The sequence below is a fragment of the Melanotaenia boesemani genome, chromosome 3 (genome assembly GCF_017639745.1).
Source record: "Melanotaenia boesemani isolate fMelBoe1 chromosome 3, fMelBoe1.pri, whole genome shotgun sequence".
In the NCBI taxonomy this organism is placed as follows: Eukaryota; Metazoa; Chordata; class Actinopteri; order Atheriniformes; family Melanotaeniidae; genus Melanotaenia; species Melanotaenia boesemani.
Window position 1 is genome coordinate 15,327,106 of NC_055684.1, and position 72,089 is coordinate 15,399,194.

The 72,089-nt window shown below is 39.3% G+C and overlaps 1 protein-coding gene across 2 annotated transcripts; it reads left to right on the forward strand.

Annotated features, from left to right (window-relative positions):
- The first annotated feature begins 35,413 nt into the window (after positions 1-35,413).
- mych (myelocytomatosis oncogene homolog) lies at positions 35,414-40,579 on the forward strand. Of its 2 annotated transcripts, XM_041980209.1 has the most exons (3): positions 35,414-35,607; positions 36,959-37,517; positions 38,316-40,579. In XM_041980209.1, exons 2-3 carry the CDS (start codon positions 36,974-36,976, stop codon positions 38,885-38,887), a joined length of 1,116 nt encoding a protein of 371 aa, XP_041836143.1. In that variant the 5' UTR covers positions 35,414-35,607; positions 36,959-36,973; the 3' UTR covers positions 38,888-40,579. The 2 variants fall into 2 exon arrangements, with proteins under 2 accessions (XP_041836143.1, XP_041836142.1); XM_041980208.1 differs by lacking the exon at positions 35,414-35,607 and having other exon boundaries at positions 35,639-37,517.
- Positions 40,580-72,089: the final 31,510 nt, after the last annotated feature.

Below are 72,089 nucleotides of genomic sequence, written 5' to 3' on the forward strand. Positions count from 1 at the left end.
AAGGTACAACCATTATTTTTAGATACAACACACCTGACTGCTTTAGACTCCTTCTGCCATTGTTCTAACTTCAAACTAACCTGGCGCTATCAATGTAAATAGACATATTTCTTGCCTCCAGTTAGCATAACCATTTTGCAAAAAATGCCCAATAAAGCCAGGAATATTTTACATTTTTATATTACAGAAGTATATTTGAACAAAGCAGTTGCAGTGACATGTAGTTATTTGCGGGAAGACCACAAAATAGCTGCGTAGCATCAGAGCATGGCTTTGATGTTGAGTTTCAATTTATCTGATGACCATGAACCAAGCTTAAAATAAGATGTTGTTCCTTCAAGTTGCAGAAGAGCTTGAAATAACATAAATTTGTGTGGGGAAAAACTAATCAAATTAAATAGTAAAGTTTACATTAACATACCCATGCCTTCTGAATATGACTATGTCCTCTTTACAGTACGTTTCTCCAACCAATCAAAATGCCTGTTAAATGCCAAATCATGGAATCGTAGCCCTCTATCTCATGATCAACAGCAGAAATAAGATAAAGTCTAACTCTGTGGGCAAGCAACTTTAGCAGAAAAGCTGTGAGATGACACCTTTTTGGAAGCCCTTAGATTTAACTGTGGATCAGCAGCTGGTTGTCATCATTCGGCATCTGACTGAAGCCAGAGTAAAATTATTTCTTGTTTTGTGTTGTTTATTTGTTTTTTATTTTAATTTTTTAACGCAGGAGCTTTAAAGTGCCAATGGCTGTTAGGCTGTTGCCCTGTGCTAAATACAGTTGTGTCTTGTAGACAACCGTGGGCACTTCTAAATGTTATTACTTGATTACTTGCATGTTTTTGTTGTTTTTATGTTTTTAATGAATTAAGTTAAAGAATAAAAAACCTTAAAAAGCATGTGCAACAGAGTGTCATAACAAAGTTTAAATAGGATATTTCAAGCTATTATTGTTAATAGATTATCAAAATAAGGAACTTTAAAGACTTGACTTCACATGCAGAAATAAAACAAGGTACCATGTAGTAGCAGACCCACTAAGTATCACATGAACCTTTTTATTTTAGGTACTCATTGCCATTATATCAATGTTAGTGCTTATAACTTGTATTCAATGCAGTTTTTGTTATTTGATATAAGAAACCACAAAATTTAAAAGAGGACAAAATAATCATCGTTTTGGTAATGGGCTATTTTTTGAAAAAACATAAATATTCATCAGTTCACTTCCAACCACGCCACAGATAAATATATTGTGAGGTTTTGCTGTAAATGAGTCCAAACAAACTCAGATGTTCCAGGAGCTGTGACACTAAAACATCATGGAGCTCGTGCCCTACATAATATAATAACCAACCGGAAAAAGAAACATGTGATAAGAGACAGAAAAAACATCTCCATGGGGCTGAATGGGTGTTGAATGAAACAAAGAAGCATCTGTGGTTGCATGTTCAGAGGTCTGCAGGGGATTTACTTCAGCTCAATAGGACAGTGTGTTTTGGTTACATTTGTGTATGATATTGGCTATGTGACAATAGTAGCAGTGTAACTACAGACTGCAGCAGAAGTGGGACAGGCCAGTGGTTCAGCATGGAAAACAACTCCCTCTGAGCTGGAAGCAGTTCCAGCCTCACTTAGCTCCTTTCCTGGGTCGGCTGCATTATTCCCTCCAATATTTGGATAAAATGTCAGGAAAAACAATCCTAAAAAGTAATAAAAGGGGTTGATTATGCAATAAAAATGACAAAGATCTATTAGCAGCTATTTTAAATGTAAAAAAAATCCTGATGCATGTATCATGCTGCTTGACATAGACATTTTTTTCTTCAATTTCTATCTCTACTTGGAAAATTACACTTTAGTGTTAGCCTGCTAATCTCAACCCACATTAATCATGCTTCTTGGAAACAAATACATTAATGTAAAAAGCCAATGCAATACAAAAATTCAAAAGTTCAGAGGATGTCTAAAATGCAAATAAAATCATTATTCAATCATTTGGAAATCTCATAAATCCACATTTTATTCCCAATAAAATTTAAACAACACATCTGATACTGAAACCAAAACACTTTACCATTTCATGGAAAATATGAGCTCATTTCGAATTTGATGGGAGTAACACGTCAGTTCCAAAGCTGGAACAGGAGCAACAAGAGGCTGGAAAAGTAATAGGCAGTAACTGGAGGAGCATTTGACAAATAATTAGATTAATTGGCAACAAGTCAATGACATGACTGGGTGTACTGTAAATGAAACATTTTAGAGAGACAGAATAACTGAACTGTAACGATGGCCAAATGTTCACCAATCTGCATCTAAAAACTTTGGAAGAATTTCAGAAAAATGCTCCTAAGCTTAAAACTGCAAAGATTTTGAAGATCCCACCATCTACATTGTATAATACCAACAGATTTGGAGAATCAGGAAGAATCTCTGTGTACACTGGACAAGGTCAAAGGCCAAAACTGGATGATCTTCTGGCCCTCATGCAGTGCATGAAAAACAGACATGATTCTCTGTTGGAAATCATTGCATGTGCTAAGGAACACTTCCAGAAATCGCTGTTTGTAATTTTGTTGTATAAACCACAAATGCAGGTTAAATCTCTATCACAGTGGTATAATGGAACCAATGGAAAGGATGATCAAACTATACAAAATAAATACATGAAAACAAAATTGTGACTGATACATCTCAAGGACAAAATATATCAGGACAAAATGTGCAGCATAATACACAAAATACCATGCAAATCATGCAATAAAACATATGTGGAAGAAACAGTGAGGTCATGCAACACAAGGAAAAAGAAAGTCAAAAAGAATAAGAAAACAGCATGAGTCATCATAACTCAAAATGAAAAAGTATAACAAGAACTATTTAATCAGCCAGTTTGGATTATTGCAAAAGAAACAACATTGTGGACTGGGACAATGCTAAAATCATTGGAACAGAGATGAACAAACACAAAAATCTGGGTTAAGGAGGCAAGAGGAATCAGAAAGCGGACACCATCAACGTGGGTGAGGGAGCTTTCTTACTGTCACATCGACTCTATACTCCACAGACAATCAGGCGGTGGGGGGCGTGGCTAACCAGGTGTAAATAAAACACATCTGTCAGGTTGGTCACGCCAAGGAATAACATCGGATAATACGACACGTCACAGAGCCATTCGAAACATGTCAAGGTAAAAAACAAACATCTGCTACCTAAAACTTTGTCTAAAAGAAGAAACAGTGAGATACTGTATATTGGTACTCTATTACTGCGTTTCACCAGTTGATGTGATGATTAAAAATAATGCAGCATGCTTATAATGATGTAGGTGCAGTAACCATTCATTTGGTGCCAATTACTCTAATTATGTGTTATCACTTGTAATTATCTGCTTTACGTTAGCCATCACACTAGAAGGAGAACATTGTGGTTTGAAGGAAAATACTGATGATTCTTCCTGTCAACTGCTCTTCAGACATCCCTGCTGACTTTGTTACGGACAAAGATGTATAATCTGCTGTCTGCGTGCAACAAATTCTCTTGCAACATGCAGGTTCCAGAATGTCTTTTACTTTCTATTATTAAGCAGAAAGAGGAAGAGAAAATGGGGCAGTTGTGGTACTGAAGGCCTCTTCCTCTTGTCATCCTGTTGCAGAGTCATGAATGAGCAGGTTCCAGGCAGACAAAATGGAGAAGTGTTGGTTGTTTGCGTGAAGAGGTTGGGCAGATCTCGTATCAGTTATGCACTTTTTGTGCCCATTCAGTACATAAATGTTCAGTCTATGCTTTGTCACCTCACACCCACATAGTGTGCAAATATTTATTACAGAGGTATGAACACATGCACAAAACTTGTAATTGAAATGCTGCAATTTATAAGAAATATTAATAATAAAACTCTGAATTATTTTATTGGAGTGTAGACCCCAAAGATATGTCAGTAAAACTATGCACCACTACATGCCTCCTAAAATGACAAACGTCACTGAGGGTAAGTGGATAAAATCTTGTGGGTTCAATACTCTGTATGTTCAGAAAAGACAGTGACAGGTATAAGCATTCTTCATTTAACTAAGCCCCTTTATACCTCATTTTTAAAGCACTTATACTATACTATAACTAAATCTTTTAAAGTTCACACACACAAAAAAAAGCAAGAGAAAAATGTTTCTTAGCTTTTTTTCTTTGCCTGTGGACAATAATAATAAGAATCAATAATTTTGAACAAATAGCTAAGATGAAGTTGGCCTTTTAACGTTTTTGTAGACCCTTCCCCGACAGCATAGTTTCCTCCCAACCTAAGAGTTCTTACTGAACTTACTGACATTCAATCATGATAAAGTACAGAATGGTTTGACTTGCCGTGGCCTTTCCAAGCTTGTTTTTCCCTTGCAAACTGTAATCCCTCAAAGTGTTCAGCTTGCAACTGGTTTTAGTGCATAAGCATTTGAACGTACAGACCTTGACACATGTTCATGTGTTTATTAGCAATGTACTTAATATTTTATGATATGATTAATGTTGCAAATTGTTTGCTGGATGTCGATAGTGCCATGTACCATGTAATGGAAAAACACCATAAGGGTGTAAACGTGTCCCCAACAGCTTTATAATACCACCACCACCACCACCACACACACACACACACACAGAGAGAGAGATAGAGAGAGACAGAGAGAGAGAGACATTAAATACATTTGATTTTTCTGAGTCAGACTAGCTCATCCAGCTAATGTGGTTGGGAGTCAAATTAATGTTTCATGTGTACATTTGGTGTGACTCAAACTGGACTAGAAGTGTAGCAATGCCCCAAACTTTCCAGTGTTCCCACAGTTTGAAAATAAGGTAACAAAAAAAAAGAAAAGATTTAAAGAAAAATAACAGGAAGGACTCTGTAACAACAGAAAATAATCACAAGGGGTACTGTCCAATTAGATGTAATTAGATGTCCATACCACCTCAGCTGTCTCCTTTCTATGCAGAGCAGTAGCTCTACTTCTAGTTTTGCACAAATGCTCGACTTACTTACCTCTAAGGCTGACATACTGTAGCTTTATAAGAAACTAAAATGTACAGCATGGAGCTACGGTATAAAGATATCTAATGAACTACCTCTCAAAATCATTCTGATTTGCAAACAGCTGAATAGTTTATCAGTTGCTTTGTCTATGATACAGAGGTCAACAGATGAAGACCAATAATAACCTACTACTATTATTGTTTATACCATGGTCTGGGTAAATACCCGATTCTGATTGACTGGTGGGTGTCCATTAAAAAGCAATAAGGACACCTATAAAAGAAGTTCCGGTTAAATAGCCTTATTGCTGTAAATTATTGCGCTAATTAAATGGTAGTTGGTGACCGTGGAAACAGAAACTCAGATGCCAGGCAGTACACACGCCAGATCAGAGCAGCCTGCAGGCTTATTTAATGATGTAGGAAACTATCTGTGGACTTTGACTGTTTGAAACAAAATGTTGCATCATCCTCTGGACACACACAAGCTGTAAGAGCTGAACCCGCCCTCTGTCACATAACATTCTGCGGCCGACTGAGCTGCAGGTTCTGTGTTAGAGCCGGTTACCTTGGCAAAGCGTCACAACGAAATAGTCCACTCAGCCGCTTCTTGTGAAAAACTTACAATTTTCCTGGTAAAAAACAACATTAACGCGTTAATAATTTATTTAGTATTTTTTTCTTTCTTAATGGACCATGGTATTAGAAGGATAATGCCCGACGAGGCATTATCCCTTACGAAGCTGGACATACTTCAATCCGTAAATCACTTTCCCATTCCTCATGGTACAGCGAGACAATGACAAAAGAGTCTAACTCCCATTTTTTTTTCCTGAACCAGGAAAGTTCTGTGCCCACTCTGAGAAAGTACTGTTTTTGTGGTGTCAGCATGTGATTTCAACACATGCAATGGGTTAGGAAGTTATGAGGTTTCACAATATATTCTGAAATCAGACTGAACTTGGCTCAAACTTTGTTACTCAAATAGCAAGGTTCTTCTTTATGAGCTTTACAAAGGTAATAAAAATTCAGTAATGAATGGAACTATGTCTTTTCATGTTTAAATTAATCAGCTGTGCTTTTGTGTTATAAAGTTTTTTTTTTTTTTAATCTAAACCAGAGTCACTGTGCACATGGATAATAGACTTCCTGAGAGACAGACCCCACAATGTCAGGATGGGAAACTATACCTCAGCCTGAACACTTGCCCACCGCAGTGGTGGGTCCACAGCCCTCTCCACTACTCCCTCTTCACACACAACTGTTCAAACTTTCACCCCACCAACACCACTGGGAAATTTTTTGATGAAACCATCATATTGGGACTGATTAAAGACTGCAGTGAGTCAACCTAGAAGAAAAGTTTCAGCATCTTAGGTGATTATGTCACCCACAAAACCTGGACCTGAACACAGCAAAGGCCAAAGAGATGGTAGTTGACCTCGGGGGATCAAGACACACTGCTGCTACATGGAAGGAGAAGAGAAAGAGAGGGTGGAGAGCTTCAAGTTTCTTGGGATTTAAGCCAATCTCACCAAGAGAAATGAAATCACAGCAAAGGCTGTACTTTCTCAGGAAATAATGTCAGGTCCACCTCCCTCAGCACCTTCTTATATGCCCATATATATTATCATATCATCCATCTTCATACCTTGTTATTCTTTCCACTACACTCCTTATTATTCAAAGTCATGTCTAATTTTACAGCACCATAGCTGATGTCTTCTTGCTGTTAATGTACAAGTAGTGTTGGCATGTTAAGGTTTGCTTGTAGTATGCTGATAAAAACTCAGAGCTGCTAAACTCATCATTTTGCAACAATGACATTAGATGTCAAAAGGTCAAACATGCTTTTTACAACTTGTTAATCGAGGCAAGTGTCAATGGTCTACAACTTCCTCATTTCTTTTTTTTTTTTTTTTTTAACTTGTCTTGTCCAGCATCGTTGCAAACAGAATGATTGTCTGGCTGCTGTCTGGTGCTGGGCAATTTTACTCTATCAAGCAGGGATTTATACTACATGTATAAAGTCCCTCTTGATGACATGAAAAACTTTATTAAATCAGACTCTTAATGCTGGACTCGACCGGAGGGGACAGAGAGAGAGAGAGATAGAAAAGAAAGTAGAGAGAAGAGGGAGGGGAGAGAGAGGGACAGAAAGGGTGTGGGGAGTGCGGGTGGGGACTTAAAACATTATACAGAAAACCATGTAATCCATACTACTTGCAACATATATAGCTAAGATCATCCTGGCCAGTAGGTCATTACACAACTAGTTGATAATAGTAACAATAATAATAATCACAATAATAGTAATAATAATAATAGTAGTAGTAATAATAATAAGAGTAAGAGTAATAATAATAATAAGAACAGAAATAATAAAAAAAAAAAGAAAAAAAAATATGATAATAGATATAAGTGAAACTGCTGTATTCAAGAACACGCGCAGAGAAACCTGTGTGGATATGCTGGAGAACTCGGCCACATGGCGACGCAAAGACTGTGTGGAGACGTTCAGGAAGGAGTGACCATGCAGAGTGATCATGCAGATGCCACCTCACTTGAACAGAGGCCAGAGTCAGGCCAGCGGTCCCAAGACCCAGGCCACCAGCCCCCCCGTAGGCTACAGATCCCGACCGGTCCACAGAGACGACCACTCGCCCGCCCAGGAAGGCAGCAGCAGGAGACCCCAGCAGGAGCCGCCCCGCGGACACAGGGCACCGGCCCCGGCAGGCCGAGGCCAGCAGTCCCCGACCCCCCCGGGCACCGGCCGCCCGGGACAGACGGGGCAGAGGGCCCGGGCCCAGGAGCGCAGGGACACCCCCCACCCCCACAGGCCAAGGGCCAGCACGCCACCCGGGGGGACCCGGCCCGCCCAGACGGCCACCGCCAGAGGCCAGCCCCACACCCCAGCGCCCAGCCGCACACCCCGAGAACCAGTCCTGCCCCCCCCCCCCAGACCAACACACACAAACACACACACTCTCCTTCCACTCCTCCATTCATCCTCCCACACATACACCATCCAACCCTTACATACTCTGTCCTCCCACACACACACACCATCCTTCCACCATCCATCCTTCCACACACACACCATCCTTCCACCATCCATCCTCCCACACACTCACCATCCTTCCACCATACACTCTCCCACACCTACCCCATCCTCCCACACACACATCATCCCTCCACCACTCATCCTCCCACACATACACCATCCTCCACCTTCACACCTCCCACACACACACACACACACCATCCTTCCACTACCCATCCTCCCACACATACATCATTCTCCTACACATACACCGTCCTCCCTCTCCTACACCAAACATCCACCTTCACGTACCCCATCCTCCCACACACACACACACCACCCCTCCATCACCCACTCTCCCAAACATACACCACTCCCCCACACACACACCATCCTCCCTCCCATACACCATCCATCCTCCTGCACACACACCATTCTTCCACCATCCATCCTCCCACACACTCCCCCTCCCTGCACCATACATTCTCCCACACATACCCCATCCTCCCCCACATACATCATCCCTCCACCATTCATCCTCCCACACCCACACCACCCCCCCTCCCACACACCACACATCCACCTCCACACACCCCACCCTCCCACACACACACACCATCCCTCCACCACCCATCCCCCCACACACACACCACTCTCCCCCCCCCCCCCCCCCCCCCCATACACACACACACACACACACAAACACCATCCCCCCACCACCATCCTCCCGCCACCCCACGCCGCGGGGGGACAGCCCCAGCCAGGAGGCGAGGAGACACGAGCCAGGCCCCCACCCCCCCCACCCCGCCCCAGTCCCCCACTCCCCACCCCCAAAACAGCACCTTCCCCCCAGGGCCAGCAGCCAAACCCCCCGGGACAGCCCGCCCACGCCCCGGGCCAACGCGACAGGCCACCCGGCCCGCCCCGCCCCCGGGCCATCCATGGAGACAGGGGCGCCTGAAGACCCCATCGCCCCTCCCTCCCCCACTAGTGAGGGAATATATTATGTGCTGTTTGCAATTAAAAAAAGAGGGTTAAAATTGGGGGGCAGTAACTGCATTGAGGAGGGGGTGGGGCCACCTGAGCAGTCCCACCCACCTGACCTCGCATGTTCCACCCCCCAAAACGTGTTTGTATGTTGCAAATGTTATTTGTGCTCAGTGACTAAGTGGAATTAAAAGCTGGGAGGCATGCTGCCGCTCGGCGAAGCAACGGGGCCACTATGATGACCCCCCCTGCCCCGCCCAGCGCAACAAGCACACCCCCCACGGCCCTACCTGTGTATGTAGTGAAGAGTGGGGAGGGGAGGGGTCAGGAGATGTAGGTCCAGAGGGGGGTAAGCCTCCCCCCTGGAAGACGACCCGCCAGTGGCCCAGGGCGCCCCCGTCCCCCGCCGGCCCCGAAGGGCGTCACAGGCCCAGAGCAGGCACCCCAACCCAGGCACGCCACGAACCCCCCCAGGGGCCAGCCACCAGCCCAAGGGGCCACTTTCCTCTTTCTGAGTGGGAGGGGGGCGAGGCGAAGGAAGGGAACCCCAGGCCCCCGCCCCCAACACCCAGCCAGGGCGCCCCCCAGAGGACACGTCCTAACCCCCTGCAAACGCACACACTCCCTTTTTTTTTTTTTTTTTTTTTTTTTTTTTTTTCTCCCCAGCCACTCACACACACTCTCACACACCTCTATATACCAACACCTCAATACGTGCACATACCTCCACACACACACGTCACGCACATACCTATAAACACACACACCGGTGCCCACATACACACACACTCTCATACCCCTCCATACACATACACCACTACACACACACTCACATACATACCTGCATATACACACAAGCACCTCCATACATACTCACGCCTCCACCCACTCCTTCACTCCTCCACACACACCTCGACCTCCACGTGCACACACTCATATATACATACCTTCACACACACCCACATCCCACATAGACCTCCACACACACACCCGCACACTACTCACACACACACATACACGCACACACCCAGACCTTCATACACACCCACACACACATACGGCACACACGTCCCTCTACACCCACCCACACACCAGCATACCCACAGACACACACACACACACACCCACACACAAACACACCCCCACCCAGGTTCCGGGGCTACGACCAAGCACCAGGGCACGGACCAACCCCCGGCACGGCACATCCGGACGGGCCCAGCCCCCCCCAGCAGCGGCAGACCCCCCACCCCCAGGAGCGGGGGGAGACCCGACGCCCCAGAGCCCGGGGCCCCCACCCGGCCCACCCCGGGCCCGACCGGCCACCCGGCCAGGGGCCGACGGACACCGACCCAGGCACCCCGGCAGCCACCCCCCACCGCCACGAGGCAGCCCCACCCCGGGGCCCACCCAATGCCGCCCGCCCAGACCGGAACCCCCAGCCGACCCAGCAGCGGAGCAGCCTAGATCCCCACCCAGGAGACAACCGGAGACCTGAAGCCACCAGGGACCCCCCACCCACATCAGCCCCCATCCCAGCGAAGCCGCAATCCTCCACCTACATTAAGTGATGTAGCCAGTCACAGGGGACCAGAGGGAATGAAAGTCATCTGACTGGTTCCTGGAGGAGGCAGACATTGTCTCAATGCTGATGTGATCTAACAGGAGATTTCTAAACTGCTGGATAGACAAATTATTCTTATCTTTCCAGTTCACAAGAATAGTTTTCTTTGCGATGCATAAGACTGCGAGGACCAAGTTTATGGAGTGTATTCCTATGTTGGTGTCACCCAGGTCGCCCAGTAGGCAGAGTGTGGGGTTTGCAGGAAAACTAGTTTTAAACCATTTTGAGAGATCTTCACACACCTTAATCCAGAACCTTTGGACAGGTGTGCAGGACCACAGCGCATGGATGTAGCTATCAGAGGTGTTCTCAGAGCAGTGTGGGCAGATATCTGATGGTGAAAGGCCCATCCTGAACATCCTGTGTCCTGTATAATGAGTTCTATGGAGAATTTTGAATTGTATTAGTTGTATATTTGAATTCTGAGTCATTTTAAACGTGTTTAAACATATTTGTGACCATCTTTTCTGATCAAAGTTATTAGATAAATCATCTTCCCATTTTGAAGTCGGGAGAGATATCCTGTCTTCTAGCTTTGCAAGTAATCTATATATTTTTGATAATAATTTTGGAGTATTATGATTCAGGAATTCTGCTATTCTGACAGGAAGCTGCAAGTCTAACTGTACAGGGGTATACTTCTTACATATAATTGATTTTAGTTGGTGGTACTCTAAGAATTTATTGCTGTTGATTCCATACTGTGAGACAATTGTGTTGAAAGATACAAAGTTTCCATTTTCTATTATCTGTCCTAACTGTTGTATTCCTTTAGTCTTCCATTGAGTGAAGTTTATCATCTTTTTGTTCTGCAGGATGTCAGGGTTGTTCCAGATGGGTGTAAGTCTACATGGAAAGAGGGAAGATCTGGTTATCTTACAGAATTCCCACCAAGCCATTAAGGAAAAACGGATGTTAAGGCTTTTAAAGCACTTATATGGTTTAATGGTTGAGCTGATGAACGGCAGGTCAGAGATGACTAAGTCCTCACACAAAGCCTGCTCCACATCTAGCCACGGCTCATCCAGATAACTGGGTTTGAGCCACTTGGAGATGTACTGCAGCCTGTTAGCTATAAAGTAGTTATTAAAGTTTGGTAGGTCCAGTCCTCCTCTATCTTTAGTCTGCTGTAAGGTTTTAAGACTGATACGTGACGGCTTGTTTTTCCAAAGAAACTTGGATATGAAAGAGTCCAGAGATTTAAACCAACTGGTGGAGGGTTTAGTGGGTATCATTGAAAATAAATAATTAACTTTAGGTAGGATCATCATCTTAATGGTGGCAACTCTCCCCATTATTGAGATGGGTAAGCGCCTCCACCGTAAGAGATCATCTTCTATTGTTTTTAGTAGCTGAACATAGTTTAATTTTGTTAAATCTGATAATCTGGGGGAAATATTTATACCTAAATATCTAATGTTTCCTGTCTGTATTTTGATATTAGGGATGTTTTGTAGGTCACAGTTGATGGACATGGCTGTAGTCTTAGACCAGTTAATAGAATAATCAGATATTGATGAGAACTTATTAATAACTGTGATTGTCTCAGAGAGTGATGTTTGTGAGTTCTGAAGGAAGAGTAATACATCATCTGCATAAAGACTTATTTTATGTTCTATATTTTTGCCCTGGATTCCTTTAATTTCTATATTTTGTCTAATAGCAGCTGCTAACGGCTCTATGAAAATGGCAAAAAGTGAGGGGGAGAGTGGACAGCCCTGTCTGGTGCCTCTCTGTAAGCGGAAGCTTGGAGAAGTTTGATCGTTGGTTTTCACACATGCATTTGGGTTATTATATAATATTTTAATCCACTCTATGAAAGAAGGTCCAAACCCAAATTTGTCTAGTGTCAACTTCCTCATTTCAAGGGAGTTAATTCCTGTCAAACACTGTGTGTGAATAACATCAAATGTCACGTGTGTTCCCTTGTTCTGGATTCAAAGGTTCAGGACCTGTGAATAAAAAAAAAAGAAAACTGTAAAAAAATAAAATAAAATAAAACAGTAAACATCAGGGCTCTCACTTCTGCTGCTCACTGATATTTAGGGCATAACTGCAAAGTTGACATTTAGCAGAAATATCACTTCATTGTCACTTATCTTTGTCAGTTTTTAACAGTCAAGGATTCACCACCAGAACATTTTGTCTGGTGTCGCTGGTTATCTGGTCTTTTGGAGCTTGTGGGCTGGACTGTTTTGGGGTTGTACTGAGGATAGCTACACTGGGAAGTTCCCAAAGGAACTATACATTCAAAAAACCTGTTTCCTGTTTTCATTGACACCAGCAATAGCAACTTGTGATGCAACAACCAGTCAGTATGGGAATAATTAATTGTTTTTAATCAGCTAAAATTGCAATTTCTTGGAAAGTATCCAGGTCTTTGCTAAGTAATTTAACAGTAAACTGTTTATTTTTTTACGTTTGGTTTTGAGGGCAACTGCATCAGCAGGAGAGGACTGACAGTTGATTACTTACTCCTTAGCAACAGCAAGACAGCCAAAAATGCATCAGCATGATACACGGAGGCTTTGTATTTGTGCGTTCAGACTGATAATCCCATGTTGCCACCATGGATGCCATCTTGACCAATATGGTTGTAAAAGTTGCAATGAGAGAAGCTAGTCTTAGAAGGTTCATTCATACAAAGTTCACTTCACAGTAAAGTTGTTTAATTACATACAAACCTTTTTTAATAAAGGCAGCGTGCTTCAGAGTGCAGAAAAAACTGTTTTCGCAGTTTTTACGGCTAATTTAACCAAAGATTTACAATTAAATGGTAACAAATATGTGTTCATTCATGTTGGGGAGGGGATATTTCTGTTGAACAACTACTTTTCAAAATGTTTCTTCACTTAAACAGAAGTCAGAAGTTTCAGTAACTCTCATATCAGTAATCGTGTGTGTGTGTGTGTGTGTTTGTGTGGTTGGTTCAGGCTGGAGGAAGTGAGATGTGTGTGTGTGTGGAACTAGATAGTAAGTATCTGTGTGTGAGCAGGTGCTTTTAAACGCATTCTGTCATCAGTTTTCTCGTGAATGGGTTGGTGTGTTTGCTTGTGTGTGTCAGGACAGCAGTATGTGGTAGCTGATAGTCCATTAGGGTTAAACAGTGTTTTTTTTCTGTTTTCCACTGATTGTCATTTGGGATTCTCTTATCTGCCCTGACGCAGCACACAACCGATGTGTTCACACACACAAGCAACTGATTTCCTCTCTATTGAAACGAAACAGTAGCACACACAGACAGTATTAACTGTTTCCAAGTAGCAATAAACTATTATTACATAAAGAGTTAACAAAAGTACAACTGCTATTTGAAACCAGTAAAGTACATTGACATATCTGCCGTAACAATGGTGCTCATGGATTGCATGCTTGGATGTATTTGATCTGAAACAATCAGTTATGTTGCAACCCAGTGTCTTTAAGCCTTTCAAGCATCTACTAAACAAGCATGATGGTGCATTAAGTTGTAGCAGTGGCATGAAATGGTAAAGCTTTGTAGTCTCCTAAGTGGATGCAGTTAAGTGTTGTGAACTAATTGATGAAAATAAACTTAAATGTGGATGGAGTATATATTTTTTATGGTAAAGTAAGTGAGCTAATGAATAATTATCATAACTGACGTTCATCTATATTGTTTATTCATCGGAAATTTAGATTTTACTGGTCTATGTTGCCAGGAGTGCAGACAAAAGAGGCCTCAAAATTTAATTTCCTTTTCATTAGTTGGCTTTAAAAAATGCAGATTTTTAGAAGTATAAATAAAATTGGCACCCACCCTTCCCTTCTTCATCTGTTTCCTGGGAAAGAAGAAATGCGTGCAGCAGTTTATTTAAGCACAAAGTAAGGGAGCACAGAACTGAAGACAAAAAGAGATTTAGTTCTGTTCTAATGAGATTAAAAGTCAGTATTTAGTCTGAGCCTGTTTATTCTTCAACCCAGTCTAAACTGAACCCGTTTAGATAAGCTGTCTTGTAATTTAAGTGGTCTTCAGAAACAATTCTCTAAGCTTTTTGAAGGACTTTCCGAAGATCTTCTTTAGATGTTGGCTACATTTTGTTCTGTTTTCTTTAAAGATGATCCCACACTTCTTCAATAATGCTGATGTCTGGATTCTAGAGGGAGATTTATTACTTTTTTAGACCTGTTACTGCTGGTTTTTAGTCCAGTTTTGTGTCATTTGGCTAATCTAAGACTCTTCTCCCCTTTTGCTTTCCTTGAAAATGGTTCCTTTCCATTTATGATGAGGCCTTGGCCAACAGTCGACAGATCATCTGAAAGTCCAGATGTATTTTCTTTTTCACCTGTATTTCTGAACGACACCATTTATTGATACTGTTCATTTTAAATTTTCTCCCCTTTTTTGTTCTTTACTTACCTACATAAAATTGGGTCTTCGCTAAGTTGTCTGCATGAGTTAGATGTTTTTTATGCTTAAGTGAATGACAAGTCAGAATTACCTGCTTAACTTACAACTGTTTTCCAAAATAGTCAGACATAAGGAATGGACTGAAGATTAAACAGTGACAAATGTCCAAAAAAACCTTTGAAATACCTTAAGGATGTCTTTAGAACTATTGTTATTGGAATCAAACATATATAAGTAAGGGGTGTCTCAAGACTATTTCCAGTATTTACTGGGCTAAATAAATCTGTCAGTATCTGTGCTTATATTCAGTTCAATAGAAAGAATAAACTCAGAACTTGTTAGTTTTCCAAAATATGACACAGACAGAAACAGCTCCTGTTTGGATGACCACGTTTCTGAATATTCAGTTTAAACATCAGACACTCTACAAGGTGACCCAGCTATTGTTGATCAGGCTGCAGGTTGAATTCTGGAAAGCTTTCTTCCTCCCCGTGGGTCTTTCCTAATCCAGGACCATCCTAACAGTCTTGCCTTTACTGTTATCCTCTCCAACGACACCAGTATGGCTTAAGAAGGATTGTGCCATAAATTCCAAGCATCCAACCTTGATACACCAGCCGCTCGGCTCCTAGCTCTGCTTGTGGTTGTTGATAACTGAAGCCAGATGACGTGAGTGGCATCACATCTTGGTATCTTTCATTAAAGTGCCTCTATTATGCTCAATTTAGGCTAATTTATTTTAATATGAGTCCACAAGGGTAGGAATTAATCAAGCATTTTTCACCAACCCCTTTATTTATTTTAATTCGATCATTTCAGATCAGCATCTACCAGAAACAAGGAGAATGAGACTCGTCCACCCTGAGCCCCGCCTCCCCCGATGCGGGCTGCCTCTGATTGGTCAACTGCCAGGCGTATTTGTGGGGAGCACGCATATCAGCTGTTTTTGTCATAGAAACACTGGCAGAACTCGTAAACAAACCAAGTTAATATAAATACTCAGTAAACAATGTCAACACAAAATATACAGCCGTACACGTTCAAACATGAATCAAACCCCGAAATGTTGTTTGCTAACACTTTCATGCAATGTTACAATATAGTTAGCTGTATTTCTTGTATTTCTATGTTTTTAGCCAAGTTGTTACATTTGTAGCATCCCCCCAGGTACATCTACTGTTTCATGAAACATATGAAGATGAAATATGTTTCGATAAAAGGCATTACAGTTATTACTTATTAAGTTTTATTTACAGCTTGTGGCTCAGGATCGGAAACACGGTCCTTGATTGTAGGACCAGACCCGCCTTTCAGCTAAAGGTGGCAAACCCCTCGTTGTAGCAGCTGTTATTCATCCAGCAGTCTTCAGTGAAGTGTTGATCACAAATACAAATGTTGGTGCAACTCTATGGCTGGCTCCCAAAAACAAACTCTATCCGTTGCTGTCTAGCTGTTGTTTCCTTCAGGACCGGAAGAGAGCTCAAAGGTGTTGAAATTACCTTGACCGTCACCCAGGGGTCACGGGTTCATGTTTGTTAAAGCTACTTTCTGGATGTGAGTGCAGGTGTTTCTATTTTGACATGATCACATAAGGACTGTGTGGGTGTAGGTCTCACTTTAGGATGTATCATAAATTTTGTGAAATGAGTTGATAAAAGACACGCGAACTACAATGACTACAACTAAAACATTCAGAGGATTTATTTTTATTTTTTTATTTATTTATTTAGCACATGTTAAAAGACATAATACAAAAATTATTTATATAAAAACAGTACAAGTGCAGGGAGAGGCAGAAAACCCATACGGGCTTATTTTAAAGCCTCCACCTCAAAGTTACTTTACAGAGGAATTACATTTTTGTTAATTTACAATTTATACAATATAAGTTACAGTTCCGCAAAACAATGAGATTTAATTAGAACTTTTTTCAAACATTTCTTATAAGATTTAAATAATCTATTACTTTCTGCCAGATGTGAAAATTGTTTCCATAATATGCAGCCTCTGTATCTTAAAGAAAACTGAGCTCTGGATGTGACATATTTAGGTACATGAAAGTGTTGTAATTGACGAGTATTGTACCTGTGAACCTCTGCATTAGTTTTAAAATAAAATATAAAATGTTCGGGAATAGTACTTGGATGGAATTGCATTTTATACATGAAGAAACAAATTTGCATAATATTGAGATCATAAATATTAACAATATTAAGTTTGTAAAATAAACCATGGGATGGAGTCAAAGGCTTAGAATGAGTTGCAATTCTGACAAAACGCTTTTGAAGAATCAAGATTTTATTCAAAGCAGATGGATAGGTACTTGCCCAAACAATATTGCAATATGATAAATAAGGATAAATCAAACTGTAATATAGAGTAAGTAAACTCTGATATCTATGTGGCCATTAAACATGTTTGTTCCTTTTGCTTGTCACATGTGAGCTGTACAGCACTATACTCCTGTGTCTCTGTGGTTTCCAGTAGTAGCTCCGTTTGCTACATCTGGATACACGTTGGCAAGCTCTTGGAAAACATTCTGACAAAATCTATCCATATGCGTATTTGATGTGGAGGATGCAATCTGTGGCCTGGTCAACACTGGCTGGGTCACCTGAGCGAGGGTGTATGATGTATCAAGACCCAAAACACCCTAGGACCTGATATTGTTGAGCATGTGTCACAGCGCATCCATAGGCTTAATTTGCCACCACCTGTGTCACTTTTTATTTTCCACAATTATTGATGATATCAGTTCAGTTCCAATGTTTGATAAATTTCAAAAGTGCAAAATTTCATTATGTCATGTATTCTGTACTTTAGTTCTAAACTCAAATAATTCCTTTTATTTTTATTGTAATATTCTGTTTTTATTTATTTTTATCTATTGAACAGTGGGTGGCAGTGGATGGGATGACTCACAAATGTCTAAGTGACTAATGTGAAAACTCTCACCAATACTTATACTAGAAAACAGCTTTTGAATCCATTGTAGTGACCACTATATGTGCAAGGGTTAATTAATCAGTTTGGGCAAGATATGTCTTAGTCAGATAGTTTTATACTGATAATACTGTACATATTACTCACTGACAGGATTTATTCTGTACCTGCTTATATAAAAATTGTAACTGTAATTTGTAATTTTTCTTCTTGAGATTTTTATCTTAATCTTATTCTTTCTTTATTTGGTATGAAGCGGCTATGTGCACACAATTTCCTCTGGGATTAATAAAGTATTCTGATTCTGATGATGATTCTGAATGTAAGAAAGACTTTCAGGAATCACAGAGATTCCCACGGGAATTAATTGATTGCCAAATGATTCCCAAACTGAGCCTAAGCTTCCAGAAAGTAAGGCCTTAAAGAAACTTTAGCAGAGACTCTTGGGACATTCAGAAGAAGTCGGTCATGGGAAGGACGGGGTTGTATCTTAGTGAGCCAGATAGGCAGAATGATAGAGTTACAATGATATTTAAAGAACAGGAACCAGAGGCTGATTGGCTGGAAGAACGTGTGCAGAAAGATCATTAATTGTGGTGAAATGAAAATTGTGAATGAAGGGTTTTGACAGCATGGGAAAGAGGAAGTGATGGAAACACAGGAAGAGAATATCTTCCCCCACAGAGGGCTGAAGGCATGAGAGCAGTGAGGGGACCTGAGGCTAAACTTCATAGCATAATATCACGTTAAATTTGTTTGTCATCAGCTGAATTGAAGCAGGGATATTTGCTTACCTCTTCAGGCACTTCTAAATCATATTATTGATTGATAAAGGAGCCTTGGTAAAACATATATTTTTAATCAAGCTGGTTCTACCCATCAGGGACAAGTATAAATTCATCCATTGATTTACATCCGGTTTCATTTCCGTAACAATATTTACCAGATTTTATAAATACTGATAAGGTTTGCAGATATTTATACTGGGGTATTTGAATCCAGATGGTCATTATTTAAATGAGAAATTAACTGGTTAAATAAAATTACCAAGAGGATTCAAAATCTTATTTGCTTATTATCTTATTTATTTTTTTTATATATAAAAGGTAAAGTAGGTCTGTGTAAAGTACAATTCTGTGATCCCTGCCTGCCAATTCAACACCAGTAATATCTTTATGACTCCAGGGGCCTCATTTATTAAGCTGGCGTGGGAACAAAAACTGGCGTAAGCCAAATATAGTCAACTTTTGGGATTTATAAAAACCAAACTTGGCAGGAGAATGTTCCTACCTCCATGCAAACTCTGACCATGGCGTACGCACAAAATCTGGGAAAACAGGCAACTGCGACACCAACGGTACAGAATAAAATCAAAGAAATGATGAGGTGGACCGTCTGCTGCCAACATTTACCAGTCAGTTAAAGAAAATGTGAAAAGTAAGCTTTGGTCATTTATTCTGAGATCCAGGTGAGTGGGCCAGACTGGAGCATCTAGAAGTGAAACACCAAGAGGTGGATTTCCTTTATTTATTTATTTATTTATTTATTCTTACACAATCCTTTTGCAATTTCCGTCAAGACAGTCTTCATTTCCCGCAACTCCTTGATTACATTGTGAATATAGTTGATCGTGTCCCTCGGCACCTGCAGGAATTCCTCTGAGGACAAGGATGCTGCAGTGCTGTGTGGTATCTCTAGCCTCACCCTCTCCAATCACAGCTGCAGCACTGCCGACCCAGTTGGAACACCCAGGAACTATAAATAAATATTATTTAACTAAATAAACTGCTACCAATTCCAGACATATCAGTACATATTTATTTTATACATTAAAACAAAGACTACATTACCGGCATCTCTACTGTCATTTAGCAGATGCTATACAATTTACTGTGGACTGTAGTGTCTTGTTAGGGTTGCCTATTTTTGACTTTATTCATAAAACTGAGCTTTTAAAGTCTTGAAGACTTAAATGGATGTCATCACTTTCATCAAATACCCACTACACTGGTTTCAAACTGATATTTATCCACAGTAAATGTATGTTCACACAAACGCGCGCGCGCACACACACACACACACACACACACACACAAAGAAAGCCCTGGAGAAAGTGCAGCAGGATGCACTTTTAAATGTTCCTGGCAGAGCTATGGTTACTCTGTTTGATGATTACCACCAAGCATGCAGTGCCACACACAAACACACACACACACACATGCACACACCACTTGAAGGCTTTTCCCAGAAGGAATGTTTCCACGGGTGCCTGCCTCTCTTCCTCCCTCTTCCTGCAGCAGCTAACTGAGGTCAGTCGGGTGCTCGACTCCATTTAAATGCTTGAAGGAAGACTCCACCCGAAACCACTTAAACCCTTTAAGAGCCAGCTGTGAGTGGTCTGCCTTAGATTTTCTGGCTCTGTTTGGCATATTTGTTACATTGTTCTTTTTCCTGCTTCTGATGTCAAATCCAGACAGCAACACTATGGTTCCTTGGTATAATAATATTGAGGGTTCTGATAAACTTTTTATAAGGGCTTCAGATCTGAATACAGTTGTTTGTTATTTATTTTAGGTTTTTTTTTCTTTAAATTCCATGGTATGGCCCATTTTTCCCTATTATTTCTTAAAAAAACCTGACTAATTGGACAGAAGGTAACATGGGACAAAGCTGAAGACTGTTAGGGAACTGTAATCCACCTTGTCAAGCTACAAAGTTATATAAGCTTTTGCACATCTCTCCAGGTTTTTGTGTGGTTATATTTTGTACCAATATACCTGCAAACCTATCAATTTCTTTTTGGTTTTAAATAACAGCGTGTGTGGTCTCCCTTGTGACATTATTTCCATTCTCGAGGTGGTACACTTTTCTTTGTTTTGCAGTTATGATCATAACAGTGGCTGTCACTGTTCATTGAAAGTAACCTAAACATAAAATACATCACAGCCCGTGTGCTTGTGGATGAGTTTCTCAAGATACTTTTATATACAGCTCTACAACACGACAGCACTAACATTTAGACAGTGTGTGCGTCTGTTTGCAAAGGTCTGTCATTACACAGTTGGGTGAGATCCTGTGAGAGCTGTAATTTCAAAGGAATGAAGGAAAGAGATCTGATTCTCTCTCTGTGACCTCGATGACCTGTGGTAATGACAGAAAAAGGTTATAATTTTGTCCCATTTCATCTCCCCTAGTTTTGGTAGAGAAAAGTTTTCATTGTCCCAAAGGTCTTCCACGTACAATATGGCACTTAAATAGCAACACAGCAAGCTGAACATATTGGTGTCATGTGTGAAATAAACCTCTGGTAGTTAAACCGAAGACTGTAGCTGGTAATTTATAATGATTTCAGTCTTATCTGCCGCAGTCACATTAACAGACAAACAGGCACAGCAGCAGTCGGTTAATTTGACTTTCGATCAGCTGTGCAGATGATGATACTCATGATGATTAACTGCAGAACCGGCCACTTTGTTTTAAGGGCTTAAAAGTGTTTGCACTGCAGCTGAAGCTTCTACTCTGTCTGGCTGTATACTAGCAATTCCAACTGCTTCCATCCACCAGTGCTTTGATTAACACAATACTTTATGTTAATTACCTAGATAGGATTTTTTATTTTGAGTTGCGCAACTAAACCAAGATGATGTTGTGTGATGAAATCGTGCACTTATGCCCAAGTTGATATTGTTTGATGAAATTGTGATGTTTGTATTTAAACAAAATGACTTACAAAAACTACAAAAAAAAAAAAAAAACTGAAAAAACTGAAAAAAAAAAAAAAAAAATTATATGCATTGCCTCTAGCACTACATGACAGCACCTGGGTCCAACTGGACTCAAAGCAGTCTGACTATCACTTAATTATGATGTCCCATCTTGTTTGAATTCAAGCTTGTGCTGTTCTTACTCTCAAATGTAAGTCGCTTTGGATAAAAGCTTCTGCTAAATGACTGTAGAATAGAATAAACTTTGGTTAATTTCTTTCTTTTTGTCTCTCTCTCTCTTTCTCATGTTCTCCAATAATCTCCTCTTGCATTTCTTCTTTTTTGTTGTTGGGTGTCCAGCTGAGACAGAATTAGCCTGTTCTAATTAGTCAGAATTAGAACAGGAAAAGATTGTTCACTAACACAAATGGTCACATTAAGCTAAATTTTGGCGGGGTTTGTAGGATCACAGGAGGACAGGCCCACCAGTGCCCCGATTCTCACTGGCGGGCCTGCACTTTTGGCCTAACCGGACAGGAACTGATTAAATGGCCAGCTCTGCCACAATAGAGACACTCCCCCATCTGTAACCTCCTCTGACGTTCGGTGTGGGTCAGGCAAGCATGACCAAGCTGCATGGGTTCATCCAAAGGCGAGGGAGTACCTGGCATCTCAGCTGCAGCGGAAAAATGAAGGATAGATTGCCGTTTTGATTCTTTGCCTTTCTCTCCAGCGGATATCAATGCGAATGGCAAGGGAAACCAGGTCTTCAAAGGACAGAGATTTCATGGGCAGCTAGCTCATCCTCATTCTTTCAGCCAAACTGTTCAGGAAAAGATCATAAAAAGCATCATCATTCCAATTAGACTGCCAAAGTGTGAAACTCAGTGGAATGTTCCACAACACTGATGTTTCCCTGTTTTAGTGAAAGGAGGCCTTTGGCGGCGTCTCTACCACTTACGGACAGATCAAAAGTTTTTTCATCTCCTGGGCAAAAGTATCATAAGGAAGGCCATGAGAGGCGGGTCTGTTCAAAAACGCATCTGCCCAAGAGAGCGCCCTTCCATCCGGGAAATTGGTTACAAAATGTATCTTTGCTGTGTCGCTAGCATAGGGCAGCGTCTTTTGTTCAAAAACATAGGAACACTGTAGTAAAAACTTCGCCTGAATATTTTCGTGGATCAGGAATATGAACTTCCCTTACCGGAGATGCGGAAGCGTGATCAGCAGAGGCTGATGGAGCAGTAGATGGCCAGATGTCGTTTGAACAAAGCTCCCCCTTATCTATGTCAGTTGGTAAAGAATCGCTTGCTGCTGATCCCCAATTTACTCGATGTTTGGTGTGTGTTGGCCAGTAACACTCCTTGGTCGGCAAGGATCTGATGGAGCCTGTTCAGCTGAAGGTTCGGATTAGTGTCTGCTGGATCCATTTTGTGGCTGGATCGTTTTGTCCTGCGAGAAGCTGTAAGGACCCAAGAGCAGACGAGGAGCTTAAGGATCACAAAAAGGGTTTAGTGACAAAAGAGTTGAACGTGCTGATGTCGGAGCAGGTCGACGGGCAGGCAGGCAGGCTGAAACAGCGGAGTCACCGGAAAACAGCGAGTGGCAGGAGGAATTCAAACAGAGTGGAGCACAGGTTATTTCTCAACAGGAAATGCACACAAAAATGATCAGAGAGCTGTAGAAAACAAAACTTTTACCACACGGGTGAAAGGCGTGTCATCAAGCCAGGGTATTATGCTGCTGGGGACAATTAGGTGATCATCCTCACCTGTGCGAGACACCCGCTGCCAGACACAGACACTCCACCAGCAAAAGACACACCCACCTACACACATACACACACCTGCACACACATTACTGCAAGGAGGGGCTGAACCATGACACTTGTAGACTAAGCAGTTTTGGGGCAAGGACATCTGAAAAGACCTTATAAAACTCAGCTTGGAGGCCGTCATCCCTGGAGATTTCCCACTCTGCAGGTCCTGTATAGCCTTTTTAACCTCATCCAGTGTTATGTTCGCATCAATGTGGTCCTGTTCCTTGTGTGACAAGTTTGGGCAATTTATATTGGATAAAAAATAACTAGTATCTATTAGGGTTGCCTGATTTATAAAGACTTTGATAAAATGTGGTAAATTTAACAATTATGTCCAAATAATTTATTTTCAGCTCACCTCTGTTAGTCCATAATTCCTGGTATAATTGATTATGCTGCTGCTTTGTCCCTGTGCAAGAAACCTCCCTGTTCTTTTTCCTTGTTCATTCTTCTTGTGTTTCTTTAATGAATCAGCCAAGTTGAGCGTTTAAAAATGGCCAGTTTGTAAATATCAATTTGCTGCCATGTCACACTGTAAAACTAAATGCTGCGGTAAAGTGATGAGCCAGAGTGGAAAAAAAGTTGTGAAATGCAGTCTCTATGCTTCAGGAGGCGTCTAGGCAAATGAAGGTTCCAGGAATGTATATTCCTGTGCCATAAAAACGAGTCAGAAACAGATTTCTGAGGTCAGAGAGTCACATTGTGCTACTTTATAGGGTAAATTAAATATTATGAGAAAGCCAACCTCAGCCTCAATGATTATGATGCATTTTATTTGTATTTTACATCACTGAAGAGAGACAGACGTAACAATTCTGCAACAGAGGATGTGGGACACAACATGATCAAAAAGAAGCAATTATATATCATACTATTGTCAACTCTGATTGCACAACAACTTCAAAATTGATACACCCACAGTTTCCATAAGCTGCTTCCATCACCATCAACACCACTGTTTGACTGAACCACCACATGATGGACAAGCTAATATGAATTGTTATAGTGATACCACAGGTTGAGAGAATACTGTGACTTGCAGGACTTAAGGCCTATTAATGGTCAACGCAAATGAACGGACACTTCCGTCAGTCTCCTGCATTGTTTACGCGCGTGATTTGATCCATTTTTGGGGGATTTGCGGATCTGTTACTTGACCACTAGAAACCGCGGGGTCAATGCTGAGCAGTATAGCTGACAGGCGACCAGCGAAAGAAACAAACCAGAGAAGAAGAGGAACAGAAAGAAAATGACGGCGAGGGCAACAACAGCACAGATGGCAGGAGCTTTTGAAGAAAGGCTATGTGAGTCTGTCGGGCATGTTGGGCGGTTGCAAACAACCTTATAGCGGTGCAGGACTGTGATGAATGCGTGTTCCTTCCCTTCTGCAGCAGAGCAAGCCATTTTCTCCAGCCCAGGAAACTGCAGAGCCACAGTTCAGGCAGGGCAGTTGTGGGCTCAGGTTTTGTAGGTGACATGGAAAGGTCCAAGTTGATGTTGTCATGTCCACGTTTAGGTGTGTGTGTGGAAGGACTTGTTGTCTCTGCCTAGTGAATGTAACCACTTTGCTGTTTTTTCTCAGGGTGGCATTGTCTGATTGCAGTACAAATCCTTTCCTCTGGGTGGTAATTTTCTGGCTCTTGCCACATTACCACCATCAACTGATATCTGAAAGTGACGTCAGAAGGTGGAAATGAACTCTGAACTCAGCACTACTAGTAGCTTTATTGACTAAACAGCCTAGCCAATATTAAAGACACGTTGGAAGAATGACGGGCGACAACGTACGACAACTTGAAATGGACGTATCTATTATAAATGTAAGGGATCATTAATGGGCCTTTACAAGACATAATTCACTACATTGCAGTCAGGTTTTGCACAAACTGCATGCAATGTGGGTCTCTCCACAATTTTCATAGGCATATCTGAATAAAGGGTGAAAACCATTAAAGCTAAAGTGGTGTGTGAATGACTGAATGCCATGGCTTTACCTGATCAACAAAGTAATTAATGCTATGCATCATATGAAAAGGACTGCATGGGCACAACTGAAGTGTTGTAAATGCTGAATGAATAAAAGAAAATGGACTGTATAAGGTCAAGTTTCTTTTTGTATGAAAAGTACGAAAATGGAGCTTGAAGTCTTCTTTTTGAAAATGACCTCATACACTCCCCAGATCAACACCCACCAACCTGTCAAATGGGTTAAATAATAAATAATAATAAATCTTTATTTGTATAGCACTTTTAAAAAACAAAGTTTACAAAGTGCTGAACAGCACACAGCAAAGTAAGGTAATAAAATCAACAAAGAAAAGACACATGCATGAGTACATTTAGAAAATAAATAAAGTAAATAAAAAGGTTATAAAAACGCCAGTCGATAGTGTTTTAAGAAGTGACTTAAAAGATGAAACTGATGGTGCCAGCCTTATCTCCTCAGGCAGGTCGTTCCAGAGTCAAGGGGCTCGGACCAAAAAAGCTCGGTCACCTCTGGTCTTGAGTTTCGACCCTGGCACAGCTAAAGACCTGCCTGAGGATCTAAGGCTACGGGGAGGCTCGTAGGGTGTCAGTAAATCTGTAATGTAGCTGTGTGCCAGACCTAAATGAGCTTTAAAAGTAATCAGTAAAACTTTAAAATCAATTCTAAAATGCACAGCAAGCCAATGCAGCGAGGCTAAAACAGGGGTAAAATGTTGTCTTCTGCTAAAACCAGTGACAAGCCTAGGTGCTGCATTTTGAACAAGTTGGAGGCGAGAGAGGGATTTATTGTCAAGACCAGAGAGGAGGGAGTTGCAGTAGTCGAGTCTGGAGAAAATTAGAGCATTGATAACTTTTTCTAAATCGGGCCGGGAGAGGACAGGTTTGATTTTACTGATGGTGCGGAGGTGAAGGAAACAGGACTGGGTGACTTTTTTTTTATGTGAAGATGAAAATTAAGATTGGAATCAAATATGACACCTAGGTTTCTGGAAGAGAGGGTGATGTTAGAGGAGAGAGCACCAAGACTGTCTTTAATATGGGTGGTGGAGTAAGGAGGGTTGATTAAGATAATTTCAGATTTTTAACTGTTCAGTTGTAGAAAGTTTTGTGCCATCCAGCTGTACACATCGTTGAAACACTCTAAGACAGCAGCTAGGCCTCCAGTGTCCCCTGGTCTCTTAAAGTACATCTAAGTCATTATAAATGAAGACTTACAAGCCAGTTTGTCAGGTGATGAATGGAGCAAAAAAAAGAACAAGGCTGGTTTGAATAAAAGAAAGGACATAGTGGAGAATGTTGATGAATAAAAAGGATGTGAATAGCAGATAGTCTGTGCTCACACAGTCCAGAGTTCATGCACAAATACAAATGCCAAGCTAAAAAAACTGAGAATATCCAGAGTGCCACATATTCTGGCTGGGGATCATAGCTCTGACGAGAACTTAAAACATATGATGTTTATGTGTCTCTGAAATGAGGAATTTAGATGAACATTGGTAATTTCAATTTTCATTCAATATATATATATATATATATATATATAGCCTTTAAAGAAATGTGTATGATTAAATACGTTAAGTTTAATTTATAATCTCTCTTATTTTGGGGGATTGGCTGGTATCTTTAGGAATACTGAGCACAGTGAAGTTCATTTAGAGCCTTGTTCTCGTCAGGACACTTTTCTTAAAATGGAGCTACAGTAAACTGCATACAACACTTGACTTATGAGGGATGGTGTTTAGAAATAAGTCACAATCTGTGCAATAGGACAAAGATATATGCTTTATTTATTCCCACTCTTTTAAAACCTGTCACCCACAAGACAGCTGAAATATTTTTCTAACATGTTATCAGTTACCAATGTCGCTGTGACCCTACACTCAAAAGCAGAGTGGAGGAAAGGATAAGAGTTCACTTTTTTCTCTACACGCTAGTTAAAATGTTTTCTTCCTAACCTTCTAGTCTGCAACTCCCACTAATACAAATGTGTCTTTTCAAAATGCCAAACACCCTACCTTAGTTATACAACAAGGCATCTTTGTTCAATAAAGCACTTTGAATTGTCTTACATGAAATGTACTATACAAATAAATTTGCCTTGCCTTTTGTTTTTTGTTTGATTTTGTTTTTTAGGGGCCATTATAAGTTTTGGGTTTCAATTTAATCTGAATAAATAACATGCATAATAGACTGACAGCACACAAAATGCCCTAAATGACAATAAGACCGTGTTTAACGTCTGTCTGGCTCTGGGTATGCAAAATACAGATAACGCAATCTTTGTAGCAAAGTCCTCTAACGGGGAAGACACTGACTAGATATAAGTGTTTTGATTTGACACAGAGGAAATAACGACGTGGACTGTCCTGCTGTGACCCAGCAGGAATTCAGAGTGTATGGTGTAATTGGATTAGTGAAACTAATTACTGAACAAGCACTTCAAATCTTAATTTTCTACAAGAGGAAGTTCTTTAAACAAGACTCCATGTGATTAAGGAACTGGGGTGCATATATCGCACTGATAGTGAAAATAGTTTATGTAGTCATGCATAAGTAAAAAGAATATGTAGTCATGATGAATTGTTGCTCCAGTCAACACTATTAAAGGGTTCTATTCATTGACATAAATTTTATTTGGTATGAATGCATGAAAAAAAATGCAAGTCACTTTGAATTTTCAAAGCATTTCTGTTTTTCTTTTCATTTCTTTTTATTTCTTGATGGGCTGTTATGATTCCCAAACCTTTTGAACCGTGACGTCAAAGATTACATATGTTGGTTATCTTGGGATCCACCCCTGCAATCGATGAGTGGTTAATTGTGTGATACATCAAATGGGTCATCCTGTGGCCACGCTCTAAATGTAAGGCTTGAAATCTATCAGAAACTTCATAAATAAGAAGGACAAATTGTTTTTGGTGGATTATGTTTACAGCTGTGACAAAGCACCCATATTCCCAAAATCAGCTTCTCTCGCCAAGAGTAATAACTTTTAGCACGTTTGTCGAAAAATTAACCTGCTAATTTCACAGATTAATCTTTTTGCTTTAATGTGTTAATGTGTGTGACACCCCTAATAAAAATCTCAAATTACTTTAATTTGTAGGCTATGAAGTTTTTTTATTTTATTTTTTTTTTGTTTGTTTGTTTGTTTGGTTCTTTTGCAATGATCTGGCAACCCCCTGACGTGATCTCAGGACCCCCACAGAAGTCAGGGCCCACAATTTGAGAAACACTGCACTAAACCAATATGAAGAACCAGCACTGACAAGAGGCCCCTGCTGGATCTTAGACTCACCAGTGGGGTGAACGTATCATATTGTAAAGGGAACCAGAAAAATATGTCAAAATAAAAGCATCTGCTTTGTTTTTTACTCATGTCAAACAGACCTGGTCTGTCTTCGTTCGTGACTTCCAGCTGGTCTTCAGTTTCTTCTCTCCACATGGCTGCACTCTCGTGAAAGTGTTCCTTGTTTTGGAGAAATAAAGATGAAAAGTGAGATTATGTGTGACATGTTAAATTTAGATGTTCGCTTTCTGTCACTGCTGTTATAAATCTTCTTTTGCATTCCCTCACTACTCTGATCAATCAGTGAGATTTCTCATCTGAAACAACAATAGTAATTCAATAAGTTGAAACAGGCTGAAAAAAGACAACAGCAGAGTCCAACAATGGCAGTGGGGCCCCAGATGTTGCTGAAATCTGAAAGCACTGAGCATCAAGAGCATTTACCTTGCTCTCATCATGACAGCCACTTAAATAGTGGATCCTTTGACTCAGTTAGGAGTCTTGCTAAGAAGAAATACCTGTTTGACAGGACTGAGTTAGTAAGGATTCTTTCCTCCTTGTTTCACATTTCTTCTTCACTGTTTCCTTGTAGCTTAACTTGCTGATCAGTTCACTTTAGTAGAGGTGTCAGCCATGTCAGTCATACAATCTCATCAATCTGTGCATTATGGGATCCTGAAAGGCTACAGATGAACAACAAACTGAAATAATTGCCTGTCTTTTTCATAAGGGCCCACACGTTAATCCATTGCTGCATTTATGACTACTGAACTACTAGAATTTAAACTTAAGCATGTAAGTAAACTAAGTAAATGATTCATGAATATGACATGATGGATATTTTGGCAATTAGGTCAGCCAGCCAGTCAAACTGGACGAAAAACTCAGACTTAAATAACTGCAGAATCAACGCTTTTCAGATCTTAGAACCTTTTGCAAAGTTTGCTTCTTCATGGCATCCTGAGATACATTAAGCTGACACTTCGAAAGAAACACTGGTGGCACTGATTTGATTCTGGCCCTCATTATTTGGTCTACATGTCCCTCTCAAATTGTCACATCCCTTTTCCTGAAAAAAAAAATCAGACTTGACTTAAACTACATGCCTTTATAAAACTAAGAAAAAAAAAAACTTAGTGAAACCCATGAAATGATCAAAAGACAGAGGGGACTGTATGTCAATACAATAGAGATGACTAGTTGGTAATCAGTAATGTTTAGCATGTACGATGGTGCCACAGCCTCATAGAGTTTACAAAGTCAAAGGGCGACAAGATCCAAAGGTTTGATGGATAACAACAAAGAGGTGGTGAGATCAATAAGTCCAAAAATCAGAGGTGAGCAGTGTTTCTGACTTCACTGTATCAACCTAAGAGCGATTCAAACCCTGCATGAACACCATCACTATAACATGAACCGTCTTATTTGTACTGTTTAACTTGTTCTTCTACACACACAGGGATACATATTTGTAGAGGAGGCTGCTATTAATCCAAGCATCTTGTTGTAAATGAATTATTGTTTTTTAATGTGTCATTGCTTAAAGAAGGAAGTAATTCCCAGTAAGTTGTCACATGATTCTCACAACTTGACTCTTGGGAGCAAAGAAAAGAGTCAAAGACTGAGAGGATGGACATTATTAGTTATTGTCTGACGCTGTTGTTTGACTAAAGCATCCACGGAAATTTAAAAAATAAAGATTAAATTGTTTCATTTGAGATCATTTAAATAAAATGTTGAAGGAAATCCCATTAAAAGAAAATGTTTTATTCCTAACGTAGATAAAGGTGAGTATATTTTACAGAGCCCTGTCCAGAACCAGATCTCAGACCAGAGCCTGATGAGTGCCAGTGTCACTGAGCACAGTTTCTATGTGCATGAGCTCATTCAGTAGCTGCTGTCTAATTAAAGCATGCAGCAGACAGACAGGCAGCAGCAGCAGCAGCACAGAAACACACTGCAGGATGAGGAGGCCTAATAAGGAGGAGATTGTAGCTGAGTGGAAACACACACACGCACACACACACACATAGATATATACATGGTAGTAATCTCATTCCCAGGCTCCCAGGGGGTTTGGCTGCATGTGTGTGTCCTAGTGGCTTTCTTATGCCATTGAGTTCATTGGGCCAGTCAGTTGGTTTATCGGTCAGTAAGTCAGTCAGTCAAATAATTAACTAACCTTTAACCCCATCAGCCAGCAATGCGACCATTTTACACTGAGAAGAAGCAGATAATCCTTTCAGATGCCACATTTTGCTGACTTGTTTTTTATGTTAAATCATATCATATTCAGTCATAGTTTCAAATTCAGCCTTAAGAAAAAGTTGTTTCTCATGCTACATGGTTTCTATTATTATAAAGCATACCCAGTGCCTTTTCCTGTGCAGACCGTAAAACTATATGAAGCCTGATAGCAAAATAAGACAGAAGCTACACAAAACACAAACACTGATACAAGCCTAAACTAAAAGTTAACAAGCACAACATCAATTATGCTTGCTGACGCCTCTGCAAATGTAGTTTGAACTTTGTTTTACAATGATCCAAGTCATGATTATTTGGTGCATTTACAAGCATATTCAGGTGTTGATCATATCCTAGAAGCAGGTTATTAGTATGCGGGTTTTCAGTCACATGTCTGCAATTGTTTTGCTTTAGAACATGACATACGTGGAGATGCTGTGACAAGGGGTTTACATGCTAACAGCATCCTGAAGTTCATCTCATTTGTCTAATTTGTTTTTCCTTGTCTCCTCTTTGCTGTGACCTGCTGCATGTGACCTAAAATCCATCCCAGCAAAAATATTGCAAGGACATCTCACTTCTAAAAACCCACCTGGAGGAAAGAGGATCAATAATTCAAGGGGTTTGCTGAAGGTTTTATATTGAAAATGCATCTGTATATCCTTTATGGAAGTCATTTTGGGATCTGTAAGGTCTGAAGGAAACATTATAAACTCAATTAAAACTAAATTTAACATCAACACATTTAATACTCCACATAGCCAAGATTCTCCAATAATTCAACAATAAGCAGGATACTGGTGTGCATGTAAACACCAGTATCAAGAGATAATTTGAATAGGAAACCTTAGCACAAAGTTGTTACAAGAATGACTGATTAATGTTATCTTTATATGTACAATTTTTGTCTTGTGCCTTTAATAGCAGACATTTACTGATTAGCCTTTAAGGATTTAAACTTGATTTTTCTTTTAGCATTTGGACAAATAAAACAAAGACTAACAACGATCGGATTTGTGCAAGATGTGCTTTCTTATTGCAAAGGTGAATCAGCAGTCAGTCAGCAACCTACTGATGTGTCTGTCATGATTTTGACAGTTATACAGTCACTGCAATGGGAACCAATAAGTTGACCGTCACTGTGCACCGTTAGTCAGCCAGTGAGTCAGTTAAGATCTTAAGTTCTCACTAAAAGACATCTCATTTCAGTCACTTAAACATATTCAGCTCATCAGCTCATTGTTCTGGGTTTTCTCAGGACCTGTAACATGCAACACTGTGCAGAGCTGCAGGACTCTGCAGCTGAGCAGCACAAAGCTAAATGCACCCAGTGTTTTTTTTTTTTTTTTTAATCAAGTAATGCAGCAAATAAAACTGAACTTAATGTTTGGCTTAATGCATGGTACATAAGATTTTGGTTTTAGTGGGAAAATGAAGTTATATAGACTTTTGGATCGTGCCAGGGCACTTTTTTTTGGATCCCTAAATTACATTTTTTCTCTGAACAAACTACATTTTGAACAGTAAAAATTACAGTAAGAACAGCAGGAAAATAAAGCAGAATGTTGGTAAGTGCAGGAATGGTCCCAGAAAAAGGTACTTATGCTCTTGTTTGTGTTGTAAGACCACCTCTCCACCGATTTATGTGCGAATAATTATAGATGAGCCTCTTTTCCAGTAGTACCCACTCAGTTCTACTCAGCTCAACTCTACTTGGTTTGAATTATTTGCATTACAATTGAGTACCACCTCAATGTCATTAGCAAGGTGGATCAAAAGGTCCCATGATGTCATTTGTATGTGATACAAACATGATTCAACAATGGGGGTCATGAGGTGATGGTATACCTGCTACTTGGTCTGTGGCTTTTTGTCAGACTCAAGGTAAAAGAACGGTGAGATGAAACACTATGGAAACGTAGAGTTGCCGGGTTTTTAAAGGCTCTGTGCAGGGGACACGGATTCCCACTCCTGTTAGCTAAGAACAGGAAACTGAGGCTTTTTCACACACTCTCACCAAAACCGGACAATAGAAGATGGAGAAACATTGCCTGGTCTAATGAGTCTCCATTTCAGCCACAGACATGAAAACCTGGATCCATCCTGCCTTGTATCAATGGTTTATACTGGTGGTCTGTTGTGGGGATATTTTCTTGGCACACTTTGGTCCCTTAACGGAACATTACTTAAGCCACTCAATCTACCTGAGCATTGTTGCTGACCACATCCTTCCCTTTATGACCACAGTACACGTGCTTCCAGCAGAATAAATTCGCACCATGTCACAAAATTAAAACCATCTCAAACTGGTTTCTTGAACATGAAAATGAGTTCACTGTACTCCAGTGGCCTCCACATTCACCTGATCTCAATCCATTAGAGTACCTTCTGGATGTGGTGGAGAGGAAGATTTGCATCTGTGGGATGCTGTCATATCAACATGAAGCAAAATCCCTGAGGAATGTTTCCAACACCTTGTTAGTTCTGAAGACAAAAATTGTCCAACTTAGTATAAGCACCTATTAAGTATTCTGATAATTTACCAGTCATTTGCAGATGTAAGCAGTAAGTAATTAAACCAGCCAAACAGCTTTGCACCAGCAGAAAACCAGGGCAATCAGTTAGTCTGCCAGTTGGCCTGTAGGTGGCACATTAACCCACTTATTCATTTCATGAACTTAGTGTCTTCTCTGCAGCTCTAACAGAATGTTCCTTTCTGCTGTGTCTGTCCGCCCTGATCAGCTGCCACTGGCAAAAAAAGAACCCCATCCTCCCTAAGTGGAACAGCAGACCGTCTCTGTTGGATTATGCAGCATCTCTTATGCATTTTGGAAATGTGCACTTAAGTATTTTCCACATGAGAGACCACCACTTTTCACATAAGTGCATGTCAATTAAGACTTGTATGAATAACAATGAACAAAAAAAACTGTTTATTTACATGTGTGAATGCGCACCGGGAGGGGGGATAATCCCGTTTGGTAATGCTGATTTTACCTTTTCGTGAATTAATTGTGATTTTTAGCTGTTGAAATGACATTATACTGAAGGAGAAACGTGGTGTTGCTGTTTAATGCGACAGAAAAAAATATATGTCAAATAGTCTATAGTCTTTTGAAAAGAGGTGGATATAAGTTAATGAGGCCAGTATTAAGACTATGTTACAAGAGTCATTGGAGCTTGATGAGAAACCACGTGAACCACAGCAGACTCCCACTCTGATTGGCTGACTCTTCTGCACGTGTACCGGCGAATCCCTGTCCGTTATGTAACGTGCGCATGGGGTGGGAGGGCTGTCGTATTTTGCTAGGACTGATTGCGGACCATTCATACCAATGTAGAGTCCTTTTACCTAAAACAGTTTGTTTTCATGTATTCAGTGTGTTTTTGTCAACTGATTTTGAAAAACATTCATATAAAACTTCCTAGCTGTAGGTTTTCACATGTGCGTTGTTTGCATATGTATTACTGTCAAGGACTTAATCTCTTGTGTAGCTACTCTGTATTGTGTCCCTTATACTGTTGTTTTATTGTTTTAATTAAAAAAAACAAGGCATTTATATAAACCTGTTTTTTTAGCTTGTTTTCACCTTGCAAACATAATACATTTGCAATAGTTTGAATAAATTAAAGATAGTTAATACAGTTGTTAAAATCGGAATAAGTTAAGTGAAACAGCTGGATGTACTAGTACATGCAAAAGAATAGAAGGCTCATAAATACAAAAAATAAACAGACTTGATTTAACCTTGGTTTAACAGCATGGCTATTAAGAGTAGCAGACTGTTGTGCCTTCAACTATGTGGGCAGAGATAACACGATCACTTAAAGTATTTGCAGTAATAATAAAGCCTGAAGCCAGCAAAGGGCATGAAAACATTTATGTTTTCTCTGCTATGAATCATATAGCCTACTCATTTTAAGTTTTTATACTGACATTGAGGATGTTAACACATATAAAGTTTTGATAGCTTCTAATTTCTATATAACTGCCTTCACTTCTCTTTGCGGCTTCAACTGCCGCCCTGTGGGAAGGCCGAGAGACATCCAGCGAAACACCCGGCTTCTTTGCACAATCCACGTGTGTGTTTCTAGCCTTGCGTTTTACCCGCCACCATTTTCCAAGAATTTAGACTTGCAAATATCCCTACGCCGATAGACCCCCACTTCAGGGCGTTATTTACCCATATCGCCCTCAGCCTTGACTTTTCCGCTGGGACTTAATGGTGACTTGGACTCACGACGGATATATTGGCTATATCTTTGGTTAATTTTATAGGAATTTGGTAATTTTGTACTTTTTGGCGCGAATCTAGGTGGCGGCGGAAGAATATGTTTGCAGTGCATACATAAACCCGTTGCCCTCGGCCACACCTACTCTGTCTGATAGTAGCGGAGGACGAGAGAAAGACTTGGGAGTTTCACACAATGCTGCCTTGTTCCAGCTTCAATTTTGCACGCAGAAAGTTTGGCTCAAACAGAAGCGTCTAGTTTCACAGTTCTCAGTGGATTTTATTGGATATTAAATTTTTCTCACATTTTTCTTTTTCAATTTTTTTTCCTAATAATTGAAGGTAAGAAAGCTGCATGCGGGTTAAAATGTAAAACATGTCAGCGACCTTAATAAAAAAAGAAACCATCATAACTAGCTTTTGCATGCATTTCCTTATAGTATGTATCTGTGCCCTGTAAATAGTGAAGAAAATCAATTGCCGGTTTCCCGTGAACGTCTCTGGGTGCTCAACCCACGCGGGGGTTTAAATGGTCTTCACAGACGGTTATCGTTAAGAGTTTTTTAAGGGTCAAAACCGTCCCCGAATCATTAACAGTGACGTTTCAAACACATTTGTGTGACTGCCTGATGAACTAAAGCAGTCCCATGTAGAAATGCAGTTATAAACTTCTAACATATGAAACTGGTAATCCAGTTGATGCGACCTGCAATGGGTACCGCGTGCAACAGTGTGCATTCAAAACCTTATTTAAAAATCTGCGTTTCCATATTTTCCAGATGTTTGTGGGTTTCTGTGCAGGTACAGATGTGCGTGTATTCATGCAGCATAAACGGTCAAAATGTAATTATTTCTGCTCTCATGTCACGGCGTAGACTGATGTGTGTTTAAGTTCTGGCTCAGGTTTCCGAGGCTGTGGTGGTAAAATAAAGACAGCCTTTAACTCCCGGCGTCTGACTACAACAAACACTGCTGCTTTGTTCTAACACAGTCTGCTATACATACACACAACACTCCACAGGAATATCATAGGACCACCTTCCCCCTCCACCGTCACTGGTTTCTGGTTGTCTTAGAAATTCCCTAAACGCCTTTCATGGTTTCTGCTGAGTAAAGTCGTTTTTTTCTGGCTGAACCGGGTTGTGATTTTTTTTTCTCTCTCTTGTTGGGAGATTTTAAGTGTTTGGTCTTGTGTGAATACGCAGTAGAAATTTTAAAGTGGGGGTAACAAAGCGGCTTGTCCATCTTCATAGAGTAGTAATTGTTCGCCGTCTTGGCAGACAGCTGGGAATTATAATTCGGGAATTTTTTACTCAGCTTTCTGGGAAGGCAAATTGTAAATCGTGGAAAAGTGGTTTTAAGTTTCTGCCTCGGTCTCTCCCAGCTGTTTCTGTGATGTCATGGGGAGGCGGGTGTTCGTCTTGGGGTGATTTACCGGCCTCCCCTGAAGCTGTGGGGCGGGGCCACTATGATGTAAACACAGATAAAAAGGTGCTGCGGCTGGTGTGGGTTTCAGTCCGAGAAACTAGTTTACACTTTCACTACAATAATTGCTGCTGCTGTTGGGATTCACCTCCTTAAGCTGACTACGCTGCTGTAGACACACTACTGGATTAGTTTCTCTGGATTATTGTATTCAATTTTTTTCTACCTCCTCTGATTTATTTATTTTTTCTGGATTTTGTTCTCTCAGATTCTGCCTGCAAACATGTTGCAAAGTTTTTCTCAGTCGCCGGACTGGCTTTACTCAGAGCCGCTGCTGTTTGATGATGAGTTCTGCCAAAGTTTGATGAAGGACCTCCAGTCATTGCCGACACCACCCCAGTCCCCTCCCATGAAGACCGAGCTGACAGCCTGCAAGCCCCTGTCCAAGGAGGACCAGTTGAGCTTCGTGTCAGACATCCTGCTGGAAGACCATGATGTACATCAACTCAGCTGGACCAGTGACTTCTTTCAGTCTGCCACGGAGAAGGAGGGTGAGTCCAGCAAGCCTTGTTCTCCTCTGGAGGACGGTGGGGAGGACAGCCTTTGGCAGTACCTTGCTGCAGACAAGAGTCTAGAAGAGAAGCTGGTCTCCTCGATGCTGGGCTCCAGCCCTCTGCTGTCTGACATTGACACCAGCATCTTTGAGGAGATTGCTGGCTCCACGCTCGACTGCCAGAACCTGATGGGTGCACAGGAGCCAAATGAGGCTACATCAGACTATGGCTCAACTGGTGGCGAGATGTCTACGTATTCATCAAGTGACTCTGGTGAGTTAAGAACTTACCCACATTTTCTGTATTTTTAAGTTGGCTGCATGGATTTTCAGACTTTAAATCTGTAATTTAACAGCTTTTTGTTAGTATTTTGTGTGTTTTTAACAAGTTCTGGTAACCAGGTCAGACTCTAATCTCTCATTGTCCTGTTATGGAACTTATCAATATAAACACCGCAATCAGATCATCTTCAGTGATACTTTCTTTATTTCTTTTTTGATAATTCATTGTTAATGTTTAGTGGCACTGAGCCGACCTGTTCTTTGCACTCTGCAGATTACGACGTTCAGATAAGCAGAGGTCTTTAACAACATCATCCTGTCATAAAGTGTGTGTGTGGGCTGGTGACTGTTGATTGAAGGCAGAAAGATAGTTGACTGCTTGTCTGAGTCATGCTAAGTTGTAACGCTTTAGATGGCTTCTATAAACTGTGGAGTCGTTTTACCAACTCTGCTCCTGTAAAACCTGATGTTGAATTTTTTTTTCTGTCAAGCTCTGAATCTGACAGGTTTTGCATGTAATGCCTTTAGCTTGAGCTGCCTTCATCCAGTAACAGTTTACAACCAGTAACTGCATGTTAATGACTGTATACAGTAGTAGGAACCATGTTTACTGTGTGTAAGTGAGTGTGGGAGCAAGAGAGCGTCATCCGACCCACATGGTGGGTTGTGTACTGTGAATACACTCTTGTTTATATTGTCGGTCCTGTGTTAAAGCCGGTAGTATGAGCTCATGCATCAGAAAATAAGGGCAAAAACCAGACTAACCCTTCTGTTTGTTTCTCTCTGGCAGAAGAAGAAATTGACGTGGTGACTGTGGTACGCTGTCCCTCGAGCCTTTCCCCCCTGCCCTCATTGGCTGATCTTTCCAGCCGCAAACAGAAGCAAGAAGAGGAGCAGCGAGCTCTCCAGCGCCACCACTTTGAGATCCAGCTACAACACAACTACGCCGCCCCGTGCCCCGCCTCACCTCCACCTTCGGTCTCATCCAACAAGCGCTCAAGGGGTAGCGATGGCTCGGCGCGCTTCCATCACTCTCTCCGCAACCCTTCATCTTCTTCATCTCGTTACCACCACTCTTCCCGAAACTCAACAGAGACGGAGGATGAGGAGGAGCGGCGGCGGACTCACAATGTAATGGAGCGGCAGCGGCGCAACGAGCTTAAGAACTGTTTCATGCGTTTGCGTGACAACGTACCAGAGCTGTCACACAACGACAAGGCGTCCAAGGTTGTGATACTGAAGAAGGCTAGAGACTGCATCTATGGCCTGGAGGACGAGAGCCACAGACTCCAAAACAAGAGAGACAAACTTAAAGCGAAACAGGAAGAGCTGAAAGCCAGACTAGAACAGCTCCGCAGCTAATGGACCAAGGGGGACGTGGGGCGAATTCTGTTGGTGTTGTGTCCGGGAATTAAGAGACTTTGTACAAAGACTTTAGTGGATGAGGATAAATGATGGCGCACCACGTTGCAATGCTCACACAATGACATTTCAAAGACTTGCTCGTATAAAATCTGGACCGTCTATACACAAACACTGGTTCTTAACGCAAAGACCACAACACGCTCATTGCCTCAGAACTGAACCTCTTCATGCCTTGACTGCTGACTGTTGTTGTTGAGTGTAAGGTGGTTTGTTTATGTTTAGTTTTTTATTTTATTTTATCCTCATTTGACTCTTTGGGGTTTCCAAATGGCACGGCTCAAACAAACAAAGCCAGTGGTTCTTATTTGACCAGATAACTGGAAGCCACAACAGCTCAGTGTTTGGTAGTTGAAAGAAACTTGAATTTTGTGTTTTCAGGATGTCTTATAGCCATATTGACCAGTGATCCCTCCACTCGTTATCTAGATGTTTGGTGGCTTTCCAGTTATTTGGACAACATTTGAACACAACTAGTTCTGTTCATCACCGGTTCTCTCACAAAGTGTTTAAATGTGCATGTACGGAAGCTCATAAGCCTTATCAAATAGATTTCAGGTTTTAAAAGACTGCAGGAACATGATCTGACCGGGGCGCGGTGCTGCCACAGCATTTCAGCCACAGCTGTGACAGAAAGACACTTCAACATTAAATTCTTGCAGGTTCAAACAGAGAAGCAGACCGTTGTTGTATTTAATGTTTCTTAGTTGTGGGGGATTTAGTGGAAGTTTATTCCACTACTCATGGTGGATGTTCCAGTTGTTTGGAACGTGTCATGTCACTTTATCAGTTAATAAAATAAAATATCACTGTGATCAATACTGTAGGCCTCAGCACCTTTTGAAGAGTTGGAGCAACGCAGCTTCACATCAGTTTCTCTTGATCATTGCAAGCCTACAACAGAAAAGTGTCATTATGGGCCAAAATTCATTCACGGCCATTGACTTTGACTAACATTCCCGTTTATTAAAAAAAAATAAACAAACTGGTTTTGTGATGTGCCAAAATAATGATGCGTGCAAATGGCTGCTGAAGAGAGATCAGTGATATTTTTCAGACTAGAACATGACATCAGGCTGTGCCTCCTCATCACAAGCCCGGATATGTTTATTTACTGGTGTTTTTAAAGATCTTTCTGCCAATGTTATCCATTGATGTGCTGTTAAAGAGACAAAACATTGTTGCATGTGCGTCACGTGTCATAACAGTTGTTCATATTAAGCGTTTGAGAGGACTTGAGCAGATCCTGGCTTGTGGGGGGTTGGTCTTGAAATCCATTATTCAGGACTCTTCGTCTCCTTTCTGCGATTCCACCGCTGTCTAGTTAAAATGTCTTCTTCCAGAAATGGACAGTTTGTTTGTTTTTCCTCATATCTGTTAATTGTTTTTCAATTTTGTAGATATCCAGGCTGCGTTGCCTTTGAAGATTCAGATAGATTTTTAACAAGACAGCAGGGATACATAAAACTAAACAAACCTACCTCCACCTGACTGCATTTTGTAGTAAATGTACAGACATTTTTGGTTATTGTATTATAAATTATTTTAGTTATTAAGTCTTTGTTTATGACCTTGAATTTAAAAGGAAAGCACCTTTTTAATACGAAAATAAAATTGAAAATGAGTCAGTCAGTCTTCTTGTTTTCTTTGGTTCGCCAAGTAATTTAACAGTATGAGATCCGGTGAAGACGTCCGACTGGGACACTGATGGAAGCTACTAACACCACAAGTTGTGTTTTAATCCTGCGTCATAGTGTAACTGTTAAAGGAAATCTGATATAAGGTAGAAAATAAATATTATTCCATATCAACAGAGTTGGTTGTTGAACCTCAGTAGCCAAATTCAGTATGTGGTTATTAAAATGTAAACTACAAACCAAACCTGGGAACAATAACTGTTCCAAGATGCAGACATCACTAATAAAATCATCTTCACTCTGTTCTTTAATAAATGCTATTCTATGCACAATGTGTGCAATTATTATGCAAATAATTTCTCAGGGTTAATTATGTATTAAAGCAGGAAAAAACGGTCGCTATGAATTTTAACGTGTCTGAGGAAAAGTGAGTTTTGTTTTACAAGAATACACGTACCCAGTGATTTTAGCCAAATTTTCTGTCTAAGTGTTGACAAAACAGGTGAGTAGTACAGAATTTAATAAATAAAAAACAACATGACGCTGAACACCAGAAACATGAACCATGAACATAAACTGAGATCATGACACAATTGCCTCCATATAGCTCACCTCCTGTACTCATTAGACAGGTTTTAAAGTTAAAAAAGCTCATAATTCAACTCAACTTTATTTATAAAGCCCTTTAAAACAACCACCATTGAAACAAAGTGCAGTACATAAACGGACAAAGCAACACAGAAAATACAATTAACAGAAAAATTGATAATATAATAAAATAAGTCTTCATTGTTTTTAAAACCAATAAACAATTTTAAAAGAATAACAAATGAAATGAAAAGAAGAAATCTTACTACCTCTTTTTAAATAGAAAGTTTTCACTTTTTTTTGTATTTCACAGTCAATCAGGTGGAATTTCTTACAAAACTGAAATTAATGTGAACTTCCCAGTCCTTGTTTTCTGTGCAAGAAATGCTCCCCACCACACACCTGTCACATTCTCATATCTCCACACCACTCCCAGAAGTGGTGATATGCAAGCCTTTTCTTTGGAGCAAAGTGTGAGGCTGCTGCAGGTATGTGTTGTGCAACCTGAGCTCAGTCCATGTGTTGCATTGTGCATGTGCAGCAGGTAGACATGTGCCAGACAGGTGAGTGTGTGTTTGTGTGTCTGTTATCTTGCTCTTATGTGTTTCTTTTGAATCCACTTCTGGAAAATCTTCAACTGTTTAAACAACTCAAAGTTGATTTATCAGTGTTTCTTATCTAATATCTGTACATGGCATAACCATAAAGATGATTTTGATCTTTAAAAGTAACATTTTGCAGTGATGATATTTTTTTTCCTTTCAGAGTATAGTTTAACTAAGAGGTACAAAGTCCTTTATATTTCTGAGAAAAACTGAAAATAGACTCATGTTGGGTTTTTATGGACAGATTTGCTGCTAGTGTTTGACCTATGCAATAAATTGTCGTATGCAGTGGTTTGGTAGTTCCCAAATTCCCAAATTTCCCTGAGGACTCTCCAAAGGGATTAATAAAGTATTTCTATTCTATTCTATTTTGTCACTTGTGGTTGATGTAAATAGAAAATTAAGACAGACAGAGGTAAAACTGTTGAGTTGTCTTACCAGTACAAAATTGAAATTCCCAATGAAAATCATTGATAATGTGTCCTCTGAACTAAATAGGAGCCCGTTATTAGTGCACATTTCTAAAGTGTGCATCTCTGATGGTATGGGGTTGCATTAGTGTCTATGGAGCTGGCCAGTTTTTAAAAAAAGGACCCAAAAATACTGACAAGTATAAAAAGGATTTATAACAACATGTACTCCCATAAGGGAAGGCTTTGCATCTTTCAGCAAGACAGTGCTAAACCACAGACTGTATCAGTTACAGTAGCATGGCTAAACTAAGCTTGTCTGCAGTTCAGACCTTTCACCAATTAAAAACATTGCATTTAAAAATGCAAAATATGATGACCAGAACCCAGGACATTTGAGCAGCGAGAATCCCTTTTCAAACTGTCTGAACTTGCACCGTACTCTAGTCTCATTCTCCGTCTGTTAAAAATGACTATTGATCATTTACTGTTTACATTTATTATCTGCAGGTTTATCTGCGTAACATGAATCTGATTCTCACTGCAAGGGAAACCAAATTTATGGTCTTTTTGGGATCGCTTTCAGTTCACACGTGGTCTGGTAGTAACACTGAAAAAAATCTCATGCTATAAATACTTGGGTATCTGGGTGCACTTCATAGTTTTTTTCTTTCTTTTTTTTAATCTGGTGCTTGATATGCACTCTGAGTGCACATTGTACATCAGTTCCCAGATGTTTACGGACTCTTGTTAAAATACGACGGGATACTACTCAATGTCAAAAGTGAACCTGAAACAACCATTTTAAAATGTGTGGCTGTTGTCATATACAAATTAAGCTCATGTTTTTAAAGAAAGCCAAATGTCTATGATCTGTAATCCAGAGATTGGTTTGAGATAGGTACACCCTTTCATTCCATTACTGCTTCACATATTAGCAACTGAGTAACTTTGTACTTGTTTTGTGCTGTTCATCAAGATAAAATTGGTCAGATGAGTCTGGGACAGTTGTTACAATCGATTTTAAATCATTTTATATTTGTGTTAATACAGTAAGAAAAAAATCCTTCAAAACCTATGAGAAGACGTTTATTCTAGAGTCGAACTTTACCAGTGTATGCAGACACGACTAGCAGAAACTGATGAACTTAGTGGGCTGAAGTTATAATTAGAGACTGTCAGGAGGGCTGTAGAGTGTGTGTGTATGTGTCTGTGTGTGCACAGCTATGTAGGCCAAGGTGAGTTGGTGGATGTGACTGTCAGGTGTGTTAGATAGCAGTTAACAAAGTGACTCAGGAGTCGTAAAAGCCTTTTCATCAGCGAGCGACAGATTAGGCTTGTTGTTTTATGAACGAAAGCAGGGAGAGGTCTGATAACTCACTCAAACACAAACACACCAACGCTGAACACCAGCCATAGAGGATGTAGCTTTGCTGGAATTTGACACCAGCCGTGGTGTTTTTTTTTATGTGTTTTATTTTGGCTTCTTCTCTTTAGACACTCTAGTGTCTCATGCTGTATTTTCTAAATCGGTTAATACACATCACATTTAGAGGTTAGGATGTATCTGCTAACTGGTATGACAAACAAACAGAGATCTCTCATTAACAAAATCCTGCTGCTGGAAATGTTCACTTTCTGTAAGTGGAAGGTAGACAGTAGAAATATTTCTCAACATTCATGTGATATCAGAGAAATAAAAAAATGACTAAAAACCTCAGTGAAAAAACAGTTGTCTTCGAGGCTCTGACAAAGGGGCTATGGTGGCTTTATTTTCTCCCTTTTGTCCATCATATCTTTTTAAGTCATTGTGACGCACGTTGAATAGTTTGTGTCTTCAAGAATAAGGTAACCTAATTTGTTCCAAAACCACAGGGTTGAATATTTGATTTTGTTGGATTATGGGTGGAGTGTTCCTTTAAAACCAAACTGTGACAGGCCAACCACAGTGTGTGTGTGTGTGTGTGTGTGTGTGTGTGTGTGTGTGTGTGTGTGTGTGTGTGTGTGTGTGTGTGTGTGTGTGTGTGTGTGTGTAAGTGTGGGCGTTGTACAGTAGTTGACTGTGTTTGCCTCTTGCATGGCATAGTGACCCAAATATTCTGACTCATTCATCCTGATCTGCCACATCACAACAGAGTGCACGACAGCCAATAGAAAATAGTGGAAATAACAAGAGGAGGGAGAAGAGAACCGAGATGAGAGATAAAAGCTGATGTGTAGAAGTTGAGATTCATCTCCTTGTATTCCAAGAAGTAAGGAATAATGAGAGACCTGAATGAAAGGCTGAAACAGAACTAAATCCAAACCATAGGGTGACTATAGATCCTCAGTCACACGATCTAGCACACAAGCATGCCATCGGTGTGTAGCTATTTGTGCCCGTTGAAATATTGTTCCATCATTCTGTTTATGATTTGCTTAGCCTTTAATCTCTGAATTGAAATGATTATCAAATATTTCAGTCAAATATTTTGAGTACTATCGTGAAAGATAACACCTTTTACAGAAAGTTGTCCAAGTATCAGCAGTAAAATATAAACAGTAACACTAAATCCAGCAATGCCTTTTTCACTTTTCACTATTAGGTATTTTTAATTTCGAATGGTGCCAGTCATATGGTCAAATGTGCCTGCTGTGTTCAATGATAAATATTGCAAATTATCATCTTAACTAATCTTTTAGGCAAATGAAAAAGTGAGTTATAAGGTAACGAACGTCTTAAAATAATACATTTGAGCTCAAACTATCACCCCCGATTAATGCAAAACGAGCTGAGACATTGTTTATAGTTTTTTTTTTCACTTTCTCTGTTTCTGTTTCTATTTCTTACATTGTTTATTTTCAGTTTCATCTGTAATTTTACTTCCTGTTTAAACTTAATGGTTAGGTTTAGACAGCCCAAAGTCCCTTTTATGTTTAGGCAGTAAGCATAGTTGTTAAGGTTTAGGAGACTAAGCAACAGCTTGTATTTGGTGTGTTGTTATTGCTATTTACTATCATCATATCCAGTGTGTGATGAAGAAACTGTTGATCATTTTCATTTTCTAATGTCTGCTACTGGTAATGAAATGATCATCTTTACAACACTGTTACAGTTTCTGAGATAAAATTAGACAGTTTTTTTCTTCTGACACTGGCAGCTGTTCTCATTCATCATTTTTCTCCTCGTGTGCTCACACTGGGATGTAAAATCTACATTTAGCCTGGATGTGACTCAACAGCCGGTAAGTCGGCGGTCTCTGTAGCTCGTTCGATGATTTTTATAGCTGCCCTATAGTCCCTCTCATCTGTAACCCATTACCCAAATCCCTTTGCTCTTTTGCCTTGCCCGGAGCTTCCTCGAGGGCTGCTAACCAACTATGACGATCCATTTCCTGTCTGCATATCACTGGTTTGGAGAGTCATGTTAAAATAATAAGGCTATTATATCAGAGCTCTGTCACGAGAACAGATCCTGAGTCAGGCTGGCTTGACATACTGCAGTGGAGTCAGAAGGGATGCCAGGAAAGTGTGAATGTGTGTTTGTTTATTCAGTTTTTCCCCCTGTAGGTTAGTCAAATCTTGTAAAAAAAAAAACATTCTGTAATGTAAAATATTTTACACAAAAACGATGACAGAAGACTGATACGTGAAATATGTGTTTATCTTACAGATTAACCACAGCAGTCTTTCTGCTCAGAAACCATGGTAACCAGTTAAAGGTGTGTTGCCACATTTCAGAGAAAACAATGATAATTTGGTGACTGCATGAAAAATTAAATACATAACATAAGACAATGAATTTTAGAATTTTAATCTAAATCTGCAAAATTGAGTATAAAAAAAAATCTTTAATTATAAATTTTAGCTGAACTTACCTCTGGCAGCTTCTGTACAACAGAGACGTTACAATCTTGTTGGTTCTCTTTTAGTTGTTAACTGAAGGAAATGGGAGTGTATTGATCATGCGAAGTGTGTCAGTTAGGTGATGGATCACTTTGGAATTGCTGAGGGAGATGTTCAGTGAGATTTCCTGTGTTATTCCCTGGAGGCAGCAGTGTCTTTCCACTCACATGTGGGTCTTTTAATAGAACTCACTTTGTCTGACAGGCTGTTGTTTTTTTTCTAAAATGAAACAAATTTAACCAACTTGCTGATCCTGACCTCACTATCAGATTATTATAAAGGCTGTAATACTTTGTGTAATGTTTTAAATGGGAACTTGATAAAAACAGATTAATCCTTTCACATTCTATTATAAGAAAAGCTGAATGTGGTCCTTTTCATGTAAACGCCTCTACTTTGAAGGGTGTGCATTGTTAGATTTTATTTGGAAGATGTCATTTAGAAAATGTGACTAGACTCACTAGGTGTTTTTTTTGGGGGGGGGGCGGCTCTGTGTCAACAAACAAACTCATGAGTCCCAAATACTCACAAATATCAAAGTAAATGTTGGGAATTTCACACACGTATTTAAAGCATCCTAGTCACAATAACCTTGGAAATTTAAGGCAGCTGAGAAGATTTTTCACACAGAAGAATCCTGATGCAGCAAATCAAGATCCAGAATCCAGAGCCTGGTGAATGAATCAGCTGGTGGAAAAAAAGAGCACTGATGGGGTTTGATGGTCAGTGGAGCCCACACCAGCTGTCAAATACGGTACCAATTGGTCTGTGTCAGACACATGACTTAACTAGCTGACTCATCACCCATCATGGATCCTTACAACCCCACACCCCAGCTAAGGGATGGAGCGCCGATGTTACATTACTACCCCCAACCTCATCGCTACCTCGTTTATGGTTTCAGTGTTTACACTTATGAATGGTAAAGGTAAGCTAACCTGCTGCTAGTGAAGTTGTGGCTGGTGGTTAGAATTATTTTCCTTACTCATTTAAACTGAGTGTAAATGATTAATGTGCATTACCATGTTGGAAAAGAAACAACATCATATTTATATTACATAACATTATTTATTACATAAAGTTTTAAATGATCTAATAATCCTACCACATTTTCACACAACATAATTACTCAAGCTAATATGTCAGTCTGCCATCAGCCTGTAAACCAGAAACTGTAATAATATAGACGTCCTTATAAATAAAGCTAAAAATAGCAAACGGTTGAACACTGTCGTAAACGGTAGTTGTCTGTCTGCCAGTGTGTGACTACAGGTCCTGCTCTCCCAGCATCTGACTGACTCTCCACTGAAGCTCTGGGTCATCATGGAGCTCTACAGCCTGCAGCAGCTAAAGAAGACTTCTGGATTTGCTCTCACTGTTACTCTTGTTGACCAATTGGCACATATTTTGCATTGTTTTTAGCACAATTTTTGCACATGTTATATTGTTTCAGCGTTGAAATTGCCATGCAAAGACGTGAATTTCTCTCACTACATTACTTGAAGATATTATGCCGCAACTTCAGTGTTTTTGTTATATTACGTGTGCATATTCTGTATTTTCTTGTACTGAAATTTTATCTGTTTACTGTTGTGCTGCTACTGTTTATTCTGACTGAGAATTTCAATAAAAACTTATATAAAAAGTAAAACTGTCAAGCTTCTCATCTGGTTAACAATCATGTTTTCTATTCAGTGTTTATTTCCACAAGATTTTTAATGTAGTTAAAATTTAATGTAATTTTCATGATCAAAACTGACACTGGTTATTTATGTGCTTACGAGGCAATGAAAAGTCAAAATACTTCAAAAATGCCACTGACACACTTTATTATTCATATTTAAGCCATGGACAAAAACAAAAAAATGCACATTTTTGCTGCACAAATAATATAAAAAAAACTTCCAACTGTCTGGCTGTACACACACATCATCGTCATCATTTGGCTTATCCTCTGATCAGCTGATCACCATCTTCTCCATCATCAGGTGTCCTCTTCATGGTCTGTAGCTCTCCAGTGTCTGCATCCTGGTGGACCTCCATCTCTGATGCTTGTAGTGTGTCTTTCCTCAGCTGATCCCATCTTCTTTGCCTTGTAGAGCGTGCAGCGTTTGTGGGTGTAACTGATGTGTGTCCTAGAAGCAGGGATGGTGCACAATCGGAGTCAGCCTCCATCATTTCATAAGCTGGTTGACCTGCAATCACATGTTTGGCGTTATTAAAAAACTAGTTAACATCGGATGCTTCCATTACATTTCACAATCTTAACCACTTAATCCAACCAGTTAACCATCCCATCAGATCTCACAGAGCACTCTTGGTATTTATCTGTATCTTTAAAATCATTCACTCTGTGATGTTTTTATATAAGATGATTAAATAAAATAAACACTGATCAAACACAAACAGATGAACCCATTTCTATTTCCCTCCCTCTCTACCTGTAGTTTACAAGTAAAGTTAGCCAATGTGAATATAGCAACTTTAAAAGCCAAATAAAGTATATTCATTAATATTACTTACACAATAAAAACAACAGCAACAACAAAAACTTTCCTACTTGCCTTTAAGAAAATGCTGAGAGCAAACACACATGAAAGGAGATGGTGGTAAAAGTGATGTCCTTCCCTCACCGCTACAACCCAGGTCATCCGATGTCTCAGTTACATTCTCAACCTGCTGTCCAAAGCCTCTTTTAAAAGTGGGAAACAACAAATCTAACGTCGTGACCTACTTTTCTACCTTTTTTTTTAATCATGTGACTTATGTACGGTCTTTCACACAACACAAGACTCCCTTTTTTATCAAAGATTATAAAGCAGGCAAAGACGATGAACAGTTGTTTACAACGAGGACGCAACCAAGATGGCGATCGACTTCGGCTGTTCCGAGTGTGACGTCAGCTGACACAAACCGATAGCTAGGTCTTTCCATAAATGCACATGTCATGTCTGACTGACGCTGTGAGAGACCTAAAGGTTACATGTGTTGGAATGACTCATGTCAGATGACTTAATTAAGTTGGAAATGTTACACATTCCCTGTCTAAAAAAGACTTATGTGATGGACTTATATAAGCAATTTAAGTAGCAAATCGTATCAGTATATGCTTCAAATAGAGCTTTAACTTCTTTTAAAGAAGCAATCAGAGGAAAAGGAGAGAAAACAAACAATTACAAAATTGTTGGTGTGCACCAAAGAAATGAACTCTGGTCTACTTGACAACCAGGGGTCTCGGTTGACTTGCAAGTGAATCCTGGTGTGGTTTGTTTGCAGTGTGAAAGCAAACGGAAGTGACATAGGGCGCATTGCAGTGCAGCGTGTTGGATATCTCGCTGCTTCTCTTGATTCTTGACAGATTTTTCTGAAAACCACATTGTGTTTGAATACCGAAGTGAAAACAAATACCCCAAGACTGCAGAAACGTATTACTGCTCCATTGTTTACTTGCAGTGAACAAGTAATTTTCAGTCCTGGTCAGCTGATGAGCCAGATTTTCTTCTTCTGTCTTCTTAGTCAGTGGACTAAGCAACACTAACATCCCTAGCAAAGGGTTGCTGGTCTTGTCCAGGTGGTTTTTGTCGGGTCGAATAATTTACTTTATTAACCCTGATTGGTAAATGAATGAATGAATGAATGAATGAATAGATAAATAAAGTGAAATGTGAAAGCAAATCAAACCAATTGCTCCAGATTTTCCCAGACTGAATGCATCCTTACACAACCCTCCTTCTCCTCATACCAGAGGAGCCTCATGCAAAGTATTTGTCGCCACCTATTTCTGCTCATTTACCTTGGGGGTTTCTATCCTATCCACTTCCTTCATGTATCACAGGCTAATCAACAAACATTAATTTTAAATTTAGGGCTTGAGCATCAGTAAAGTTCACATCTTTTGAATTTAATTGGACCAAAGCTGGTTAGACACAGACACACTCCACCATATATGGTCAATTGTTCTGCAACAAGTTTGTTGTTCATTTGATTTTACAGTATCTTGACCATTTGCAACAAAAGATAGACAAAAGGAATATTATCCTATTTTTACAAATGATGCATGAACCGTTGAACACAGACAGGTACAGTAGTTTTTTTTAGGCTGATTAAATGTTTTTGAATGATATTCCTCTACTGCAACAAGCAGCGTGTCCATTTACTTGGGCACCCACTAACAGGCTGGACACAGTCAGATCCTCATTGTGTAAGATCTTATCTTCTGCTCTTTAAAAAGCTTCAGGAAATGAACATCAGTGGGAGTTTGACCTTAACAAGCATGCTGTAGCCTTCAGCTCAGATATGTCAATCTGTGTTAGTAGCTGTATGGCAAGGTTTTGTATGACAAAGGCTCTGAGTGTAGCTGGGATGTGGACCTTTAATTTAAGTCTGTTCTCACTTGATATAAGATTGCCTCTACACATGCACTTCAATTGTTCATTTGTGATTGATGTCGCTTCTCCACTCTCTTGTCGTACCCTCGAACATAATTTCCATTTGCAAAGAAGTTATTTCTACAATACAGAGTAAAGTGTGGAGGAATCAACAGCTTTCATACAAATGTGCATGGAGTTGATGGTCAAGGATACATTCACCTTTTTTGAGACTTTAAATAGGATTAGCGTTTGCACAAAATCTTGTTTATGAATACAAATAGAGCATTATAGCTAAAGAAAATACATTATTATTATTGTAATGAACAATCAGCTGTTATGCATTATACTTTATTCACTTTAAAGCAGGTCATGGAAAAGGAGCCCAGCTGCACTTTCAGTGCCCACTTTTATCAGATCACCCAAGATGTATTTCAGTGCAACAGGCGAGGAAGGCCACAGTGTTGGTATCTCTTCATGTGTTAAAGTGGTCGAGACGAGACGGCTGCAGGTTTTCTCTTTAGAAGCTTGTTCTTCTGCTGTTTGCCCTCGTTTAACTGCAACCTTGTTGACCCCTCTGGTCTACCTTTTGTATGGAAGTGTTCTTGTTGACACATTAACATGTTAAAAGGGGGTAGGATTTTACCACTGTCTGCCTCACACATTGTTATTCTCTCTGCTTTGTTTGGTTGCGGTTGAAATGAGTGCGTGAAGTACAGAGACTCCATGGAGTCTGCTTTATGATGCCTTAATGCGATGCATGTTTTCATGCAGGAAGATACAGCTGGCGTAAGTCTGGTCACATTTATGATTAAGGGTGAAACTTTTCTCTTATCATATATAAAAAAGTGAGTAGTTATAGAATATGAGTAAAGGAACAGGACATATTTTGAGGACGGTTAACATGAGTCTAATAAGAAAAGTGGTCAATCTGAGATGAATTTTATGGATGTGTTGGAATAGGATAAGGAAATTAACCTCTTCTAGACAGAAAGATGTAGCCAAATGTCAATACTTTTAAATGATGACTAATTGGTAAACTACTTGAAAGTTTACTTCAAACTGGTGTAGTGGCACTAGTGATCCATGCAGAATTTTTTCAGCGTCCTTCAGAGACCTGTCAGTCACCTGAAGTGGCATCTGGGATGTCCAATCAGATTTCAGAGGTGGCCAGTGCTAGCCTTGCTGTATTTATATTTTTTATCACTGTTTCATTTGATTTTGTACAGCACACTGAGTTATTTAAGTTATTTATGAATTCTGCTTCATAATTAAATGGGCCTTGCTGTACTTTGATACTATGTTCTAATGATAAAACTCATTTTTGACTGTGTATACCTTCCCACTCAGCCTCAATTATTTACAATATGGCTGTGGATGTCCAGAGTGGAAAACATGAAAATTTAAAATTAATATGGGAAAGGATACTAAACTTCAACATTGAGGACATGTGGAAAAACATAAACAAAGTGGTCCATCAGGGACTTTCGGGGTAAATTCACACATTATAAAATTATACACAGATACTATTTGACACCAGTAAGGCTCTACAGAATGGGCTCGATAAAAAAATAGTGTTGGAAGTGTAATACAGAGGAAGGGACCTTATTGTACTCACTGTGGGAATGCTCCTGTGTTTTTCCTTCCTGAACAGAGGTTATTACTGAACAGGTTAAGCTGGTGACAGATAATGCCCCTTATTAAGTGATAATAGCAAAGGTAAATTATAAAAATTATTTATTTTACTGGGTCTGGAGTAACTTTTTAAAATTATAATAGAGGGGAACAGCTGCCTATAACATGTCAGGGAAGGAAGGCTTGTATCATGTATTATGTTTATGTGCAAAATTATATACATGCATTTTTTAATTCTGTTATTTATTTTGTTGTCTATTTATTTATTATAGTATTTTTATGTATTTCATTTAACAACAACAACTTGCAAATTGTCTGTTATATGTTCTATACATCAAAAGAATTGAATAAAAACTTAAAAGACAAAAAAGACACAAAAAAAAAAAAAGAAAAACATTCCTGTAGAGTAAGGTTCAGCCTTTTTTCTGTGAGCCTGGGCTGTTTATATAAGTATTTCCATGTAACATAAAGTGTTTGATTAGGCTGGCTCAATATTATATCAAATTGACTTCATGTTTATTTACTACAGATGCATCAGTCTGAACTGTTCCAGGGATCCAGTTTTTCTTGCTATTCATTCTAACAAACATTTGGATGGCGTTTCACTTTATGACTTTGAAGCTTGAGGGAAAAAAAAATAAAATAAAATAAAAAAAACTAAATAAATGATGTGAACTTATAAGATTAATGATAACATTATTGAGAATTCAAATAGAAAATATATAGAATGTAAGACGAAAAACAAAACAAAAAAAAAAGTAAGAGTAAGATTTCTGGAAAGTTTCTGCTGAATGATGAACCAGATCTGGATGATCCTTACACATGTTTCTGGTTGGTTGAGCCTGCTGTTAAGTCACAAGTTGCAGTTCTATGACCTGGTTGTTTGATAGCTAATACAGAAAGGTGAACCAGCCGGCCATTCAACGGACTTCATGTTCACACTTGGCAGAATGATGTGCCTGCAGTCCACTCTTGTGATGGGAGGTTAATTTGGGACTTTAGTGATGGGGGAGCATTTTAAACATCTCCAGGGATCTGTTAAATATCTTACAGAAGATATGGGCCAGTTGGTTATTTCAATTTTAAAGACAAAAGGAAGAAATGCCATCTGGACACACTGCTCTGCTGGTGCTCTGTCTCTGGTAGAGCCACGTGAAAAGGTTTTCACATCTTCGTTGCAGCTTTAGAAGTGAGATGAGGAAGGGGGTTCAAGTAGTTCAGTGTTACCAGAGGTGTGATGGGGGATGTTGTCATTTGGTGAAGGGGGAAGGGGAATGGATTTGTCCTCCTCAACCTGAGAGTAAAGGACTTTCAGGTCATCAATCAGGTCTTTGTTTGCCTCAGCAGAGGGGGAAGGTCTCCTGTAGTTTGTGATGTCTTAGGCCTGGGATATACGTACTGTTAGCAACACGTCCACATACGCATCATGGCTGCCATGTATTACTAGTGTATGTAGGAACGTGAGGCGCATTGACATGACATGGTAATGTGTTGCATAGACAAGATGCAATATTAGCTTGACCACTAGAGGCGCTCAGTGTGAACAAGAGGTCGGAAGCAAACACAATGGTGGATAGTTTTGAATAGCACCTCTCAGACCTTGTTCACAACTACCGACATCTTTATGATTTCTCCTCCCTGTTGCACAGTGACAAACACTTGTGTCTTAACAGATGGCAACAGATTGGTAAACTGTTGTTTCTGGAAATGCCCTGGAAATACAATGGGACCGGCATATTGGCCTCGTCGCTATTTCAGAGTGCTGTGTATTGCCCCTAGCGGTGAGCTCCAGCATCAAGTGTTTTGGCTGTGTCGTCCTGTCATTGTGCTGTAGTACACAGATGGTGCAGAATGTTGACGTACATGTTCGTGTACACAGCAAGCAGATCCCAGCTCTTACAGGCCTCTGTACATTTATGCAGGATCAGTTACTGGAAACCTGTTTGATCTTGTAGCTTCTTTTTAGCAACATCATTCCCCTTTGCCACTGAGTTTATGACCTTATGTAGTCCTTATCTAGGGATTCTTCTGGCCCAACAAGATTTTATCAAGCTGTTTTCATTGCCGAGAAATTTTACATCTTTTAAATTGTAAAGTCCAGAAAGTTAACAAGCTTACCAACGTGTGAATATGAAAGCAAATCCACCAGATCATTTACAACAAGCGAGCATGTGTACTAACAGTTGCTGCTTCAGACTCTTTTCTCCAGATAGGTATGTCACTTCTACTCCCTCATAGATGTTGTAAATTAGTCCAAATATATGTGGTATCATCTGGCATGCTGTAAATAGAACATTAATTTCCACAGCATCACTTCTGTATCATGTCACATGTATTTCTGAGAGGGAATTTTCAGTAGCAAATGTCCAGTGTAAACAATCAAAGACCTGACTCAATTTTCTGCACATTCCAGTGAAATTTTCCGGTGTTCAAGTGCGAAAATAGCTTAGTCTGTTTTTGCAGTCTGAAGGTGAACCTTAGCTTGTTTTATAGAATGTCTTGATGGGCACACATGTAACATATGTGAGACAATTAAAGTGTTTTTGGACATTTTTGCTCTGTTGCAGCAATATTAAACAAATAAACATTCAGACATCATTCTGTAGAGCTCAAATCATAAAGTCTTCTGAGGAGGTTGGGGGAGAGGTGGTTTAAAGTCACATAAAAGACTTATAATCATGACATCTGAGCTTGAGACCAGTGTTTGATATTTATGTGGTCTGTTTTGTTAGGTTTGGGCGACACTATTTATTTATTAGGTTTAGGAAATTGACCCTTTTAAGTCTGACCATGTTGACAGCAACAGAAAGTGATATGTACAATTTAAATCACTGTAATTTTCTGACCATTCATGCTACTGACATAATTCTGAAAGCCAAGAAGCAAAACTTTCCCCTGATATTGTATATAATGGAATATTGTGGGATTGCCTAAGTAAGGGATTGGGGGGAGTAAGCAGAGCAGGAAAATAGAAATATGTCTCCAGCGATATTGTTGGATTTCAAGGGTTAAACCTAGTTAGTTGGGGTTTGGAAAGTTTGTACTTGGTCTAAAATAGATAAGAAATAATGAACTGGAAAATGGAGTTTTAACTGCTGCAAAAGGCTGCTATCTATGTATATCTGTGCCACCATGGGGTACATAATGACATTATGTGATTCTATAAGAGTAAGAAAAGGCTGAAAAGCCTGAAACACTGAAATATGCAGCAGCACGGGTCCCTGTTCTTCTTGCTATAAAAAATCAGCTGGTTTGTTTTGTTGCACAAAGAACGCAAACTTTTCTGGTAAATTAAAATTTGGTAAATTTTCAGGTAAATTAAAGTCCACTTTATAAATAGATAGTCAATACTTTTTAAAATTTTACAGAAACTTTCTGAAAATGTCACACTCAGTAAACTGTTCAGATTTTCAGGGTAAAGTCACTTTACAAATATATTGAGTCTCTTTTCTTATTTTCTCTGCCTGGCTTCTACTTCAGAATGGATGTTGCAACATGTTACAGTACGTTTAACTTTTTAAGTGTTTTCCTCCACATTCCTTATTATTAGACATTATTATATGATGGTGAACCAGTGCAGGATCAGCCAGCAGCAGCTTTGCATGTTTCATTTTCAGCGGTCATGAAGCAAAAAGTGAAAGCCTCCTGATCTGATTGCAGCTGTGAGCGCTGTGGATGGGGGAGGAGCGGAAGCGCTGCTTATTGAGAAGAACTGAATGTGCTTTCACATCAGTTTCCAAAAGTCTCCGATACCACCAGAAAAAGTTTCTAGATTTGTCACTAGTCACGCCATTGAAATAGAGTCACTGGGTGGGTTTGAAAACTTGTTAAATATAGCACCAAAGTAGTTAAATTAGCAACACTGATTTAGCCGAGCTCTGACGTGTGTCTCAATTTAATCAATGTATTTAATCTGTTTGGATTGCAAACTGTGAATAAATGTGTACATTTTTTAACATGTAGAGTTTTTGTAATTATTTTATTGCAATTAACACGTTAAAGTCCCACCCCTAACACACAGTATATATATTCTATTCTATTCTGTTCTATTCTATTCTACAGTCATTTGGAAGATGCTTTTCTCCAAAGCAACTTATATCACTTTCAGTACAGTACTGGTTACTGTCATTATAAAACACACATCAATCACATATAACATAATGTGATCGAGGGACAGGGAAGTGCAGAATTTATGGAGCTGATATGTGATACTGAAATGGCAATGCATGTCACCTCTGCTGACATAGGGGCTTGTCTTAGTGCTTTCTTTTTAAGACCCCTCTTCCTAAAAGTGTAATCTAGTTTGATTGGTCAGCTGCTAGCTGATTGGTCGACAGTAGCAGGGGGTGAAGAAGATGCTCTGAAGATGCTGATGCTTGATAAACTAGATACTGGACTTCATGCAAACACATTTCTTGATGATGTCAAATGAGATTCAAGATGCAGGATTTTATATTTATATTCAGCATGTCTCACACGGGGGAATGAAACTATGATTCACAAGGTTGCTACCACTATATTAGGAATAGGAATAAAAAGTAGTAATAAGGCAGTAAATAAAGATGAAAATTTAAATAATAAAGTTTTGACAATAGATAATAATTAAACAAGCAGATTATTGCACAATTGTAATAAAGTAGGAACATAGAGTAACAACTCCTACTGACCCTGGTGGTTCTGACTGACTCTGTGCAGCCTCCTACCTGATGGGAGGTAGGCAAACAGGCTGTGTGCAAGATGGGTGAGGCCCTACGTGATGCAGGAAGTCCTTTTCCTGTACTAGTGTCTTCTGTGGGAGAGAATAACCCCCTTCGGTGCAAGCTTTGTAATGCGGCAGAACTTTCAAATGCACAAAATGCTGCAAACAGAGAAAACAACAAGCATCTTAAGGGGAAAACAGAAGTGTTTTTTTTGTTGTTGTTTTTTTTTTTACATTACACTGGCAACAGTTTGTGAAGCTGGCTGAAACAGTTTTTTGTGCCTGGTTGAAATAAGCACTAATACCTACATTTCTCTGGGGTTCAGTCAACCTTAGCGCATTTGCAGACTTACAAGACAGTTTTTATTTGATGTCATCCTTTTATCAGGCAAATCCCTTTTAGCTCACTTGATGTGTGAAAACTGCTCAGCCGATGTCAAAATCATAAATGTTTTTTTGTTACACGTCATTGAAATGGCAAATTTAACTCCCAGTGATTTCCCCTAGTGTACAAGAAGACACGCTTTTTGTTGTACCAGTATTTCTGGGTGTCAGAGCATATGCAAAGCATATCATACGTTCAAGCTGGGTGAGACAAGATGTTCTTTTTAATAGTTCACTGCACTTAAGGAAGTTTCGTATTCTTGTGTAATAATTGTCATGCAAGATACCCACAAGTACCTAAACAGTTGTAAAACTTCTTTCATGTCTCATATCACCTACAATCTCTCAAGATGGTTGTAGGGTGGACTCTTTGGTCTGACTTAAGGGGATATTTTACTCATTATATGGCAAATAAACATGGGTGTAACCCAGAATAATCTGTTAAGATCTTCCTGTTTTTTAAAAAAAAATAGCAAAGAAATGTTGTACATCTATTCGACATGAGCTGTGTGTTTAAAGAAACTATACAACCTCAGGTATTTGAGGTCAGATTGCTGCTAATTATGCACTTTGTTCAGACTGATATCTGAACTTTATCTCCACAGAATTGAGGTCACTGAGTGCATGCAAATAAGAGTGTCAAGGGGGAGGTCCCTCTCTGTGTGACACCTTGAGTGGAAAAACAAATGTAGAATCTTTAGTCATAAAAATTCCCTTGCGACATGTGACTTGTTTCTTCTATGGTGTGAATAAAGAATGTGTAAGAGAGTGATGGGGGAGAGGTTCTGGTTTCAAGCTGAGATGTAGATTCAGGTTTATAGATATGCGAAAGATGAAGTGCAACTTTTAGTCATGAGGACTTTTTTACGTCATAGGGAAATCTAAGATCAGTTTCTCACCTGAAACTCAGGTGAACTTGTACACATTTTCCTGCACATTTTAAGCTTTACAAAGCCATAAACCAGAACTGGTGGCTGTAATACAAGGGAAACTGATTTTTTACTGAAAAAAAAGACAGAAAATCACAAATCACATAATTTTTACTGATTTTTTTACCCTTTTGTGTGTGTGTCTGTGGGTGTATATGTGCTTTTCTTAGCGCCAAGAAATGTCCAAACTGAAGCTCCCTTTGACATGTCATATCAAACACTATCAGTCAATCAATCAATAAATTAATCAAACTTTATTTATAAAGCCCTTTTCATACAAAAGGCAATACAAAGTGCTTTACAAGATTAAGAAATTTAAGCACAATTCAATTCATGCATATTAAAAACAAAATAAGCCTTTACTAGTAGTACACAACATTTCACTCACTTTCTATATTTTTATGATCTTTGTCTCGTTATAATATCTCAAGGCTCTTATACACCAAACCAATATCAGGACTGAGCACTGACAACAGGGCCAGATGCTGGGTCTTCTGTTTTTTTTAAATGAAAAATGGTACTCAAATTCACTGCAAAGATCCCGTACACCTACAAATTACTATGTGTCAGTTACAGCTGTACTCCTTTGCAATCATGAATAATTCTCCAGTTCAGAATACTGACATTTGAGAGTATTCAGCAGAGGAAACTGGAAGACTGTGTAGATAAAACAAACACACCACTTGTATTTGTTCACCAATGAAAGTCGAGTGTAGTTCTGGAATGTGGTTACTGAGAATGTGTTTGCTGGATGGGTGTTGGGAAAGCTTGCCATGTTGATTGTGAAAGAAGAGTTAAAAATTAATAAAAAATAAATAAATAAAGAGAAACTGAAGTGGTTGCTACGATGAACAACCAGAATGATTTCTCTAGATGCTCTTCGACTCTTCAGATGTTCCTGATGATCAGTTGTTGGCTTGGTGTTCAAGCACCTTCAGATGAAGAATATTTTGAGGTCCTTAAACAGTGTTAATATGGTTACAGTTCAGTTTTGTATAATTTAAATATCATTTATTTCTCATGTTAATAGATGTAGAAAGTTCTTTCTTTATTTATTGTAAATTGTAATAGTATTTACAATTCAACTTCTCCGGTTTTAAAAGATGCATTTGATTTAAAATTAGACCTTTTTTGTGTTTTTTTTTTTTTTTTTTAGTTTAGCAAGTTCTTGATTTTGATGTGTTTCTTGATCCACCGCTGTTACCAGTATGGGGTTTCTGCAGTAGTGGAAGGCTACAACTTCACAACCCAAGTCATCACTTTTGGTTCTTTTGTCGAGTCATTTCACTTTGCAAACATACCAAAATGGTTATAGATGGGGTAAAAGTACAGGGTGGGGTTGTCATTCCTGCACAAAATATAGCATAAACTCTTTATCACTGTTATTCTTGATGATTCATTCTTGAAGTAGCTACGGTGAAAATGAGGTTCCGGATAGTGTGCAGAAATCCCAGTCTTGCTGTTACACATCTGAACCGACGGGTGAGGTGAAACAGACCGGGCCTGTGAGTACTTTAACACATCAAGCCGCCATCATGGAACTTGACACTCTAACCAACAGAGTTGTTGTCACTCAGCTGATTCCATGATACCGGCTTGATTTGTGACAGGACACAGAGGTACTGAGCCTACTCCTCTGTTTGGTATGTACAAATCACTAAGGTGGAACAGTGGTGGGTTGATGAGAATACCTTTCTGTAACCTGAAAGGTGCAACCAAAATGCGGAAGGGTATCATAATTTTTTTGTAGATAGTGTGACTGAAAAAGGAGCATCCTTTTTAAGTCCAGCCATGATGAAAAAGGAGATAAATGGAGATAAATGGGTGAATTTACCATTAAAAATGAATGAAACAACATTAACTGCTAAAATGCTGTTTCATTCCTAATTATGGGGCAGTTATATTGTCATTATTAAAGCTGGATTATAGTTTGTAAATAAAAAATAGTTCCCCAGAATGTGAGTCATAATGGATCTGGAAAGTTTATGATTATATAGTCTGTAATTAACGGTCACAGGCTATATGTTTGCACTTTTAACTGTTGATGTAAGCAGCCTGTACAATGAGATGAGAGCAGATAATGAGAGTGAAACTTGCATGCTAATGTAATCATGACACTCTAAGAGGGTGCTGCGATACATCAGCCTCTTTAGCTGTTTTTATGTGCTTCCCACACACACCTGAGAAGTATGGGTGAGATCAAAGTTTCTGGGGAAGTCCCTGCAAAGCATAAGAAGTAGGAATTACATGCATCAGTTATCACAACACAGCTCATGATGAGTAAAGGCAAGGAGGTGGAGTTCTCTGGCAAAACAAAACATGTCAATAAAAGAATGACAAAAAGGTCGATGAATATTTAAAATTTTCCACAAGTCAAACATTTGAACATGCAAGCCTGGCAATGAATTGTATCTTTTAAAGGAATTCACTTTCAGAGAGCAGCAAACCTGGAGGGGTGTGTCATTAACAGATAATGAATCTGAAAGCCCTGTTTACACCAATGGGATGCTTTTTCTTCTTCTTCTTCTTCTTCTTCTTCTTCTTCTTGTTTTTCGCATTTCCATAGAAAAAAAGGGAAAAGTGTCAGATAGGGACCGTCCCGTTGGGGTCCCAGTCTTTTTTATCCAACCCAAAAGGGTAGAACTCGGCACACAGCAATCCATTGATTGGTCGAAAGAATGGTCACTTCCTGTGTGACTCGGCAATAAAGCAGGAACAGCATCATGTTTAAACATCCTGTGAATTTTTTTGTTGTTTAAAGCCACATGCCATGAATAAAGAACACAAACTGCTGGATGTCCATCATTTTTGTCCTTTGTTTCTATTTTACATTTTCTTTACAGAAAAGGAAGGCGTTGTGCCAGTATAACATCACACTATGATGTAAATGATGAATCTATATCTAAACAACTTACATGTTGCCCATTGGTATAGTTTGCTATAAAGTTTGCTGTGGAAATGCAACGGAGATTAGGGTTTATTGAACCAAACCGTCCAAGCCGGACCCCTTGGTCAAAACAGGGCTAAAAAGCACCACGATGGGGATCTGTCTACTCACCCACTAATACTGACTCTTTAGGGAGTTTTATATATAAATGGCACGTGCATTAGGGTTTTTTGTTTTGTTTTGTTTTTGCTCACTGGCTTTAATCACAGAAACATGGCGTCCCTGTCTCCCATCCCTGCTGCAGTGGTGCATCTGATGTAATCAGGAAAGAGCGGGTTTACTAAAATGAAGAGATGTTTTCTGTCTGGAACTTAAGAAAGTAGAAGAATAACCAACGTTTCTGTTTGCCTGTCCAAACCGATGCAGATGGGCAGAACATTGTGACTTTTGGATGGAAAACAGCTCCCAAAAGACAATGAGAAACCTTTTAGTTATTTATTTATCTTAATAAATGTGGTTGTAATTTAGGCAAGACAGCAAAGGTAAGACATGTTTTCTGACTTTTACAAACGTAAAGCATAAATCGGGCCTTCTTTTGCCTCTGGTTCAGTGGGGCCGTCCCCACGACGCCGGATTGCAGCAAAACTGCAAAAGTATTTTAGCAAACCACCCTTTCATTCCCACGAAGCCAGGGACTAGCCTTCATGAAACCGACCATGTCTATAGCCAGGTACCAAAGTGGATAGGTTTGAGTCCTTTACCGTCTGCGGTACTGTGTGTACAGCGAAGTTGCACAACTCGAGGATATGAAGTCAATGTGATGAACACGCAGCGATTCCCAATCCACAGAGTTTTTTATGTTTTGTAGTCCAGAGTTTTTTTGAAGAAGCTCAACTTCTTCATTAGTCCAAAGAAATGTTTCTCTTTTGCCTTGCAGTGAATCCTCAGCTATCTTTTCTTCTCTGCTTCCAATGTGAACTTCCTGCAACACACAGTGAGCCTTTATCTGTGGATGCTTTGTTTTGCTCTATCTTTGGAATGTTACTCTTTAGCACCCCCACAGCCTGTAGTATGTAGTTTTCGCCACCGTTTTCACACCTGAACCGACTTCAGTGCCATGTGGACATAGCAAGATGAAACTTCCAGCTGTGGAATCTGTGAGATGTGAGCTTTCAGTAGAGGAGCCGTTTGTCAATGTTAATGCATTGGGTGGAACCATAACCTATTTTACATATTTTTCAGACTTTGAGCACCTGGTCTTTTAATTATTGTTGTCTTTACTGTGTTTGTTGGTGATAGAAATGGTTTTGCTGAGCTGTTAGCTGAGATTCTGGACTTTCTGTGGATACCACATGTTTTCATGTCAACCCCTTAACTACCGGTACGCTAAACAGACAAGCTAAGAATGAAAGATTAGAAAAATTATAGGTCAGAAATCTGGATATTGAAGTACTAAAGGTGCATGTATGGAAGTTATTGTGCATATTGTGAATATTTCTCTCTCCTCACCATCTAGAAGCTGTGAGATTCTAATCCTGCTTTCTGTCTGTTCACCTGATGCTGATATTCATCACATATTGTTCCTTCTGTGTTTAGAAGGAAGCAGATTCACAGCTTTAAATTCATCCTGCTGACTTTTTACCTTTTAGTTAGTAAATCCTGAACATTTCATCCTTCTTTGTCAGAAATATTTGATTTTATAAATATATATGAAGAAACATTTTAATTGTTGCAGTTTAAAGAGAAAACTGCTGATAAATCTGTTTATGTGTTTATTGCAGGGGTCTGCAGCCTTTCCAATCCAAAGAGCCATTTTTCCCTCAGACAGCTAAATAAAACTACTTTAGATATGCAAATGTTACGAGACTTTTAAAAAAGGCAACTTAATATATATATATATATATATATATATATATATATATATATATATATATATATATATATATATATTTTATGAAGAGCCACCACAGGTTATTTATTTTTGAAGAACCACATTTCTATTTCCATTTTTAGGTTTTAAAATAAAGAAAAACATAAAACCTTTATAAAAAGAGGATAGACAGACTTTTTTCTAAGGGATGTAGATATTTGTGGAAAATAATGTAAAGTAAAAAGAAAGTCCCTGGTTTCCAACCTAATGACAAGAAAGATGGATTTAGAAAAATATTTTAGCCACATATTTACAGGCATTGTGGAAGGTCCAGAGAGACACTTGCGGCTCAGGAACCGCAGGTTGGAGACCCCTGATTTAGTGTTTGTAAACCAAAATTTACTGCATTGCATTGTGTGTTTAAATATTATGACTAATAAAATTGTTTCAAGTTTCTTCCCCTAAATATGTATAAATATGTATAAATTTAATATGTACTTTTTGTGCTACAACTTATATATTTGTCTTGCGCCTACAGTTAAAATGAAAAAAAAAGGATATGAGAAACTTAAGAAACTTTTAAAAAATCTTGAAATGTCTCTAAGATTTAAAGATAAAATCACATTTATATGACAGCATTGGAGATGTTTTGGTATGTGCTTGATCAACCAGGTCATTGTGGTTTATTTTTCCTGAAAATGCATCATTCACTGCTTTTCATGTTGCATTATAGAATACTTTGTAGTATAGGCTATACCGTTTTAGCATACTCAATCTCACTGTACATTCAGGCAACACTACACACTGCAAACCTTTATGTATTCTGCTAATAAGTGGGAGTGTTTCTTTTTTATTTTAGAAGATTTCTAATCTATAGCACAATAACAAATTTTTAACTTTAAGGAATATGGACCTTTTCCTAGGTCACGTTTTCCTTCACGTGCTGCTGTTTGGTTCTGAGTAGCGTGTTTACTCTGCACACAGCCAGCATCAGCCTTCAAACACTGTCTGCAAACTATGGAAATATGCAGGTAAAATGTTTGTGCAACACAAATAACTGAAGTCTACCATCTTCATAGAACTGCATAAGTCTTACACCACATATACTGAACATTTCTTCCAATATGAAAATATTCAGAACTTTTCAAGGTTCAAAAACATCTTAAAAAAATGGTTAAAGAGGATTTTTAGTCAATTAGCAAGATTTCTAACAAGATGTAAAAAACTCTGTTTTATGTCTGTGTTCAATGATCATTTCTCACTTTGTATGTACATTCCTTAGTTTTCTCATCTTGCATTAATTGTCTGTGTTTTCTTGGAATTCCACAATTGCTTTCCAGACTTTTTTGAAAATGTTTTCCTGTGGATTTTGGACATTTGTCCCTCTTGATGTTCACGCTCCATGTTCTTATTCAAGCCTGTAAATTTTTACAGATCACACCAGACGATGAATACATAACATTTTATTCTCTGTATCAATGATGAAGGAGAATTTGTGTGTGTATTCTGTTTGATATTCTTCTTATTAAATGCTTGTGCTGGGTGAAAATATACCAGCAAATACTATCCGACTACTTACAAAGAAACCCCATTTGGAGATTAACGGCAATAACAGATGTAAGAAGACCATCAGAAGAGGAGGTGATAGTGGTACACCTGCAACAAAAGGACTCCACCCTGGCCAAAGAAAAGTAGCACAGCATTCTTCATTGTGTTTTTACACAAAAAAGTAGCATGTTTGAACGGACATTCAGCTGGAGATACCTGCCTCATGGCTGAAGGCAGCTAGGGTGGACTCCTGTTTCCTTGTAACCCTGAATGGGGTAAAACTGGTACTTGGGGAATTAATAAATGGACATAAAGGGATGGCACCACACTATGGGGAATGAAACGTTCTGATAAGTACAACTCTCTGAGATATTGAGGCTTGTTTATTCTGTAAGTACTCGACACTTCAGCCCCACTTAAAAGTGACTGAGATCCACCAGCTGCCTTGCTCATTTGTAGAAACAATCAGTGATATTTATTTCCTGCACGTGTTCAGCTGTAAGCTTAAGAGTCTCCATGCTAACTTTACAGCAAACGTTTCTATAAACCCACTGAATATTAGCTTGTCCATGCAAAGGTTGTGTTTTCATCAATGCCAAACAAAGCTGATAAATACTTGGATGCTGACTGAACTCTTTCCTATTGCATTTAAAGGACAGATGTTTCTCACAAGAGGAGTTGTCATGCTACTTCAAAGGCAATTGAGCAGAGAGGAATGATCACAGTTGCAGCCACCTGACCTACAGTCACCTGACATCAACCCTACTGAACATTTATGGAGGCTCCAAAAGTGTGAAAAAGAAACCTTATTTGAACATTGCGTTATGTTGCGGGGATAACATTATCTGGCTATCAGGTTTAGCACCGAATAGTAAAGTCCATGCTGCTGTTGTCATTAAATTCTTAAAAGCCTTAAAACCAAAAACTTAAATCCAAATAGATTTGTTGGAGATTGGAAAATAGTTGAAGTCCCCTTGCCCTCTCTGTTCAACACACAATTTAATGGCCCATTAACATCAACAAAAGCTCAGCATCACAATGTCTAAGAACAGCAGGGTTCCTACAGGGAGCTCCAGAAAACACAAGAGAAAAAATGTGGGATGGTAAAGAATTAGAGTGAGATTAACTGCCTTTGCTGTGAGTGAGTTGAGATAAGTTTCCCTGGAGGGTTTCTACACAATCCTTATAGTGTTTCTGTTCCTGTGACTTTACATCAGTCTAGTTTCTATCCAAGTGTAATTCAGAACTGGATGCAGTCAGACTAAATCTTTGCTTTAGTTGATGCCACTAAGCTTTGTCAGGAGAAGGATGCAGACTGAGATGAAGTGATAAGAGGATAAATTAACTCTCAAAGGACAATTTTCCACTGAGACATTTTTGAATATCTTGTTGGTCTGATCTTAATATCTCTTCATTCACAACCACAAAAGTTCATTCAGCTGCAATTCGACTCATTTCATTTTAATAATGCAAACCTTCCCACTAGCTCTATGTGACATTTCTAACAGTTCTAAGAAAATGAACCAAAGATTCAGTTGATAAATGAAACTCGGTTTACTGATGTTCTTGTTATATATACACAAGTCATTATGACTCACCCACTTAACTTTTTCAGTAATCCCCATCATTACACTTCCACCTCCTCTTCTACCTGTACCCTGAAGCAACACAACCACACAAGTGCTGTCCTTCTTATTGCTTCACTGATAATCCCCAAACATTGTCCACAGACGCTGTATCACTCATTTACAGAGGCCCTCTAGGACCACAGAAGCCAAAGCTCACAGAAAACAATAAAATGTGATTAGGGGAGTTGGGGTGGGGGGGGGGCTACAGAGAAATCAAGTTTAAAAGATGCCTAAAATTTTTAATTTAAGCAACTCTGGCACCTAAGGGGTTAAATGTGTAAATATCAGTATATGTGTGTTAACTGGTGAAGAATTAATGAAAATGATACAAAGCACAAATTAAAAATGTTTAGGCACGTTTAATAAAAATAAAAACAGACATTTTCAGGATGAATATGAATTAAAATGATGTAGATGTTGCTCTAAACTATTATCAAGTCCAAGTTTATCAGGGTTGGCCTTTGCAGAGATTAAACATAGCAGAACACAATTAGAGGTTTTAGTACAGACCACAGAACACCAACTCTAAACCTCTTGGCCTTGTGTCTTGCAGGTTTTCTGTTTCCCTGCTGCAGCGCGTCTGGTATTAAGTGAATACCAGCTTGTTGTCAAGTTCTGCACAAGCCTCTAAACAATCCATTATTTGAGTCAGGTGTTTGCAGCAGGGAAACATTTAAAAAAATAAAATGAAAACAGATTACTAGCTGATAGTATTACTAAACATACAGAAAAATGGATATTTACAGTTAGATAAATCAAAATTTCTAGAAGGAGAGTGGATGTTGGTTGGGGAAAATCATGTTCCACTAAAACTCAACACATTTCCTTGTAAGTGTAGGAAGTGTGACAGTTTTTGTTTTTCCAAATGTCTGATGCACTTTGGCTTTAGTAAGAGATTATCAAGATAAAGTTCAACATTAAAATGTCTTCACACAAACTCCTCAGTGAGGGAAAAAACCAACCAGAGGCCTAAATTAAAAAAAAAAACAAAAAAAAGAACCATGCTCCATTATTTATCTTCATAAATGGCATTAGATTGGATTGTAGCATTTGAAAAGTCATAAATACATGAATATCAAATGGACATGAGCCAGAAAGACCATCTCTTCATTTCTCAATCCGAACCAGATTGTTGATCTGGAAAAGTTACAGCAACAGGTCGAGAAATAACCCCCCCAGCACTGGAAAGATGTGGGAGGTGGGATTTCCATTGCCTTCATGCAGTTCAGACAGACCATAATCCCACTTCAGAGGTGCTTAGTTTCTTATATGTATACACTATTGGTTTATCTTTGTTTTGACCTCTGGACTGTTACTGTGAAGTGTCCGTTGTTAAATTTTGAAATTAGGAGAAGATACAAGAAAGTTTAAAGAAAACAGGAAGACATAACAGACCGCATACCACAAATACAAACAGACATGTATCACCTCCACCTCTTTTATTGTAAGAGCTGATGTACTGATGGGAACTCAAATACAGAACTGAAAGTGGGCTTTCAGTGTATGTGTGTGTGTGTGTGTGAGAGAGAGAGAGAGAGAGAGGAAGTCAACCAGTGTGCTGGTTGAGTACACACAACGGATGAGGGGGCTTTAGTCATGTGTGAGTGGTAACAGTTTTTCTCAGATTGACACCAGCCACGGCTTCTTCATTCATGTCAACAAGTTCACTATGAAGGCATCACCCCAGAAGTTTAAAAGCAAGCTTAATGAGCTTTGGATAAATGATAAATCATCGGCACACACTCAGCTATCCAACCCACAAATTCAGCTGTGTTGTTCAGACTTTTTGTATCAAAGTCAAGCATCAAGTTTTACTTAACCCATTTCCATCCATCTGTCCATCTATCTATCCATCCATCCATCCATCCATCCATCCATCCATCCATCCATTTTCTTCCACTTATCTGGGGTTGGGTTGCGGTGGCAGCTGCCTAAGCAGGGAAACCCAGACTTCCCTCTCCCCAGCCACATTCTCCAGCTCGTCCGGGGGGATCCCAAGGCGCTCCCAGGCCAGCTGAGAGATGTAGTCCGTCCAGCGGGTCCTGGATCTTCCCCGGGACCTCCTCCAAGTGAGGAGTGATCATAGGTGAGAGCTGAAACATAGATTTACCGGTCGAGCACACACAATGGATGATGGGATTTGAGTCATGTATGGACTGATGGGGGGATGGTATCAAAGCTAAAAATTGATTGGAATCAGAATGATATTTTCTATACCTGCTTTATCCAATTTAGGGTCTATCAGAAACACCAAGAAACTTAACATACATGTTGATGGACAGTCAACATGCTGGTTTAACAACATCAGACATTTTCTACAACAACTTGGAACACTTTCAAATTGTTGTATTGATGCAACTCTGTTATTATTATTTTTAATTTAATCTCACTACACTGAGATATTTAAAAGCTTAAAGCTAATCCTTTGCAGCATGTAGCTATCAATATTGTATCCATGGATCCTGCTCTAAGGGTGTTTAAAATACAAAGTAGGGTATTCCCTTAAATCCCTCAAATTAAACTTCCAGTTTTTAGCTAATCTTCTTTATCTGCCTCCAGGAGCAACATGTTTAAACCAACATGGATGATTGCTGCTTATAGTAAATACTAAAACAAAGGAGATTCCTCCAAATCACTGTGGCAGTGTGTGATTGTGTGTATTTAACACCTCATTATCAGTCCTGCTTGCCATCACTTGTCTCCATTTAAAGATTAAAACAGTCACTGAATGTTTTACACATTAAAAAATGTGCTTGTTATTGAATATAAGTACACCTAATTGTATAACTTTATAACTATTCTCTTCTTTAATGTATTCTTCTGTAGCAAGATTTTAAACTCAATGATGCGTTTTTTTATATGTAATGTGGTAAATAATTCCATTCATAAATAAATCCCAAAAAACTGTATATTTGTTGCATTTGTCTTGGATTTAGATAATGTAAAATTATCAGGTACATATTACAGGAGTTTTTGTTGCTGAGATATTCTTGACAAAATGAATAGTGAGTATAATAACTTGTCTTTAACCTGTAACCAGTTTAAACCATTGAGCATTGTCAAAGCATTTGTCCTATAATTACATTTAAGTATTACATGTGCTGTTTGGTTTTGTAGTGTTTGAAGTTTTTGGAGTATTTTGTTTGATGCACCAGAGCAGATAACAGTGATTCATGTTAGAAAAGATTACAGATTGGGTTATTTCTTTTATTGCAATCATTGGTAGAAACGTTGCATTTCTTCTAAGAGCAGTGAGCTTTCATCCCATTTTTGGTGTAATTTTTTTAATGTTTTCCAAGTTCCAGGGTAACTTGTTTTCTATAACAATACCAAGGAGTTTGGTATCATGTACTTCTTTGATAGCTATTTATTTTTAGGTTAGTTTTGGATTTAAGCAGATCAAATAACGAGCTAATTGTCATACAGCTGGTTTTTGTTATGTTAAGAAAAAATTTAATTACCTTCCACCCACTGAGTAACGACTTTTGACTCATCATTTAATACTTTCTTAGTTCAGTAATTGTGGATGGAAAGAAATATATAGTGGAATCATCAGCGTACATCATTGTCTTGGCCTTTTCTTTTAAGGCCAGCTGTAAATCATTTCTAAAAACAGTTCACAATAATGGACCTACGCAGCTCCCCTGAGGCTCTCCACACGCAACTTTCCTGAAAACATCCATTGAAAAAGACTGTTCAGTGCAGATAATGCAGATAGTTGTATTCCATACCATTACAGTTTTCTACACAATAAGTTGTAGTCAATGAGATTAAAACGGCTGAGAACTCAAGCATTACCGCTCCAGTTATCTTTTTTCTGCTAACAATCCAGCATTGATGCCAGAGCTGTGGATGTGGAGCACTTTTGTCTGTAGGCGTGTTGGAAGTCTGTCATTGAAATTTTGATAAACAGGTAATGCTCCAGTTGTCAATAAACAATGCTCTCCATAATCTTACTTAAAATGGGTAACTGGCTAATGGGGCAACTGTTTGTACCTGAAAGGGCTAGCTTTTTGTCTTTGGAGTGTGGTATTATTTTAGCTGTTTTCCATTTTAGGGGGACTGAGGAGTGGATAATATTTAGATTAATTACGTGACAGATGGAAGGGGCAACTTGCACTGCCACCAGTTTCAAAAGTTTGCTAGCTTGTTGTTAGCATGTTGCCGTTATGCTGTCATATGTCAAAAACCAAATGGCTCCAATTTATCTTCATACAGCAGCAGCGCATCACCAACAGACTGAAGTATGACTGCACAGCTGCAACACACGTGAACACAGTTGATGTTTGACTTTTTAAAAGAATGCCATGCTGTCTTGTCCAGATGACACATACACACACAGGTGCAGTTAGTAACTTAGTGTTTCACAGTGACACAGACCAAATAAATCAATTGCAAAATGTAAACACATCATAGATTGATAGAAAAGTGTTGGATTTAAAGAACATGATACAAGGGACAGAAGCAGAGGACAGATGAGGGGTCGATTTGAAGTTTTACGAATGTGGCAGTGTGCTTGCACACAGTGTAACAGGTGTGTGTGCATGTTTGTGTGTGTTTGCTGAGTCTGTCATCACACATCCACACAATAAGACCATTCATTCTGGCAGCAAGACGAATGGAAGCAACAGATGCAGACATAACTTTTATTTACCAAAAGAAAGAGTGAAGCTATATGAAACAGACGGAGAAGGAGATGGGGGAGGACAAACAGAACTTCGGGTAAAACCAAAGAAAACAGATTTTTCTTTACTTTTGAAACAAATATAAGTTAAACTTCTATAACTATTACAAATTTTTAGAAATCTCTTAGATCTCTTAGATTTAGCTATATTACCCAAAGAAGAACAATTAAAACAGTGATCAGGACAGAACAAATCTAATTTAATATTTGTTTTAAGAGCTGAACTCATCTGTGATATTTATTTGTGCTTTGTGAATTTCATGGGTTTTTGTTTATTTGACATTGAACAGCATGAAAAACAGACAGAAGAAGAAATCCCTGCACAGGCTAAAGGAAAACCACTGTCAGTGAACACAGATTATTTATGCTGCCATGGCTGCAAAGAATACAGCATAGAAGCTCGACTCATGGTCACATTTTCTTCAAGATGGGCTGAGGTGGAAAACTGTTCAGTGGTCTGATGCATCAAGATATACAATTTTCATAGACCTGAAAACATTTGGAGAACTAAAACAAAGCAGCATTCAAATCAAGTTACACAGCTGACAGGAAAAATGGTGGAGGATTTCCTACAGCACACCTGAACGATTAGAGAGCTGTTGAAAAAAAATTTCTCAAACTCTTGGCGTCGTGACGCTGGTGTCAACATATCTATATCTTCAAAAGAATTTTACAGTTTTAACATTAAGTCATATGACTTAGAAATTATTCATTCTATATATATAAAACTCTTCTCTCACCCGTCCCCTCTTTCTCCTGGGGTGGCATCTCAAGCTTGGGTTCCCTACCAGAGGCCTGTTAGCTTGAGAGTCCTGCACAGTCTCCATGCAGCTGGGATAGTAAATGTGTTATTGTATTTATACAGTTTTAACAAATTAAAATGTAAAATGAATGTTTGTGCTATTTATAAAGTCTTTTTTTATTTTCAAAAAAGTGTCTCTTAGCTGATGTTTGTCTTCAGTTTAATCATTTTCTAGCACACAACCTCTACAAATTTGGAAAGTTTGCACCTGATAGAAACACAAGAATTAAAAATTAAATTACAATCAACCAACTTTAAAAGCATTAAAAATCAGGGCTGATGGAACCAATTTGGCCGTCGAAGGTCCCACAGGTCGCTGCGCTTGTCTGCAGCTGCAGACCCAGACATTTCCTCTGATTCTAGACTGGAATCAACAACCCAGATCCTGGATGAGGATTGTTTCTTCATTTATCTTCAAGTCGGTCGTCACTTACTTGTTTTCAATCCACTCTGCTCTGCCAGTTTCTTAGGAGGATAACTAACTTGCAGTTACAATAAAAGCCCAGCCCAGTTAGTAAATATTTAGCTTCTAAACTTGGATGCAAACTTTTACCTGGAGATTTACATGTTCACTTTCTCTCCAC

Bases quoted from the DNA above. Each gene is read 5' to 3' on its own strand.
- mych (XM_041980209.1), top strand. From the start codon at position 36,974: ATGTTGCAAAGTTTTTCTCAGTCGCCGGACTGGCTTTACTCAGAGCCG. The intron at 37,518-38,315 runs GTGAGTTAAGAA...TCTCTCTGGCAG, and splicing joins GTATTCATCAAGTGACTCTG to AAGAAGAAATTGACGTGGTG.